General features: G+C 42.0%; 2 protein-coding genes across 2 annotated transcripts in view; one reads left to right on the top strand and one right to left on the bottom strand.

The window, feature by feature from the left end:
- The first annotated feature begins 22,914 nt into the window (after window positions 1-22,914).
- On the top strand, window positions 22,915-57,899 carry MED14 (mediator complex subunit 14). Its single transcript, XM_033051074.2, has 31 exons — window positions 22,915-23,090; window positions 24,394-24,420; window positions 28,341-28,446; window positions 29,044-29,217; window positions 29,631-29,760; window positions 31,425-31,553; window positions 31,917-32,024; window positions 32,902-33,034; window positions 33,529-33,679; window positions 36,251-36,362; window positions 36,941-37,066; window positions 37,849-37,927; window positions 39,514-39,673; window positions 40,061-40,255; window positions 40,800-40,934; window positions 41,356-41,432; window positions 42,934-43,094; window positions 43,352-43,498; window positions 43,587-43,678; window positions 44,886-45,038; window positions 45,222-45,491; window positions 46,697-46,852; window positions 47,384-47,495; window positions 48,127-48,258; window positions 49,286-49,468; window positions 50,131-50,366; window positions 51,975-52,154; window positions 52,345-52,452; window positions 52,890-53,015; window positions 53,631-53,820; window positions 57,299-57,899. Exons 1-31 carry the CDS (start codon window positions 22,915-22,917, stop codon window positions 57,370-57,372), a joined length of 4,338 nt encoding a protein of 1,445 aa, XP_032906965.1. The 3' UTR covers window positions 57,373-57,899.
- A 13,512-nt stretch (window positions 57,900-71,411) lies between these two features.
- ATP6AP2 (ATPase H+ transporting accessory protein 2) overlaps window positions 71,412-71,783 on the bottom strand; it is an 11,685-nt gene continuing 11,313 nt past the window's right edge. The window contains exon 9 of the mRNA XM_033052773.1: window positions 71,412-71,783. This exon is cut by the window's right edge and continues 710 nt beyond it. The gene's annotated coding sequence lies outside the window, so the exon portion shown is untranslated.

The raw sequence follows: 71,783 nt of genomic DNA, 5'->3' as shown, positions 1-71,783 counted from the left end.
TTATTAAAAAATAGACCCAGGCTCATCAACACACACCAATATTAAATTGTTTCAGGGCACATGACCATTCACAATGCGTCCAGTCTACAGAAGTGTCTGAAACACCATCAGTGTTACTTGTACAGGACCAGCAGCTCTCACCCTGCTGTGAATGAGGAGGAAGGAAAGTGAAAGGACACACAATCCCCTCAGCCCCTTGTGCAAAAAGCAGTTGCAGCCCAGCCCCTGGACTGGGTCTGTGGATTTCCCCTGATGAGGCTCCTGCCCATTATGGTTTTCTGCATACTGCAGCAGGAGACTGGCACTGGTCTGTCTCGCTGCTTGGCAAGAAGTGAGAGTGCCTTCATGAGAAAAGCTGCAGCTTCCTAAATAATGCTGCAGCTCCTATTCTGGGCTGCATCCTAAACCTTGCTGGGAGGTGGCTCCAGGGCAGCTGCTGCCCCTGTACCAGGTCCTGGTGCCAGCTGGGTCCTTGGCACTGAGGTCCCAAGGCACCTCCCTGGCCCTGGGACGTGCCATGCCAGGGGAGGAGGTGGCATCATTTTGGGAACCTCCTCCTTACCTCAATCCACAGGTTGTCACAGGGAGTTTAACTAACATTTGCCACTGTGGTTTGACCAACAAACCAAAGTCTCACCTTTAAGGAGGACTGAAAAAGTGATTCAGGGAGTTTGCTCTGCAGTCAGCCCCTTCTGTCCTTTCAAAAAGAGGATTCTGGATTTGAATGGCAAATATTTTACTTACAGTAGGGTTAACCACAATATCTTCTCAACTCCACTTCTTTGCTGTAGGCATCAGATACATGACTTTGCTACTCTTTTCAGGCTCACTCTGTTTTGGTTATTAAATATCACCATGTGTATTTCCAAGTGAATTGTTTCATATATATTTCTGAGAAGAAAATTTGTTTTTATAAGTGCCTAGATGCATATAGCAAATAAAACTGGCAAATTAAAACTAGCATTATCTCATCCAAGTAAAGAGACTACCCTACAAGACAGCTATATTGCAAAACTGCCTTGTAATACTCATTTCATTCTTGTAAACAATGCATCTCTTTAAATGTGGACTGCAAAAATCACACACAATACTTTGGTTCAGGAATCTGCTCGCTGATTTTCTGAATCACTGTTTTTAATATAGGGGATGTGGGCGTCTAAAAAGCCTTCTATATATAAATCTGAAGAGCCATCTCATTCTGTTTCTGCAATTTATTTTACCAGTTTCTCCTGATTCATTTTTTAGTGAATGCTGAGCATTTTAAGAGTAGAGACTGAGCAAAAATGCTCTACATAGACCATTACAGTTTGCAGCTCCATGACTTCCCAAGAGGTTATTATATCTCAAGCAGTGAGGAACAGCTCTCACTGAGTAAGAAATGATTCCATTGTGTAGTATTATTCAAGCAATTAGAAATCATACTGTGTACAAAAATACTGTATCTCTAGGTAGCAATTTTGGGTGTTGTACCATACCTACTTAAGTGTGTAGCTACAGCAAAAGAAGTACTATGTTAACAATACAACCATTTCTAAATCAAAAGACTAACAAATTCATAAAAATAACAATATACTGCAATTTAAATGTTCTGTTTCATTTGCTTTAGACATCAAAATTCCCAGTTCCACAGTCTCCTGAATTTTTTATTTCCCTGCCATTATAAATTCCTTATCTGGACAAGGAGAGTGAACAATATCTTATAGCATGCAGAAGATGTTCACAAGAGGTAACTTCCCTTTCCTTCCACAGCACTCCTGACTCTTAACTGCTCCAAAAGACCCAAAACCTGGTCTTGCATTTTTCTTGGCTAGCACAACATACTGCCATTAGACTAAGCAGAACATTTTAAAGAATTTCTGGAGGCTTGTAGTCAGCCTTTTTCTTTAGAAAATTAGATTGTGTCAGCATATTAACTTGAAGCATCATGGTAAACCCAGCTTTGCAAATTATATAGATGTGAGCTAAGAGGGCCAGAGCTTACCAATTACCCAGCTCTTAGGGTAGATCTCTTTTATAGACAGAAGCAGAAAAAGACTAATTTATTTTTGAAGTCAGCTAGGATACTTTCATTGCTATTGGCTTCATTTGATAAGCTCCCAGGTACATTACAGTGATATTGATGAAAAAAAGTGGCACAACATGCCAGTGAGGTATGGAAGTGCAAAAACATGATTAATACCCACCTAAAATTCACAGTCAGTGCCAGATGTGACCACAGGAGGAAGAGCTCCCATCTTGAGTGATCCTGGCATGTGGCTGCTTAAAGAGGAAATGTTTTGTGTAAAGAGGCAGGGGATCCATGGTGTGTGCTGGTCCAGAGCTTGGAAACCCCCCTCATCTCCTGGCAGACAGCCCACCAAACTCTGAGCCCAGGACCTCCCACCCCATGGCTGTAACTCCCTGCATCCCTGGGAGGCAGGAGGCGTGCTGTGAGTTAAGTCTTGGTGATCCTTCTCCACAGCTGTGACCTTCAGCTGTTGCTGAAGGACTTCCCAGCACTGCCTGAAGTGGCCAGGCACTGTGGAGGGGTTCGGGAGCACCTGTGGCAGGTGGGTCACTGCAGGACTGGAGGATCCAGTGCTGCAGGCACACTCCAGCAGGCACTGCACCAGCTGGCCCAGGGATCCCAAGGTTTTGGGAGTCCATTCAAGTTGTTGGCTGACACTGGGCCTCCTCACTATTAAACCGTCCATAAAAGCCCCAGGATTGGGGGGAAGGAAAGAGTGAGTGTGAGAGAGGCAGGAAAGCACAAACACCTCTGTACGTAATGTCTGCATTTCATAAGAATTTCTGTTACCATGGCAATGAGCACGGTATAAATACCCAGAGAGATCTCCCTTGTGGCAGTGCATTCTGCTGCTCCCATGCTGCAGGGCCAGTCTGTGCACAGACATTTTGATGGGCATCTGCAAATCCTCTCTGGTAAAACTGTCAATGATTTTGTTCAATCTCAAGCCTATAGTTCACTGAACAAAAGTGCTCTTTCCACTTCATTCACCTCAACTTACTTTCTGACTCCTACAAACAAGCAAATAAATTCTTTCAAATCCTAAACATGGAGGATTGCATCCTTATTAATTTGTATTCAGGCTAAATAATCTAAAAGAAGAACTAGCATTTTAGTTGCTTTAGTTATATTTGGAGTCAGACTCAGCACAAACATTTCCCATAACAATTTAGTGTGATGAAAACTGTTAATGCTGTTGAATTTTGAGCTGTAATGGAGTTATAACAGATCCAGGTTAGCCAGTCACATAGAAGCATAGCCTTAAGCTGAGTGCAATAATTAAAAAATAAGTGCCTGTGTTTCATAACACAGAAGCCCTTCAATTGATTTTTGCAGGGTGGGTGCAGTCTTGCATGAGATGCAGACAGAAATAGGTGGATTTTGTTATAAAAACCAAGCATGATCCTATGCACAGAATCTAAACATCTTATTTTAAAAGGTTCACTGCCCCCTAATTAATTTGACAGTTATAGTAATGGCAGTGACCAGATTTGCCAGGACATCTCCTTCCCATTCACCCCCTGATTTTTGAGTGTACAGTTGAAAAGAGGAAAATGAAACAGCAGAAGGATATATGTGCTCCTTTATATTGCATCTATGCAGGAAGACAAACTAATTCAGAGGGGAAAAAAGTATGTCTTCATTTAGAAATGAGGTTTGCTTTTATGCTGAGGAAACTCAGTCAAACTCAAATCCAAGCTAGGGCTAGAGAGCTGGTATTTTCCACATAAATTAGCTGGGTAAATTACATATGGGAATCCCACATAGGTTAACCCAACCTGTTGTGTGGAGAACAAAATAAAAATGTCAAGCTGCGTGATTTTATTTTATGACAGTTAACAGAAGATCAAGCCAAAATGGAAATGAAAGAAATGTACCTTGAAAGAAACCCATAGTAGGATTAATTTCTTCCTGGTAATAAGCATGTAATATGGAAACAAATGGGGCTGGGAGCAGGAGAGTCATGGAACCCCAGGCAACGGGATGAAAGAACCCTTCCTGCTACCAACACTGCGTCACTTCTGACAAGTTGAAATTTTCCAGAGCAGCACTTTTTCTTCCTTTAGGTTCTGAATCATACAGGGAAGAGGCAAATAGAGTCCAAATGTGAGGGAGAAGCAAAAAAGAGTGAATGTCCTCCTTAGTCTGACTGGGGTGGGTTTGTAGTTGAAACCATGAATAGTAATTATTTTTTAATCCCAATTCCTCACCCTCTTAAAATGAGTTTATGTTTCTTCCTCCAGCAAAAGTGTAGTTTCTTCCATCTCCTTGCTTTTTATTTCTAAGCCAAACAATTGAAAATAACAAGGAAGAGCAAGAGAGAGCACCAAAGGAGTTTGGAAAAGAAAAATCTGCGTTGGCAGTGAGAGCTAGTCAAGATGTACATTAATCACATTGTGTAATCGAGACAGTTCTAATCGAATTGTACTGTAAAAGTCCCATGTTAAACTGAATCAGAGCTCATACAACTCTTCACACTAAATAATGTCATGATCCCACAGTACTTTTAAATTGAAAACTCTTCCAAGAAGCGAGAAATTGGTTTGACCTTTCCTTGGACACAGGTGAGGTGATTCATGTAACGACTGGAGGGGGAAGGGGACATTGCATGAGTCACTTCTGTTTGTTATATGACAAGCACCTTCTCCTAACTGTTTACTTCACCAACTTTCATTTCCATCCGCTGCCCTTTGACCATGACAGAACATGTCATCCCCCAGATGTGGCTTACACTTGGTTCTTAGTGCTGAAATAGATTGCAGAGGCTATTCAGTGGACCCAACCAACTCGAACAGAACAGAAAATTCTAGATTGTACTGAAAGAAAACTTCTCAGCCACAGGCATGATTCTGATCTGGGACCCATCATTGTGGCTGAAGCCAAATGGAGATACAAAAAATGCATGAAAAATGAAAAGCTGATCAGGTGGTTCTTTCAGGCATTAAGCACTTCTAATGAAAAATATCCCAAAATAACAAATATCTCCACTTCCAATAAAAACTATCCCACTTGGTTAGACCTGTAGTCTAGCTCAACAGCTCTTTACCCAATAATGGCCAAACCCACATGCCTGGGAGGGTTTAGAAGTAGAGGGCAAGCATTTTCCCTCATTTCTCTGTTTCTAGAAGTCTATAGCTCAAAGACTTGCCTGTTCTAAGATTACTGGGTCAGATTTCCTGTGCCATGAGGATGCTTTTTTTTTTCACAGGGACAAATATTTGCCTGAAAGGACTAGAACGTCCTGTATGCACTTTCCCACGCTGTCCTGAAGATCAGAGACAGTTCTTGCCAAAGGTAAATGCTGCTCTGCAAATCCAAATCTTCAACAAATGCTCCCAAGTGACTGGTGGGGACTTTCTCAAGCCATTTGCCTGATGACAGAGAGAGGGTTAATGGAGAAAAAACCCCAGAACTCAACACTTTAGAAAAATCTTAGGCAAGTACTACAATTTTAAAAGTGTACATTTGGTGAATGATAAATAGAAAATACTAGGAATGGGCTGAAGGGTTATTTATTAACATTTCCCTTCCATGTGAGCAGAATGATAATTGTGTCCTTGTATCAGTTACACACTGAGAGAATTTTTTTGAGATTTTTTTACACTCTTAAATCAGAGCACATGCACCAGGTGAACATGCTATTGAGGCAGGAACACTGTCACTTCCCTAAGAGTGACAGCATCACCACTGTTTATCAGTGACACACTCTGTACAAAGGTACAATCTTCCTTAAAAGCTTTTCCAGTAATTTTGGGAAGCTGCAGGCAGGATATCCTCTGATGTCACATACTCTGATGTACCAACATCAAGAGCATAACCCTCAGGATGTCCCAGATATGGCCCTGTGCTAGCTTGGGAGCTGGACAAAGTTACCATGTGCAGGCTTTGGCACATCTATCAGAAATGGAACAGGAGCTCTGGAGTGTGTTACAGACTATAAACAAGGACAGAGAGATGCAAGTCTCTCTTTTCTCCATTCGATTTCAGGACTGTGGGTGAGTTGGGCATGCCTTGCCATGTTCTTTACAGTGAATAAAGGCATTTTTGCTTCTGCTGTTATCACCAAGAGGTGATATCCATGTGACTGCACTGCATTCAGCTGGCACCTCTGACAGTCTTGCCTGCACTCTGTCCACCAGCACTTGACAGTGGCCTGTAACCTCAGATTAAAGGGATGACTCTGAGTGCCTGTGATGCTGCTGCCCATGGATAGCTGCTCCATGCCCACAGGAAGGTTGTGGTAGCTGAGGAGAGAATTTCTACAGGTAGATAAGCACATTCAGAATAAGAGGGTGTGATGATTTAGGAGGGAAAGCCAGGACATCCAGCAGAGAATCTGCAGCAAACTAGGACTACACCAACGGGGATTAATAAGAAAAGCATTTTGTCTAATGCCAGAGGAGTTTTTAAATTGGACAGAGAGGGGAAAAAATAAAAGAAATATTTTTGCAAGATACTAAAACCACAAAAAAAAAAAAAAAAGCAATGATCCTTTTGCAACTTGATCCATAAAAATATACTCCATAATCCATGGAAATCTGGTGCACTTCTCTGCTTACTGTGGCATTACATCCCTTGATGTTAACTAGAAAGGCAGCAGTGTATGTGTGCTTATGAGTGAGTGTGACAGCACTCAGGAGGATGAGCATTAAGCTTTTTTCTTTTTGACTGCCTTTTAATGAATGAAAAATGAAAAATTCAAAGCTTTGCTGTGTGATACTGATCTCCACATTTGGCATCTGGGATTAATTCTGCAGCCTTGCTGTGTGTGGATGCCCCTCCACATCTCCAACAGAGAGACCAGGAGTGCAGCATCCAGCCCAAGGTGCTGCTGTGTCCCTGCTTCCTGGGGATATTGTCTCATCACAGCCAGGAAGAAAAACAAAACAAAAAATCCAAGCAGGCATCTGCAGAATTGGATTATAGACTTAACATTCAGGATAGGTTACAGCAACACCTGACTACCAAACTATTGCATTTGCTAAATATTTAAGCAGACAATGCAAATAATTGCAGCTAAAACCATTTATTTGCGAGAAAAGAACATGGAGCTACAGGCCAGGATCCTGTTTGGCTTATGTTGGGCATATTAAATGAATCTTAGCTGGTGTTGATAAATCTGTCAATCCACAAGAGGGGGGGGAAAATGCCTTAAAGGAAATAAGCAGAGCAGGAAGAAGGAAATCTGTATTCAGGACAGTGCTCTGGGTACTGGATTGCAGCAGTGATGGAGGGAGTGGAGGTGAAAGGGAGAAGCACATACTATTCCATATGCTGTCCTGATTATCAGGCAAGGTGGCTGAGGCACTGTGAGTTATTTGACTTGGAATAGGTGTGTAAATAGCAAGTAAATGTTATCTCTGATCCTTTTAAGATTTTTAATAGCTTTTTAGATTCAAATGCTGAGAAACATACAAGGAAGCTGGCAATGGTATACCTAGAAAAGAGTGGAGTGCAGCCACCTCTGTAGTTTCCATGGATGCTGTCTTCAACACAGGGACAATTCTTACCCAAAAGAGTGGAGGGCACTGACAGGGTTGTGTGCTAACACCACTTGTTTTGTTCTAGCTGAATAAGGGAGAATTTTAAAAACCATTCAAGGGCAGTTCTGGTTGAGAAGCCAAATGTCTGAGTTAAATCCATGTAGTGCCAGACTTAATATCCCCTGCTGAGAGGCAGGGCTGTGTTTGCATGATTGTACAGGCTTCTGCACTGGAGCTGGACAGGAAAACTTATTTCAGAGTCACTAAGTGCTGTACAAAAGTAAATATTTAGACATCTATGCATACAAATGCACACTTGATAGGCTTATAATAGGTTATGTAGATAGCACCTGCTCTTAAATCAGTGTGAACCTTAAGTAGCTAAATCCTCCTGGAAGTCCCACCAAGCATGGTGTTTTGTCTTCCACTTTCCGTTCTATAGGATCCAGCTGACTGTCACTGAGGCCTTATGTACTTGTGTGGCTCAGCTCCCTCTGAAGATGGAATGGAGGCTTCTGTATCATGTAAATAGCTTTTAATTTCTATTGTTTTCAGCTGCCTGATGTAGAAGATAAGGTGCAGAATCTCTGACAGGGCAGCACTTGTCTTGCTGCCCATATCATCCTGTGGCCACAACTCCCTTCCCCATCCATTGCCTCAAGACTTCACGCTGTGAGGATGGACAGAAGATGTCCAAGGCAAGGAAGGCTCCAGAAAGGTGGTGGCATTTCCAGGGTGACAATGAGTACAGCTCCTGCATCAGTGCTGGCCATGGCTCGCTGTCACAGGCTCTAAACCATCTGGAAGGGCTGGACATGTCCTGCAGAGCCCTGGCACAAAGCAAGCTCATGCAGTTTGCCAGTGATGTTGACCCACCAGGTCCTACAGGGAGCAGTATTATCTGGAGGAATGGAGGGCAATAATAATGTTTGACCTGACAGGGATGTTCACAAATCATTCTGGAGGCTCCCAGATTCACAATAATGAGGTTTCCTTTTAATTTTCTCCTTCTTCTTGAGTTAACTTAGGTAACCTTGGACTTACACATATGCAATAAGCTGTAGATTCAGTCAGTGGACTGGCTGTCAGCCACAGTCAGGTGACATCCTGGCCTACTTTATATGTGAACAGCATCTCACAGCTGAATAAATGGTTGATTATGAGCAATCTCTGTAGAGCAATCTGTGGAACACTGTTCTACCTGAGACTGATAGGCACACTGTTCCCCTTCTTCACCACCTGAGGGATTTGCACTTGACCAGAGTTATAAATGTATTTATGAATTCCAAACTTTGTTATTGTAATTCCCTACTCCTGCATATACAATTGCCAAGTTTAAAGAGAAAATCGATTTAGGACATCACAGCTTCTCAAAAGCACAGCTTGCAACCAACAATACCTCATCCTCTGCATCCTATTCTCAACTCTGCTGCTATCCTGAATACTGAAAAAGAAATTGAAAAATCCTGTTTTCCTTTCCAGTGCTTTTCAGGGGAGTGCATAATGTCCCATAAGGGCTGGCTGCACTGCGTGTCGTTGGGATCTCCTATAACACCTCTAATGGTCAACTATAAAGTTTGTGCCAGAGCAAACTTTTAGAACAGAACAGGAAAAATCCACACTTGATTTTAAGGGAAATTCAAGACAATTTCTTTAGTTCTAATCCAGCAACTTATCATTTGTGAGGGATACCTAGACTCCTGTGATGAGTGCTAAAGAGCCATGTATTTTAAAAAGGTGAGAGGAAACTGTACATATATAAAACCCACAAGTATGGATACACTTCTCCAAACATTCTTTAAGAAGCTGCTCTATCTACCTCATACCATAATACAACCTTATCCTCTGCACATATCACACAAAGGTTTGAACTACCTCAGAAACAAAAAGGGAGAACTGCTGCAAGGTCAGGAGCACTAAGTACTTACTGCAAACACCACTGATAATTAAACCACTTTTTTTTTTAAATTTTTTTTCTTTTTGGTCAGAATTTGTCCATTTAATAATACATATGCCTTTCTGCAATCCAGCTGTATATACCTCAAGAGCAAAGCTGTCAGCATAATGGGGACATTTCATCTCTGGGGTGAGATGTGGCAAATCTCAAAGGAGCAAAATCTTTCCTGAACTGCAGAGTTCACCTCATGTTCCCACACAGGAAAGTCCCAGGGTTCAGTGGTGTAGCAAGGGGCCAATGGCTCAGCAAGTGTCTTCCATGGAAAGTCCTGCATGAGAGGATACAACCAATATAAATTGAAATTACACTTCCAGACTTGCTCTTGCAAAAGGGAAGTTTCTCCTGCCTTGCAATTATCTGAAGGCCAGAAACTCAGTTGCACAGGCCCTTGAGGGTCCATTGATTGTTTTAAAAGGCTCCATGAAAGGTAATTATCCAAAGATTCATTATGGGAAAAAAATCCTTAGGGATCTGAAAACTGAAAAAATAAAGAATAAAAGTCACGGGTTTGGTCTTCTTCATCCTTCCTTGAAGCCTCTGCTGGCAAGGTCTGGAAATACTTTTGATTATCTCCAAAAATGACAGAAGATGAAGGCACTCAGCACCTTGCACAATCAGGTACTTAATGTCCTTACCCTCCCTGGGGCTCTGCTGCTGCCAGCGAATGAACTGATAGCTCCTGCTGCTCCCACCAGCCTGATTCTCTGTGTCATCCACCTACACACTCACACATTCATTCTCTCCCTCATGATTTATTCATTCAATTTATTTATTTATGTAGGTCATTTTCAGTAGTAGTTTTACAAATAACGGCAGAAGCGAGAAAAAGAGCAAGACAGAAACAAAGTTAAGGAGAGAGCTGGTGGCATGCAGGGAATGGCAGGGGGGAACTCTGCTCTGCTGAAAACAAGACACACACTAGAGGACTGTTCCTGACTTTCTCCTCAGGCAGAGCCTGAGCAAATTCCAAGTGACATCAGCTTCACCAGCCTTTGCTCAACTCTGACTTCACACAGCCAAACCTGGTGCTCTTGCCCTGCTCCCTGGGCTTGCATGGTCTTTCTGATTGCACTTGAGGCCTTTTGGAGCTCCCTGAAGGCCACTTCTGCATTTAGAGACAACTGTTTTGGTTTTCCAGGCATTTAGACATTAACTATGTTTTAAAGCTTTGGTCACAGGGGTCTTTGCAGTAAAGAACAGGCCTATTTATACTGCCTAACCTGTGTTTCTAAATTAGATTACTTACCTTTATTTCCTTTTTATCAACCTCTAAAGAAACTCCCTTTTCTGCACTGAACCCACAGGAACTCCAGGGAAATCACCTTCCTAAGGATATAATCAGACATGGTAAGCTGATTTTAAGGCTTTCTGTGACTGAAAGAAGCAGTCTTGTTTCTTTGCCTTTTTTCCTGCCTCCTTCCTCTTCCTTCCCCTAATTCTACCTGTTTCCCACCCATGCTTCCTTAATTTTGACACTTACCTGACCTCTCACTGAACTGAGTCAGCTCATTGAACTGACAGAAAATAAATCCAGAGAAGAAAAAAAAAAGAAGGACAGTTTTCTGATGGGTTAATGAGCTGCATCAGCTCAATGAATATGAAACTCAGCCCAAGGGTGAGTCAGGATCATGTAGGAGGGAGTGTGAAGAGCAAGGAAGATTGACCCTTTTCACAGTAGAAAGTGATCAAAAGAGCCCAGTTTGTCTCCAGTAATGGTGTCCTTAGGTGGGAATATAAAATAGATGCCTGGAAACAGACAGAATTCCTCCTTGATGTTCTGGCTCTGCAGTAATGAATTTATATTTCATTTTCTTTCCCTTCTATGCTCAGCTGGCATATACCACCTCAATTCATGGCCTGAGAGTGTTATAGAGACCCCCTTCAAGCACAGCATCTCTACACTGCTGACAAAATCTGTCTCTCAGATGTTTCACAAATACAAGAAGCACTGAAAACCATTAGTTATCAACTATGACATGCCCTGTTATGGAGTCTAGTGGAGAAGCACATAAGGGGAGCTAAGAGCAGCACAGTTGTCAGACTGTGCAAATCAAACTGTGACAGTGAAATGAGACCTGGGTATTTTTTGATACCTTCAGACCAAGACTTTCTCCACCACAAGCTGTGCCAAGCACAAGGTATGTAACATGTTATGCTCAGCAATGCTGTTAGTCCAATGAAACAGAGTTCTGTGATATATTGGAGGTCAAAGAAAATAATCTCATGTTCATAAATCTGTAAAGCACTGATTACACAAAGGTAAAAAATATACCAAAGCAAAACTTTGTAGTTAATGAGCACAACCAGTTCCATTCTTCCAAAACAGAGACTTCTCCCTACATCCTTCACTTTGGATTAGTAATCCTTACCTAACAGGAGGAGAGGTCCTTTGATCTGTGGACATAAGCACCAAACCAGCAATTACAGAAATTGTTTTTAGAAAAGTAATTTTTGAATGCACATGTGGCATCTCAGCATTCTCCTACCAATGATCTAGAAATTATTTTGTCACTTCTGCTTCTCCATGGTGTAAGAAATCATGTGCTGTGCCCCAGACCTTTCTGCTCAGGCTGTGATGGAAGCAGAATGTGCATCAAAGGGTTACATACCACGTGGAGACCTTCAAGGCCCTCAAAATGTCATCTCTATTCTGATTGCAAAATCTGCGGGATACTTTATTTCAACAATGCTCTCAGCCTCTCTTCATGGGTTAAGGAGAAATATTTTTATTTGCTATCTTCATTATCACTTTTTACATCCAAAATGCATGCAGACAAACCCACTCTGAACTATGGATAATAAAGTGGTGCATGCCTGCCCTGGCAATAGTCTGCAAGTCTTGTTTTGAGGAGTCTTTTTGTAAGAATCAGAGTCCTCCAGAGGTCTAAACAGTATCCTAGCTAGATTTCATCATCAGTCATGATAAGTTATGGATTGCATTTCTCCTGCCTCAATTTAAAATTAGTCTGGCTTCCTACAGTTCCTGCATTTCTCTAACTTTCTCTCTTTTTCCTATGATTAACATGTTTTCTTTCTGAGTTAAAATTTGTGACAGGTTTCTATCCATGGTCTAGGACTAGTGTAAATAGTGACTCTGGTTCTGTAGCAAGTTGGTTTCCTGTTGCAACATCACCCACACTAAGGAAGCCACATCTGTTCAGAGATGGACCCATTTTAAGAACAGTTATTTTTAGGCTGTAGAAGATTATCAGTTGTTAAGACAAATGGCTCAGGTGGGTCCTTTAAAAATTAGGAGAATAGGGAAAGCCTTCTGACATACTGACATACAGGAGGCAGGTGGGAGAAATACCATTTGCAGGTTGCTCTACTTAGGGAAATTTAATTAATTATTATTTCAAAATAGTTTGAAAGTTTTCATGTTTGAAAGTGAAACAGTTCTCTGAGTGGAAGGACTAAACAGACTCATGAGTGAAATTGCTGTGAGCTACAAGACAGGCTTTTCTACTTCAGGGTGGGCAGGAAGGATGACATCTCCCATCTTCAGTGCCCTTTGCCACTTCTGCATGTTCTGAATATTGTGATTTATGGCTCTTATCACAGGAGAGATTAATGCCCTGGCCAGGCTGCTCCCTGCCTGCTGCTGTGTGCTGTGAACACAGATGGACACTCCACTGCCTGTGTGTGTGCACAGGGGCTCCAGTCACATCTGTCCCTTCGGGCACCCAGGCTGGATGCAGCTCAGAACACAGGAAGAGTCTGAGTTCGCCCGTGTAAAACATTCAGAGCTGATAAACACCTGCCCTGTCATTTACTTGTCCTTTCTCATCCCTCTCCAAGATGTGGGGATACAATTTGCCAGCACAGTGAAGCCCTGGACACAATTTCCTCATGCTATGTAATGTTACAAACAAGGAAGTGATACGATACAAACCTGAGCTGGGAACCTCTTCAACAAGGAAAGTTTGGGGTGAAATGAAGGAACAGCTCCAGATAAGAGCTCAGACTCAGCACTCTGTGGGGAAGTCTTCATTGTTTTCCTGTCACATTTTAGACTGATAAATACCTCTTGTGCATAGAGATTTGTTGCTCTTTTCTGACTGGATTAACTGCAATTAAGACAGAACTTCTTTGCATGGAGAAAAGGGTGTGACAAGCTATTCTGGCAGCAGACATTTTGCACTACAGGACTACTCTCTTTTTACCTTTTAGGAACAGATTAGGCTATATTGCAGAAAGACACTGTTTGTACAGCATGAAAGGATCTATCCAGGGAATGATGCAGAATAATCAGCTTTTAAGTACATATTTCACTGATTTTCAGCAGCTTTCCCATGTACACAAACCCTAGAAATGTTAGGTTTTTTATCTACATTCTAGCAAGTCAAAGGAACAGGAATTGGTATGAGTTTTTTATTCCTTGTTTTATTCCAGAAAATGTTCAGTTCTTATCTCTTGATATACTGGTATTTTATGTACTGTACCTCTGACTAGCACTCTTCAAGATGCTAAATAGAAGGAGGATTTTTTGTGTATGTGTTTGTAAGAAAACATATTATACAGTTATGAAAAAAAAACATAAAAAAGACCATTCTATATTTCTCTCTGCTCCAGAGCAGCCTTAACACAAACTACTGATAAGTTTAGTTCATATGCTTGTGCAGGGAACAGGTTTCCAAAGGCCTGTTCCAGAGAGCCCTGATTAGATAATACATAACAGAGAGAAACCACGGGCTAGAGGACTTTGTTTTCATTTGCAGCTCATTAGAGGCAGCCCAGAGCTAACCTAAGCCTCCTGGCTGGGAGATACTGGATCAGGATAAAACCAGGCACAGACAAAATAGCACTGTTTACACTTGATACAGCTGTACCCTGAGTTCTCACACAATCAAAAAAATAATAAGCCACCAAAGGAAGAGGCACTGTCTTCAAAAGCCTCAAAATCCATGCAGGCAAATTGCTGCAGTTCAGTATTTGTGGGGGTTCTTGCACTACAAAGCTGGCCAAGAAAAGCACCCTTAGTTTATGAAGGTGACTTTAACTTCCTACAGTTTCAGATAGGAAATTAGACCAAACTCTTCTGCTGCAGAGGTTGAGACAGGCAAGTGGTGGAGGCAGGTCTTAACCAGTTCCACCTACACTAGTGTTAAAACTCTTTTAAGCCAAATTAAGAAGGCCACCTTAGAGGAGGGGGGAAAGAAGAGTGTTCATGTGTATCTAAACTAATTTATTTAAATCAGTATGTGTTATATGAGCAAGGCTTATTGTCAGAACGCTAATTCTTAAGTAAAATGAGAAAGAGTGGAGTCATCTATTGCAAAGGAGATATAGGCTGAAACTACTGCAGAATTGCATGATGCCTCCTCAAAATACCAGAATGCAAGGATCAGGTACAAGTGAGTTAATAAGGTGTTGTACTTCATTCTGAAGGCTGCTTAAAATTACCTGTGAATGTGCTTTTTCTTGTCCTAAATGCATTGCAGAAAGACAGGAGGTTTGGGGTTTTTTTTCTTCTCTCTCAGTCTTCCTTTGAGCTGTCATACTCTGAGAAGTCTGGGTCTGCAGGCACTAGAGGGTGAGATCACTCTGTTGCTCTTCTTTCCAATCTTGTTCTCAAGCCTGAAGGAATCAGTTCCAGTAAGTGACATTCTGAGGTGAAGCACAGTCATTTCCCTGCACAATTTGTTTTGTTTGCACTATGGTGCCATTGGGCAGCGCTGTGCTTTCTGGTGAAAGCATTTTCACAAAAGGTGCCCACTTTCAGAATCAAATCATTTCCTATAAACCAACCAAACAAAAGATAGAACCCACTGAAAATAAAATAAAATAAAACTGAAAATAAAATGTTGCTAGGATTTACTGAGATTCTACTGTGTCTTCTGCATTCTACAGCTGTGCAGAATGGTAACAATTTTTAGCACTTTTTTTTAACAAATTTTGCACAGTGCTGTAACTAACCACAGGCTATTAATTACTTCTGCAATCAGTGGGGCAGAGAATCTTCTACACTTAACTGTAGGCTGCATGAATTGTGAGCTGCATGCAGTTCTCAGGATGTGGTCTGTGTCCCATAAAAATCTCGAAACGACTCTCAGCCAGGTGCTGCCTGGTTCCAGGGATTTCATGTCCCTCTGGCACAACAGGCTGTATTTAGTTAGATGTAAGGAGTTGGTGCTTCCAGCTGAACTACAATCCTTGAGGAGAGGTGATTCCACCCTCAACCTACAATTTCTGATCTTCCAAAATTGGCACTGGCCAAAAATTGCTGCATGTATGGAAACCCCAATAGAATCTGAGAGCAACCTGCACCTCATGCCCATTAGCAAAATACCTTATAATCTACTAAAGGACCAGAATTCCTGCATTGCCATAGATACCTTTTACAAATTGCCTTTTTACCACACTCTTCAATTTTAAGGAACAGTGAATAATTGCTGAAGTTCACTAAGTCAACCAAGTTTGCAGTCACACAGTTAAACATGTAATCATCTCTTCAGCCTGGAGCCAAACCTGTTCTGGCATTCCCCACTGTCAGAGCTGGCATCATGGAGCTTTGTGACACAGGCAGTGCTTAGATAAGATTCTAACTGCTACAAAAAATACTGCCTTATCCCTTCTGGGAAAAAAAAATATCCCAGTCTAGAAGCTGTGCAAGAGGGAAGTTTCTTGGATGGCATCTTAGCCCAGAAACTTCTTTCACGTCCAAAGTGTGAGTGGAGGATGGCAGCTCAGACACAATTCTGAGTGTACTTACTTCAGAGAGAGAGGGTCAGCACTTAAACCTCATCTGAGACCTAGGAAGAATTTGCAATTAAGCATGTTCTGGTACCCACCTTTGTCTTTAGAGGAGTGTGAGAGTTTGCACTGTCTGAATGTATTAGCCAGCAGCAGTTAAACACAATCGAGCTGTCTACTTCTAAGGTCAGGACAGAATACTTCACAGCTGCAGGCATTCTCCCACTGGGTATGACTAATCACATCTACTTCCCTGATATTCTCTCCATCTCTTTTAGGTGTTTGCACAGATAAATTCTTTTTGCCTGAAAGTGCTTTCATGTTGAAATAAGGGCTCACTTTGTATTTTTTCCAGCACACATGTATTTTTTCAAATTCTGAGTAACACCCAGGGATGGTTAGACAGGGAGAAATCACAGGGTTTGAAAAGTATTGTCAAATTGTTAAAGTCCATGACTGAACAGTGCAATTCATCACTTTACCCCCATGTGCCAGATTACCAGATCAGGGGCTCTTTCTCCTTTGTTAGCTTTTCAAAGATGTGGAGTCCGGAAAAGATGTCACTGTTTTGCTCCCATTTCAGAATTACTTGTGAACAAAGCATTTTTTTACACACAGAAAAAATCGCAGCTTCTATGGTTAAAATAGTAAATTGAGATGTAATTAATTTAATTGCAATAATAATGAAAAAAGCAATCTCTTGAGGATAGCAAGGCCTTTAGCTGGCTTTAGTTCCAGCCTGACAGAGATAAATCAATTTAAAATTTACATTGGATATCAGCATTTTTAGTAAAGAAGCCCCAGAAGAAGCTCAGAGTAATACAGCTATGTTCAGTATTAAAAAGATAATCCATTTTGCCTTATAATAATAAAGGGGACTTTTGTAAATTCAAATAAAATCAAAGATTCTATTTTATGACTCGGATAATGTTGCTTTTCTTAAGTTGCTCACAAGACATAATTAGAACTGGGGTGTACTTTACTACACACCACACAAGAGATTCTCTGTCTCACTAACCAGAGTGACTGACAGAGAACTCTCAATCTGTTACTATAAGTCTCCTACCATTGAAAAAAAATAGTTGATTTAATCCCACAGACAAAGCAGATTAAAAAAGAGACTTAAAATTATAATTTTAAAGCTTATAAATTCGATGCTTTTTCTAATTGGTTCCCTTTGTGACCCTTTTAATAAACAGAAAAAAAGGAGAGCATGTGCAGCAATCAGCTACAAACCCTCTTCCTTTAACACATACACACAATTTTGCAAAGAATGCTTTATTTTAGGTGCAGTAAGCCCTGTACAATTCACAAACCAGTCATTTGTGGCTTGAAGTACAGGACTGTCAACAAATTAATTAATTTTAAAAGTACTTTATAATAGCTAATAAAGATAGAGGACATAAATAATTTGTGATTAAAAGGTCATTGATATTTTTCTATGGACTTTCAGCATAACGTTATAGAAAAAGTCTTACATTCATGCAAGTGTTATAATGGAAAAGTCTAATCTTTTTTCAGAATCAGTATGTGTTTGAGCTAATAGTGACACATGAAATCTCATTAGAATTTAAATACATATCTTAACTTTTATTGAATTGTAAGCTCTGCAAGTTCATAGCACTACAATTACTGATATTATATGTGGGAATTCTCCCACATTGTATTGGATTCTCTCATGTCTTCTGAAAAGAATTAAAGATATCAAACTCTTATTACTCATAATTTATATAAGCATTTGGATATAAGATTGCTAAACGTCACAACACTGTATGAATTAAATTATTAATGAGAAACCTTTGCACTATATTTGTGTGCTATTATTTTTTATCATTAAAAAAAGATACTTAAATGTCAAATCCAGGAGATGCCTGTGTGAATTAAACATTTCTCTGATTTAAAAGCCTGACAGAGAAATGGAATCACCAAGCTCTGAGCCACACAAACACAGGACAGCTCAGAGCCTGTACTGTAGAGCACAATATGGTCTGGGCTCCCTCGCACTGAACATTTGCCCCAGGGTTCCAAGAACAGTAAATGTTTAACTTCCCTGGAAGCAGAAAGTCACCTGCTGTCCTTCCCATTAGTTCTATAACCCTGATAGCTCCACAGTTAATAGCAACAGGTTTTGATGAACCAACAAATCCCTACCTGAAGTCAGGCTTCTGGGCTCCCAGTAAGGTTTTTTACAGTCAGAGGGGTGCAGTGTCCCAGCACAGGACACCCCAGGAGTCACACCATGTGCCTGAGAGCATTGTCCAAACACTTCTTGAGCTCTGTCAGGCTGGTGCTGTGACCACTGTCCTGGGGAGCCTGTTCAGTGCCCAACCACCCTCTGGGGGAAGAACCTTTTCCTGATACCCAACCCAAACCTGCCCTGACACAGCTTCAGGCCATTCCCTCAGTGCTGTCACTGTCACACAGAGCAGAGATCAGTGCCTGCCCCTCCTGTTCCCCTCATGAGGAAGTTGTGACTGCAGTGAGGTCTCCCCTCAGTCTCCTCCAGGCTGAACAGACCATGTGCCCTCAGCTTCCCCTCAAGGCCCTTCTCCATCCTCCTGTCACACACTGCACAGAGCAGGAGCTGGCCAGGCCCATCCAGAGACTGGCTGCAATGCTGGGCCATCACCCCCATCCCCTGTGTCCCTACCACGTCCTCCTGCCAGGCAATCCCCTGCTTCCCCTGTGGCTCTAAGGCCCTGTCCATGCTCCACAAGATGAGGCAGGCAGCGCTGATTATCAAGATGGATGCTTTACTGTGAGGGTGTGAGGCCCTGGCACAGGGTGACCAGACAAGCTGTGGATGCCCCATCCCTGGAAGCATTTAAAACCAGGCTGGAAGGAGTTCTGAACAACCTGCTCTAGAGAAAGGTGTCCGTGCCCATGGTAGGAGATTGGAACAAGTTGATCTTTAAGGTCCTTTCCAACCCAAGCCATTCTATGACTGTGTGTATGGGCCAGCCAACCCTGCACATCAGGGCACTCGGCTGGTGTCTTGGATTACAATACAGAGTGTGATAAAAGGTATCTATTCTATCACCATCTGTTGAGGGTGGGGACAGTGATCCTTATCTCAACGGCAGATATTCTGCTAATGGGCCATCCATTGAAACCAGGCAGGGCATTGTTCTTTATCTTTTCACAACCCATCCTTCCTCCAGCCAGTCATTTTCTGCTCATGGCCATTGAGTCCCACTGTGGGACTGATAAAATTACTGCATCCCATTGAAAGTTGCTCCAGCCAGGGGGAAGGGCCCAACATTTCTTACCAAGATAAAACATAGGTTTTGGGACACTAAGGGAGCCCCTTTCTCCACTGGACTCCAGAGGAAAACCGGATTTCTCCACATCACCACTGGACCTCCAGAAGGAAACTGCACCTTGTACAGGAGCACTGCTCCAACTGAGCCACATCTGTCACTACAAAAGGACTACAGCTACCATTTAATCGAACTGCTATCAACACCCTGCCTGATGGGGTGTCAGGTTGTACTCTGACTTTGTCAGGGTTTGGAATTTGTTTCTTTGTAGTACTGTATTTCTATTTTAATTTCCCTAGCAAAGAACTGTTATTCCTAATTCCCATATCTTTGCCTGAGAGCCCCTTGATTTCAAAATTACAATAATTTGGAGGGAGGGGGTTTACATTCACCATTTCAAAGAGAGGCTCCTGCCTTTCTCAGCAGACACCTGTCCTCCAAACTAGGACAGCTGGACAGGGCCACACTGAGTGTCTATGTCAGGGATTGTCTGTCTGCAGCAAAGCCTGAGGTCAGAGCCAATGCTTGCCTGAGACTTACCAGGCCTGTTCTCTTCCCACTGCTACGAGAAAATTTGTCACCAGGTTTAAATGGCAGAAGTTGAAACCTGCTGAATGAAGAGAATAAACACAAATGAAAATACAGTAGCTTTTGCTACAGTAGGAGCCCTCTCTACCCCAGAAGTCTTGTTACTCTTCCCAAAACCCCACTGGCCCAGCTTTCTCCTTCCTGTAGTTTTGCTTTTGCCACCCCAACAGATTTCTGGAACCTACTTCCAGTTCTTTCAAGCTAAGGTTTTGGGTTTTGGCACAATGCTCTTCCTTCCTAGAAGTACTTGTGTCAAAGAACGGTAGCACTGCCAACCCCAGAAAGGCAACAAGAAGCAGGAAACATACATATTTCTTTTTCATTACTATTATGTAAGCCAGTCAGTTGTTTTTTAACTCCTAATGCTCATCTCCATCAGTTAAAATAACTGATCTTGCCAAATCTCCCAACAGCACAATTGCTGTGGGCGCAAAACCATCAGCCTTGAGCTTCTGAAATTTCTCTGCAGCTACTCCTCCTTTCTTTGAAAACAGTAGCAAGAGCTTCTTTCCTATGCAGTCATGTGAGAGAACTCAGCACAATCTGTGTTACAGCACTGATTCACTTCTCTCCAAGAGGAGTGGAGCAAGGCAGACACGCTGAGGATATCCAGCCCTCAATCAACGCTGAAAAATTCACCTCAGCTTTTCTGAGGAAGAATTCTAACAGAGGCAAAGTTAAACTGCATCAGAATTTGCCACCTGCTTTTTCATCTACAAAGTCTGAGCTTGTGCCACTGAAATCAATGGGAACTTTATTACAGACTAAATAGGAAGGGAAGAGATGGGAAGAAGGGGAAAAAAAAATTTAAATCCTGTATTTCTAAGTCATAGTTCTCATTAAGAGCCTAATCAGATTTCTGTGCATGTAAGTCAGTATTATCTCCATTAGTGCAGCTAGTTGGCCATAAGTACATTGTGTTTATTCATGCATCTAGAGTAAAAAAAAAAAAATTCATACATTTGGGAAAAAATTCTTTTAAATGGGCAGACAAGATCTTAAAACGCATTAAGCCAATAACTTATATCACAATATCATCCAGAGAGTGCTTATCATTCTATCCTTTATAGATTAATTTATATAAATAGAACAAATATTTCTTCCATATGTAATGAAAAAAAGCAAATCTCTCAACTAATCTCAAAAAAAAAAAAGGCAATAGTTGTGTATAAACACATTTTGGTGATTTTAGGAGTAAAAAATTCCCAGCTGACAGTCATCATCCACCTCCAGCTCAAAGGTTCATCATGCTGTGACTGAAGCAGCCCACAAATCTGGCATGGCTCACAGCTGCAGCAATACTGCCCTTCCTACCTGCATGGGCTATTGCTATCGTTATTATTTAACTGATTACACACTTCTCAGGCTGAAAAATGTTTCCTTTAATATTTAACTTTCCTGGAAAGAGATGTGTCAGAGGGGAGGTTTTTTAAAGTCTGCACTTCATACAAAACAAATAGGACTTCTCCTTCTTTTTATTAAACTTTGAGGAGTTTGGGTATTTATTTTATTTATTTCAGGGATTTCTTTGTAATCATAAGGCAAGGATTTATGATTTAACACTTGAATGAATCATGGCACAAAACACCACAGAGTTATAGTTTCCTTATACAGTCTCCTTTTGGTAACCAGTAACAACACATCCATCTTCAGCTGTTTACAGACCTTCCCCCTCCCTCCCTTCAGAGGTGTCAGTTCTGTAGGACAGAAACACGAAAAAGTTCCCAATCTTTGTGTTTATCCCCAAATCCCACTGGATGCTCTGCTGCTCGTGGCTCCCTTTTCTCTCTTTAACAATGACCCCAAAGGACAATGTTCCACTAGCGCTTCTCTCACCAATGTCCTGAATTTCCTGAGTCATTAGGAAGGGACTGGCCAGCCTGGTGTCCAGCAGAGCCCACTGTTCCTTAACAGCCCCACGAGCTGCATCAAAGGCACTTCTGAGGTGCCAAGTTTATCATCTGGTTCTCCTTCCTCCCGGATTTCAGTAACGTGATACGGGGGCAGGGAGGTGATCCTGCCCCTCTGCTCAGCCCTGTGAGGATCACCTGGGTGCTGTGCCCAGTTCTGGGCTCCTCAGCACAGCACAGACATGGAGCTGCTGGGGCACGTCCAGGGGAGGGTGACAAAGGTGATGGAGGGGCTGGAGCATCTCAGGGAGGAAAGGCTGAGGGAGCTGGGGCTGTTCAGCCTCGAGAAGAGAGGGCTGAGAGGGGCCCTCATCCCTGTGTGTCAGTGTCTGCAGGGAGGGCAGAGCATGGGCCAGGCTCTGCTCCTGCTCCCAGCAATGCACAGCAGGAACGGGCAGGAGCTGATGGCCAGGAACTTCCACCTGAACATGAGCAAGAACTTCTTCTCTGTGCAGAGACCAAGCACTGGAACAGATTGTCCAGAGAGGGTGTGGAGCTTCCCTCACTGGAGATATTCCAGAACCGTCTGGACACAATCCTGTGCCATGCGCTGTGGGACGCCCCTGCTCCAGCAGGGAGGTGGGACTACTGTGGTCCCTTCCAGCCTGACCCATCCCGGGATCCAGCGGTCCCGTGGCACAGTGGCAGCGCCATCCCCATGTCTCGTGTGTGCCCTCATGTCCCGTCTGTGTCCCCGTGTCCCGTCTGTGTCCCCGCCCGTGTCCCCGTGTCCCTCTCTCCCGTCTCCGCTCCCGTCTCCATCCCGCTTCCCTCTGCCCCCGCCCCGCCCGCGCTTCCCGGAAAGGTTCCCCGTTCGCTTCCGGTTCCGTGCCCCATCATGGCGGCGGCCCCTGCGCCCGGCGGGCTCTGAGCGCTGCGGAGCCGCCCCGCTCCCGCCGCCCCTTCCCCGCTCCGTCCGCGCGGGGCGAGCCGGGCGCGGTGCCGGCGCCGCCGGGAGCCGTTCCCGGGCTGCCGCGCGGCTCCTGCCCGGGGCCGAGGCGCCGCCGCCGCCGCCATGGCGCCGGTGCAGCTGGAGAGCGCCCAGCTGGTGCCGGCCGGCCCCGCGTCAGCCCCGGCCCCGCCGGCCCCCGGCACCGTGACAGCCGCCGCCAGCCCCGGCTACCGCCTCAGCACCCTCATCGAGTTCCTCCTGCACCGCACCTACGCCGAGCTCACCGTGCTGGCCGACCTGTGAGTGCCGCAGATCTCTCCGTGCCCGGCTGGCGGTGCCGCCTCGCTGCATCCCGGGAGGATGCGGAGGCCTCGCCAGGGATCTGTCCCGGAGCTCATCCGGGGCTGCAGTGGGGGGAGGTGGTCGCGCTTTCCCATTCATAAAATGGTTTGGGTTGGAAGGGACCATAAAGATCACCCAGTTCCAGCTCCCTGCCATGGGCAGGGACACCTTCCCTTCGACCAGGTTGCTCAGAGCACCATCCAACCTGGCCTTAAACACTTCCAGGGATTGGGCATCCACAGCTTCTCTGGGAAACCTGTGCCATTGCCTCACCAGCCGCACAGGGAAGAATTTTTTCCTGCTATCTAAGCTAAACTTACTCTTTTTCCATTTGAACCCATTCCCTGTTGTCCTGCCCTTGCAGATAGCCTTGTCCGTTCTCCCACCTGGGAGATGCCTCTGCAGGCAGGTTGGTCTCTGCATCCCTCTGTGTCCAGGGGCACGGCGAAAGCTGCTGAGTGATCTGCCCTAAACAGAGAAAATGATTGTGAGACCTGAGAGCAGCTGCAGATTGGCTGCTTAAATGCCAAATTACTGCCAAAAACCCCGACTGTAGTACTGGTATTAAAATATATGAAATTGGAATGTCTGAAACAGATATTTTCAGATGCTGCAACTCCTTGACTTACCTCTGTAGTTTTTAAAAGACTATTTGATTATTTCTGGGAAATAAGTTATTTACATTTACTTAATGATCTGTTGTGCTGATGTTGTTGTGTTTGAAGTGGCAAAACAAAGGGATGTTTTTGGGCCAAGAAAAACTTTCCTGAAAGCATTTGGACTCTGAATAAACCTTCTTCCCTCTTACTTTGTTTAACCATAGAGGTTCTTGTGGGGAAGCTGTGTGTTTCAAGAAGTGACATACAGAACAAATGGGAAAAGTTAGGTATAACAATTGTACAGCATCATGTCTGCTAAGGGTGCCAACAGAAGTTTGCCTTACATGAGTTAAAGAATGTTCAGACTCTGGAGAGGACAAGGAATTTTAGAGTTTTAGTTTGCTTTGAAGAAACTTCTGAAATATCAATCAAGAAGTCCTTCCTGTATGTTTATGTAGAGTAAGGGATCTCAGCAACCTTCATCAAACTTTTCTGGTACAGAGTAGTGACAGGTGACCCATGGTACTATTTTTTATATACTTTATAGTTGTGTAGAAGCTCCTGTAACTGAAGGTGGCTAACAAAATTTCTATTTGTCTGGAATGTAATAGAATGGTATATAATAAATCTTTTTTTCCCCCCCCCCTCTTCTTTCATATAGATTACCAAGAAAGACTGATATGGAAAGGTGAGTTATGATAACAGAATCTGTAATGCATATTAAAATATAGAACTTGTTTAGGATGATAATATTAGTAAAATGTTGTTAAAATAAAATCTTTTTCACTAATTTTAGATTTTATGCAAGAAAATAAGCTTTATCTATCTTCCTGTCCCTACATACTGTCAATATTTTTCTCAACATCAGCGACAATATTGGGTTTTGTTGGTATTTGGATTTATAGTTTTTGGGGCTTTTTTATCGCTGTTGCAGTAGGTGAAGGGTGTTTTTCTCTTCATGAATCTTGAAGCAGTGAATTGACAGTAAAGCTGACATGAAAGGGAACTGGAGAATTTAAATAGATTCTAGTTAGTGTGATAAATGTTTTGTTCAGGAGAAACAGTTCAACAATTACAACAAGGTAAAAACCTCTATTCTGCATTTTTCCAAGTTACCTGGTCTTTCTTATCATGGACACTGTTTTCTGCTCCTGTTCCATGTGGTTTTGAAGTGTGAAAATTATTAGAGAGCAAATGTGAGAGACCAGACCAGCACCCTGCCGAAATGAAAAAAATCCATCTACTTTTCTGTTTCTCTTAATAAATGTTATGAAACTTGTAAGAATATTGTTCTCTTCATTTGTGTTGACATATTAATTGATCTCAATTTCTTTAGAGAGATATAACATGTGGAATTAAACCTATTTTCATGACCTGGAATGATTACTTGTACCCCTTTTCCTTCTGCATAGTATTTTATTAAGAGAAACAGTGTGGATTTTGATTTGGTTTAGTTTGGGTTTTTAATAATAACAGTATTTACTGAAGAAATTACTTCCCACTTGTGTCCAGAGTTACCCTGTACTGATGGGCAGGCTGTTCTCATCTAGATATTTAGCATTTCTAGGTAAAGTTGAATTCTACTTTGTGGGGCACATGGCACATGGGTGTGGGGCAACAACTTAAATCCTAATGGATTAGAGAAAAGAAAATAAGACAGCTTTCAGTGTACAAAGAGTGTCCTATGACTGAAATTGTCTTGAAATTAAATGTTCACATCCTTGTTAGCTTTGACTTACAGTCTTCTTGGTGAAATGGATTTCCAGCTCATGGAGGAGCTCATCTTTAGGAATGTGGCTTAATTAATCCATATTTTGTCTAGCTTTGAGACTGTGATGGATTCAGTAGTTGGGCTTCAAGCTCTGTTTCTTGGATGTAGAGCCTTGTGACATTGCACATATACTTTGGTGAAAATGTGATGGTGTTATTCTCTAATAAAGTTCACATAAAATGTAAGTTCTGTACTACAATGCCTATTTAAAAGGTGCTGGGACAAGAAAAAAAGAGAAATTATGCATCATAGTATAATACAGCGCTTTTTTTTCAGGGTCATGTATTAGTTATCAATTGTAAGAATAAATAATCTTACAAGAAAATGGTTGGATTAAAAAAAACATTTGTGGTGAGAAAATTAATAGTGCTGAGTTGTGGGGAAAATCCAGGGGCTTTCTTCTTGGTAATGGAGACTGGATTTTGCACAGTATCATTGTCTTTTTCTGGGAAATTTCAGTCTTTGACCACATCACTGTGTTCCTTTGTTTTCCTCACATCTAACTTGTTTTTCACTGGTTTAGTTTGTAGTGTTTTACCTTGGTCTTCTGCACTTCTGAAAAGTGTCTGGTTACATCTTCCCTACAGTTTCCCTTTAGATACTTGAAGATGTCAGTAGGATCTTGCCACAGCCTTTTCCTCTTAAGTAGGAGCAAATTCGGCTTCCTCAGCCCATCCTTGTATTCCACGTGTTTCCTGCAAGTGTAAATCCATCTTCTGATCTCCCCTTGATCACAGAGCAGTTCATCCTGTAGAAGGAAATTTGTTGATCAGGAGTGGTTTGCCCTTGGCAAATTTCTAATGGTTGTTTCCAGGCTCATTTCATGCCTGGTATTTATCAGGATATAGCTTAGAGAAAGATTTGTTCTATTAATTTTTTTTCTTAACTGGATTTAAGCCATGTGAGCTGTAGGTCCCAAGATCCTCCTTTACCTTCTTGAAGAAGGACGTGGTGTTTGCCTTTTTGCTGTCATCAAGACCTTTGATCACTCTGGGTTTGAAAATGATAGAGAGCAACTTTTTTGTTTCTTGTTTTGTAAAGAAACTCCTGAAGTTTTGTCTTCCTTGAGTATTTATTTTTGTGTTGCCCAGCATGAGGTCATATACCTATAATGAAAAACAATGCAGCAAATTTGAAGGTCTCTATGTTTTCTTAGAGAAGTAGATTTCCAATGCAGTTGTCATTCAGGGACAGTGGTGGTGTTTCTGGAAGCAGGGTTCTGTCAAATCAAAGTAACAAATCTTCTCTAACTTCATTTAAGTGGTATTAATGGAACTGTTACCAGAATACTCTGTCTAGATTGGTCAATCATTTTCATTATTAAATTGTTGTGCTTTTGGGGCCTGTTTTTTTAAATTTATTTTCAATCACAGAACATCAGTTTGAATTTTTTCGTGCTGTCATGCTGCTTTTACCATAGATGCTTGATATAACTACTGGATTTTAGCAAGTTCTGTGGCTTTCTAAAGTCTCACTGTAATCATCTTTGAAATCTCTTAAAGTTTTCCTGAATCGTTCAAAATTCTCAACATCTTGTTTTCATAGTGTGGTTGCTATTAGGGCAGTGTGTACATATAGCAGCTTGCCCACCACTTGAAATCTTAATATCAGGCTCAATGCCATTCCAAAACGTGCTCTAGAATACAGAGAAGTTACTGGCTTAGTGCCCAAGTTGTTGGATGAGGTTCACAGTATGTAATGGAAGAAACAGGACCAGATGGTATTAGCTGTGCTTCTGGCTTTGCATGTTCGTCTGCTACAAGCAGATTATGCTTTACTTGCACAAAAGAGTTAACCTCATTACACCAGCACTCTCAGCAGAATCAGGCTCTTTTTGTGTCATGAGTTTGTGTTTTACAGGTTGGGATTAGATGCAGTTTCTGTTTAGTAGAGACCACTATCTTATGCACTAATTAATGTTCTTTTTGTCCAAATGCTTCTGTTACTTTAGAAAATCATATCAGGAAAACAGCTTAGGCTTGGAGCTTTTTCCAAACTAAGTAGAAAACCATAGTGAAGTTGGTAAATTGAACACATAGAAAGGGAGGAAAACCTCTATAAACTGTTGATGAAGTGATATTTCAGAGAATATGGTATTACAGATCTACACTGTAGATCTTTGTGTCTCATCTGATGCATCTGCAATGTAGATCTCTAATAAAGCATGAAAATCTGCCTGTGCCCCTATTGCATTCTCTTTTACAAAAAATAGCTCTGAAGATATGCAGACATACACTCATTTTGACTATCTTGTACAAAAATGGTGAGGAATAATCTCAATTTCTTTGCAAGGCAGGAATAGAAAGCAAAGTTAAAGGAGGGGGTTTTTGTGGTCTTCCCTACCACCACCCTATTTCCATATTGTAACATATGGTGTAAAGATACTGTAAAAACGATATTTTATTTAGTATCTTATTTATTTATAGTGAATATAAATGCATTGTTACTGTCAGGTCCTGTAATCCTTGGGTATGTTGCCTGCTTTAAACTTAATCTTAAGCTTTGGGGAAATCCTATAAAATGTGTAAAGATAATTTAGTTGAACTCACTATGGAATTGTTTCTCTTACAGTCAGCGATTAATATCTGTGAATATGCTTTTTTGTTTCCCCAGACAGTCATGATTTGTTAGAATCCATGTATGATGTTAGGTATTTGCAACAGAGACTTTTTTCCCCCATGCTCTTAATCATAGAAGCCACATAGTACTGATGCCTGCATTAACACAATTAGAAGTTATCATTACAGCTCTTTTTTTCTTTTAATTGGCGCACAGTTAAATTGCAGCTTTATTACATATCTGAGCACTATCTTAATGTACTTTTTTTTTTCCTCCAGAAAAATAGAGATAGTGCAGTTTGCAAGTCGCACTCGTCAGCTCTTTGTTCGTTTGTTAGCCTTGGTCAAGTGGGCTAATAATGCTGGGAAGGTGGAAAAATGTGCGGTAAGTTAGAGACTGAGTCTGGCAAGAAACAGGCTCTGAGGGATATGGGATATTGCTGCACCCTGACTTCTTTTTACTACAGAATTTTTTTTTTAAATGCTGTTTAGAATTGTATAATCTAGTTTTTATCAGTTTGTGTTCCCAAAAACTCATCAGTGGCATAAAATGAAAGGCTTGTCTGCACATAGTTTCAGTAATGTTTTGAGTTAAGATAACAAGACAGGGAAGATGGTGATCTGAGTGTGTTAGTTCTTATTATCACTTTCATCCTGATCTTGGATAAATAAGAATAAAGTCCAGAATGTTGCAGAAAAACAAGTCCCTACTGATAGCAAACAAGTATGGTTGCATTCCAGTAGCAATCAGCAGATAAAGAGCTGTGAGGCTGTGCAGGTCCCCCACAGCATCAGGAATGGCATGTGGATTTTAAGTGTCCTTGCATGTGAATGTAAGAAGTGGCCAGAATATTCATTCTTTCTTTGTTTTGTAAATGCAGTTACTTGAACTGGAAGTGAAGGATAAACTGAATATAAAGGGCCATTGATTTGTGCATTTTTTGACTTGCCTTTGTTTTTTTTAACTCCTTGTTCTCGGCAGATGATATCAAGTTTCTTAGATCAGCAAGCCATCCTGTTTGTGGACACTGCTGATCGTCTGGCATCGCTGGCTCGAGATGCTTTGGTTCATGCTCGGCTGCCCAGCTTTGCCATCCCGTATGCAATTGATGTTCTGACAACTGGATCCTACCCTCGGCTGCCCACCTGCATTAGGGTAAATACCCCTGGGGGGTGTGGGAATCCCCTGTATGGCATCAAATGCATGGTAATCAAACTAATTGTCTGTGTGCAGATGGAATTGTAGCTCAATACAGGCCTAGTGCCAAGTCTCTGCAGTGTCAATTTCTCATGCAGAACACTTCCTGAACAAGTTACGCTTTCCCAGCAAAGATTTCCCTCCATTTATTTAGTTCTGCCAAATTTAGTGATTTTTGTTCAGTGGTCAGTCTTGGGTGAAATGTAATCAGCTAGAAAGCAAATCTGAGTGTAAGATATAAAACTTCTCTGGGCAATGACCTGTAGCATTTATATTTTCAGACTTCTGGTCTGGTTGGTTTTCACAATTGCTGCTATCAATCTGTTATACCTGTTTGAGATAAACAGACTTGCTCGTGTTTATTGTAACAGGATAAAATTATCCCTCCTGACCCAATAACAAAGAGTGAGAAGCAAACCACACTTCATCAGCTAAACCAGATCCTTCGCCATCGACTCGTGACTACGGATCTCCCTCCACAGCTGGCAAATCTTACAGTTGGTAAGAGTTGGAACTGCTTTTTAAAAGTGATATAAAACTGTTGTTTGAATGCTAAAGCAAAGCTAAATGATAGCTTAATAGAGACTATTAAGAATGCTTCATCTATTACAACTGGGATCCTGTCTCTGACATCAAAATATGTGGGTTTTTTTCCCTGTTTGAAAAATGAGAGCACTGATAAAATTGCTGAAATGGTATTTATTTTTAAGAAGAAATCCCGTGCAGGTAATGTCATGAAGTTTTAGACATTGTCTTGGTCTTTCAGAAAATGTTTTGTGAAACAGTCTTTGGGCTACTTAATTTAGTTTTAAAATCAGTTATACTGTTAGGTCTTTCTGCAGAAACTCTTTGAACTTGAGTTTAAACAAGTCACTCAGTGTTGCTTTTTTAAGCTGTTTTGATATTCATTTTTAGGCACAGAATTTGTTGATATTTATGCATGCCTGTTGTTCAGTGGCTCACCACAGTACCAGATCTCTTAAACTGCTTTGAGAGCTCTGTTTTTATTTAGCCCAAGCAGTGGTAAACACTAAGACAACCTCTAATACAGGAAGGATGGCTATAAACTGGACTGGGTTATTGCAGATTCACAGAGAATAGGGGGGAATGGACCTAGTCCATACTTTTAACCAAGACAAGGTTAGCCATTTGTAAATCATTCCCCACAGACCTAGATCAAAGATGTTTCTGAAGAATCTTAGTGCTAGTTTTCTCTATTCCCTGTTTGGGTACTTGCAGTATCAGCATTAGAGATATTTTTCTCTAATGGAAGTACATATGAATGATATATGGATAATATGGATGATATTTCAGAGTTCTTGAGAGTTTTCAACTAGCTAAACATTTCAATGACTTTTGTTTTCTGGTTTGGAGTGTGGTTTGTTTTAAAAGCATGTCTGGGCTTCCAGAGTTAAATTTTTGCAGGAATATTTCTTAATGTCTTTACTTGTGAAGGTATATAACAGTTTGTTAAATGATTGAGAAGGTTGACCTGCATGTCAGAGTAAGGACTTGTACTTACTTGTTTGCTCTGCCTCTCATTCTTTTTATGACCTTGCTTGCATAGTTTAAAAGTCCTTGCTCCCAATCTGTGAAACAGATAGCAGTGTTCACAGGTGTGAGGACATACATGTCAATTAGATAAATAATGTGCATAAGCTTTGCTTGTTGTGTATATATAAATTCTGCAGGAGATTATCTTCCTCACATGAAAGTGGATTTATAATATTCTAATATTGAATAAATGCTTTGCACTGAGATATGTTTTCAGGGCTGGATTTCAGCCTGGGATGAGATCCATGTTCTGAATGTCATTTGAATATTGCTGAAAGCATTCATTGTTGATAGTAGCAAAGAATAGGAATATTTCAGCCAGATGTTTTGTTTGTCAGGCTGGTATTCAGCTCAGTGTAACAGAAACACAAGTGTTAACAAGTTATCAGATTTAACAAGTTAACTTCAGGACAGTTTGTACATCTTTCTATGCTGCTTATTGACATTGAGTCTGTTGCAGACTGTAAAATGTTCACAGTTGCATGGAAACATAAGCAACTGAGCAGAAATGATAGGGAAGTAATTCATTATCAGTGCCAGGAGCTACCACACTGTTATTTTTTAGGCATCTTAGGAGACTGAGTGAAATAAAACATTCCTTTCTTCCTTAGCCAATGGCCGTGTGAAGTTCCGAGTTGAGGGTGAGTTTGAGGCCACCTTGACAGTGATGGGTGATGACCCTGACATCCCCTGGCGCCTTCTCAAGCTGGAAATTTTGGTTGAAGACAAGGAAACTGGTGGTAAAGAAAAAAATCAATTTTACGCTTTGTTTTTAACATGGTATTCATCTCTGACACTGTATAAGTCTTGTTTGTGCTGGGTTTTCTGTGTATCACCACTTAAGAGAGTGAAGTTATATGTACTTGTTATGTTTTGACCTTGCTTTATAGGCTTTTAATGCCTTATCAAAGCTATACAGTGACAGTGTAATAAAATGAGTGACATTTCCAGAGTAAACCAAGAACATTGTTTTGTTATAAAACCCTTGTATGGAAGTTGCTTGGTACAGGTATCCTTTATATTTTTAATTTTTCAATTGACTGAATTATTTTAAATACCTACTTTCCTGATGGCTAATGTGATTTATTTTTCATTTGCTAAAGATGGTCGAGCCTTGGTTCACAGCATGCAGATCAACTTCATCCATCAGCTGGTCCAGTCCCGGCTGTTTGCTGATGAAAAACCCCTTCAGGACATGTACAACTGCTTGCGTATCCTTCTGAAAGGGGCTTCTGAATTAGGTGTTTATTGTAGCCTTGCTTTTAGCAGCTGGAAGTCAGGAAAGACAGTTTCCATGCTAAGCTTGGGGGAGATGTCTGGACATGAAGTTATGGTGGCCTTGAAGTAAAATGATGGCCTTGGAAGCAGTAATTCTGCGGTGTCTGCGTTTCAAATTTAATTCTACACACTAAATTAGCAAAGGTGAAGGTGAAGTATTCAAGACAACAGGTTGTGTGGTAAGTCCATGCAGCAGCAGCAGCTAATTTTGGAGATTAAATACAGAGCTGACTTGGAAGTTATGGGAGCTGGCAGTTCTTGCTATCAAGAACTGCAGTAAAGTGCAGTTGATGAGGGGGTTTTAACTCTATTGTATCTGTGTGAATAATGAGAGGAGATCATCAGGACATCACAGGATGTGCAGTGATCTTCCACTTGGCAGAGGGCAGATTGTTTGACAATGTTAAATGGATTTCAGTGAGGCTCTTTCTGCAAAAAGAGTCATGTTTTTCTTAGGGTGACCATGGGAGATGGGGTTAGTGGTAACTATAGGGTGAGTAAAATTCCTTTGTTAGTAATCATCTTTTCAGTACAAGATGATGACAACCAGAAATTTGTAAAACAGGGCTATGACTCTCTTGTCTAACAACTTGTCCTAGTTTAGAGTTTAGAAAACCACAAAAAAAAACCCTTTGAGAAATATTTGGTGCCGTTTATATATCTTTATCTCTGGATTAGTACATTAGTTTGTTTTCAGACAGAATCTTGTGTGACTTAGATGACAAAAGGATTGATGTAGTATACAGAAACAGGTTTATGTAGTGTACAGACTTCCTGGACATCTTATATTTTCTTAGCTCCATGCCTTAGACTCCTTCTGCCTGGCTCTTCAGCTGGAAGTCTTGCATTCACAAACACTAATGCTGATCCGAGAGCGCTGGGGTGACCTTGTGCAAGTGGAGCGGTACCATGCAGGGAAATGTCTCTCACTCTCTGTTTGGAAGTAAGTTCATTTCAAAAGGACTGTTAACAAACAATAAATGAAAAAGCAGGAGGGATTATATTTACCAAGGTTGAGCTATAACTTTCAGCTGTACTTTCTTTTTGATGTGAGACTTCTGATTCTTGTAATTAAGTACCTACATGTGTTGAGTGATTTGCAAAGTAAGGGTTGCACATTCATGTACAAATATCTAAAAATTGATTAGATCTCTGTCAGAGTTCTACTGTATTTATTGCTTGACTTGCACTAGATAAAATTTTAAAAAGCAATCCAAATACACTTCTGATTGTGTTAAATTTGCAGTCATCTAAAATTCTTCATGTAGTTACAGTTTACAGTTCTGCTTTAAAATGTCATCTAAAACATATGCCTTTTTCAGGTCAGCTGACACAATGTTGTTTCTAGCCAGAACACACAGAATTAAGGTTTAGCTACTGAAAAACATATTTTCTGTTCTTCCAGTTGCATGGTTTAATTATTCAATTCATTTTAAGTCAACAGGTACTTGGCAGGAAAACAGGGACTGCATCTGTCCATAAGGTCACTATAAAAATTGATGAAACTGATGTCTCAAAACCCTTACAAATATCTCATGAACCTCCACTGCCAGCCTGTGATTCCAAACTGATGGAAAGAGCTATGAAGGTAAAGCTTTGCTTTGCTGGAGGCATCTAGTTTTGTGAATTGAAAACTCAAGTGCTTTACACTGTCAGTTTGTTCCACTTTGATTCTATTTAAAGAACTGTTTCTAAGATTTCTAGTAAGTGGTTACTGTAGGTTGTGTAGTGTTTATGTGAGGACCTCAAATTGTTGTTGCAAATTATTGGCCTTGACTTAATCTTAAAAATTGCACCTACTTCACAGTGCATTATACCACTTGTGAGATGGAATGCTGACTGGGGGGAAACAACAGCAACATGCCAGTTACTATTAGTGTTTGGCTTGAAACACTTTATAGAGAGACAGTTCTTCCCTTTCCTGTCTTGGAGCTCCTCTGAAAATCAGCTTCCCCTTGTCACTGGATTTGGCAGTGCTATCCAGTTTAGAAAATCTTATATTATGATTTGGGATCTTCGGATATAATTCTCAAATCATAATAATATAATACAATAATAATATATTATTTCCATGTATTATGGAAATCTTGTGCTGAAAAGCCCATGTGGTTTGTTTGTTACTAGTGTTAGGTGAAGTTTAGTTTTACATTATCACTAACCAGGTTTTGTCATGTGGTCCATTTGAATATTCCAATTCCTGTATTTTAAATGTGGGATTGTTGCAGTGATCCAAAATCAGTAACTGCAGCCAGCTACCTACTTGGATCGTGATTCACTGGGGATAATTCTAGATCCTGCTAAAAGATATTTAAGTAAAAACTGCATTCCGGATATTGTAATAAATCCTCTGTAAGTCCCTCAGCAAATGTGGCTGTGATATATCAGGATTTCTTTGGATATTTGGGTTTAGGGGAGTTAGTAAACTGGAGTGCATGGTGTAGTCTTCACACTTTCAGTACAGTTTTTCTGCAGGGAAAAGCTCCTCAGCTTAGATCTTTTGCCTGTCTCACAGAATTTTCTACTGATGGTAGCCTCCACCTCCTGTACATACTTTGTATTTCAACCTCTTGGCCAGCATGTTACCAGTGCTGACAGACAAGTCTGTGTGGTGAATGTCTAGAACTCCCAAGGTTTCAGCTACAGGGGGATGTGGGAAACCTAGTGAAGCATGGTAGCCTTCTACTCCTAGAGTAGGAATTGTACTGTTAGTATAGTAAATATATACTGTATTTACTTCTTTAATAGCCTAAATTAGCATGTTTAAGCTACTGAATATAGAGTGGGTTTAGTGAAGATGCTGTGTTTATGTGTAAATCCAAGGAAATACTCTTTATCTGCAGCATCTGCTGAAGATCTTCTGGAGCTGACACGGTCTAACATTACTGAACCAAGTCTGCAGCTCATAGATTGATATGAGGCCACTGTAAATTTGAGATGCATCCAAGTTAATGCTGCCCCCCTTTATAAGGACTTGCTCTGAACTTAAAAAAGTTATCAGCTGTGGCAAATACAGTGCTGTTGTAGTGTTTGAATAATGATCTCAGCTGTAATGACGTAGATGGCACACTGGGTTTCTGTTTGTTTAAGATACTGTATAAAACAGTGGCACAAACAAACATGTTTGTCTGAGCAAGTTGTTCTGCATTAACCTACTGAAAATTGGATGGAGCTATAGAACATGTAGTCACTTCTTAGTGAGGAGGATTTAACCCATTGCAACTGCTGAGGTGAAATAATGTAGTGGATGGATAAAGACTTAATTTTTAAGGGCTTGTCTTGGAAGGCTTGTCTTTAGGGGAAGGTCATTCTGGTATGCAAAAACTTGCACTGAATATATTATAATTCTGTAGTGTATGAACCTCTTCTGCATTTATCTCTTATGCTAGAATAAAATTTGTGTTTAATTCAGCTTGAACAGTTTTCAAAGTAGTGTGAGGTTACCTAGAAAAAAGGTTTTGTGGTAATCTGGAGCTTTGCTTATGCAAAATATGTAAACAACGTGACTGGGATGTGAATGAATGTGGATGCAAATGCTTTAATTTAGGTTGTACAAGTGAGTTACAGTGAATATAATTGGTGGCATGAGCTTCAGCACTGGCAGTGCAACAGAATGTAGATGCAAGCCCCTAGATGTTTCTGGGTTCAGTAGGGTTGGCCATATTCAGTGTCCGTCACTGCATTTTTACCCTGTTAGCAGGACTTAAACTTGTTGGATTTCATGTTACAGCTGCATGTGTGATTTGTGTAGAGGCAGCCATATCCTAATGAAGTGTTACTTCCATTTGTTTTGTGTTTGGGGTCGTTTTTCTTTAGCTTAAGCTGGTAACCAGGGGCTGAGAAAAAGAATCTAAGCTGAAAATGGACCAACCTTGATCCAGAACAGGAGTGGCAACAGCATAATTTTTGAAGTGTCTTTTACATCTTCTAATCTTGGCTCAAAACTCCTCCCACTGCCTGCTGCACAGACAGAATCTCATGGTAGCTTGTTGTATTTTATAGTGCTCCAGATACTCAAGTTAATAGTCAATGTGGCTCACCACAGTTCTAAGCAAATTATTTCTGAAGTGATTGTTTCATTAAGTACCTTTGTTCCAGTGTGCTAATGCAGAAAGACTACGCATCAAATATGAGCTTACTCAAGTATTTTTCTTTTTTACAGATTGACCACCTATCAATAGAAAAACTCCTAATAGACAGTGTCCATGCAAGATCTCATCAGAAACTCCAGGAGCTGAAAGCTATTCTTAAGACCCACAATGTTAATGACAATTGTATGTGTTTTCTGGTGAAGTTTTTCTAGTCCATTTGTGTCTAGGGATGATTTCCTTTTCTCTTGATGTTTCTTGTTTTCATTAATTTAAATTTTAAAAAATTAAGGGAAACTTGTTCAAATTAACAAAACTTAGCTTTGAATTAATCTGCATTGATAACTGTAAAATACCCATACATTTAAATGCAGTGTAATAAGTGAAGCTGGTAGAACATTGTAGTCTGGCTTGAAGGGTTAAAATTAGCTGTAAAACTTATTTGTGTTCAGAATTGAAAGCAAATCTTTCACTGTTTTGAACTAGTTTTGGATGAGACTTTACTTAAGCTGCTATTGAAAGTTTTGGTATTTAGATTGGTAATTGTGAAGCAGTGAGTCAAAAGATAATTGAGGATTAATCATCTTCAAATTTGGTCTGCCTTTTCTCATTGGTTTGTCACTGTTTTCACAGGGAAATTCTAATATTCAGATTCCTCTCTGTCAACACTATAAATAAACATACAGGTTTTTTGATTATAATTGGCTAAGTTTTAATACAAGCTTGAATTTTGAGTGAAATTATTAACGCCATCTTTTGTTTAGCCTTCATTGAGACGGCTCTCCCAACTCTTGTAATTCCAATTTTGGAACCATGTGGTCGATCAGAGTGCCTGCATGTATTTGTTGATCTCCACTCTGGAATGTTCCAGCTGATGCTGTATGGTGTTGGTAAGTAGGCACAAAACTAGGAGTTATTTCATATCTTGCAAGAATCCTGCGCTACGAGGTAATTTTGTGGGAACAATTCTGTCAGATCTGCAAAGTTCTGTGAGCAAATGAACTCCACACTTGGTTCATCATCTAGGTATTGGAGTTGGAGGAATAGAAAAGAGGATCTTAGTGTTTAAGTGTCACAGTTCAGTTAAGATTATTTTAAGAGGACAAAAGAATAATTGTTGTTGGGGGTCAATGCAATGCATGTTCTTCGTGACTCATGATTCCTGGCTTGTGCTGTGTCATTTCACATGGACCTGAGTGAGAATTGTATTATGTGACCTTATGCATTTTGAGTTAAGAAAAGTTTGAGTTTTCTTAAGAAAAGGAAGGAATTTCTTTTCATTTATTTGGTTTATAAGATCGTGCTGTAGTCTCACAAGCGTTATGAATCATCTGTTGGTACAAGGGACAACAAATAAGAGTTGCACCAGAAGTTTCATCTCAATATGAGAAAGCAATTCTTTACAGAGAAATCAAACAATCCTTAGAACAGCCCCCTGAGAGTTTTGGTGGAGTCTGCATCACTGGGAGACGTTCAAGATGCAGTTAGATAATTTCATCTGTGTTCCCTTTACCACAGAAGGTTGGACCAGGTGATCTTTCAGGGTTCCCTTCGAAGCCCAAACCTGGGCTGTGATATGATTATGAGATTAGTTAGATGAGACACTTCCAACGAAAATTTGAAGTCTAGTTTGAAGGTGCTGAGACCATTCATCCACCTGATGCTCTTGCAGATCAACTGACACTCGATGACATAGAGAAATCTGTTAATGATGATATGAAGCGAATCATTCCTTGGCTTCAGCAGCTCAAGTAAGTGACTTGAACAATTCACTTAGTTTGCATGGAATGAATCACCACATCTCTGTTCTGGATGAGGACACTTGCATGGCTTTGTGTTTTACCACCATAGGGATTATACTTTCAAGGTTGTAAGCAACCTTGAGTATTTACCATCTCCTCTAAGCAGTGCAGGAAAGTCTGGTTTTATTTGGAATTGATTCCATGGTCCTGCTTTAATGTTCCCCCTTAACGTGTAGCTTCCTGCATTGCTATAGGCACACTTTGCATGGCATTTTTTCACTTTTAGGTAGCAGACCACTTGCTTCCTGAGAATCTCTTTTTCTGTTCATGTTCACCCTCTGTGTCCTTTATTCCACTCTGTTTCTGCAGCTGAACTCTGCTTGTTTCTCAACACGAATGATCTCACTTCTCACAATACAGAGGAAAAACCAGGAAGTGGCCTAGGATGATTTAAATAATACCTGTTTATCTTCTAGCACTTCAGCCCTTGCTGGTTTAAGCCTCTAATCTTCTTTCCATAAAGCCCTGAGATTTAAGCACAAGATACATTTGGCTCCCATAAGAGGTTGTAGCAAATAATACAAACACAGTTTGCATCTGCATGAGAACTGAGTTCCACCTGCTCCATCGTTTTGGAAATTCCCAGTGCTCTGAGTTAATTGCAGGGTGAAATCTCTATTTGAGGAATTCTGCTTCTAAAAGAAGCTTGATGATGCATGAAGCACTGGCACCCTGGAGAAACTAATCAACCTCCCTTTGTTATAAATAATGTACTTGAGATAATGGCTTGGGTAGTGCTGCAGTTTCTGAGGAAGCTCAGCAGTCCACAGAATGTCTTTTAGGACAACTGTATCTGACATGTATCTGTGAGAATAAATGTGGTGTGTTGTGATGGAGAGGTGCTGAGCACCCACACTTTCCACTGCTGTTGTCAGTGGAAATTTGACTGAATATCCAAGCCATGCATTTCAGAGCCACTTTCAAGTCTAGCTAGTCTCCCTGGCCTTGCCACTGTAGCCAAAATCCATTGGAGAAGGACAAAGTTTCATTCCAAACATGAGAATAAATTTGGTGTCTTGCATGTAGCTCTCCATCCCCAGACTTACTCAGGTGAATGAGATTGTTCATAACATAACTCAGAGTGATATCCAGCTTCAGTGACTTTTTTTTTTTAACTATATTGCTTAGCAGCATATGGGAGCAAAGGTATTCCTTTCAATACCAAAATGTAATTGAAGATTCCAGATTGTCAAATAACAGCAATCTGCATGGTTTTTAAAATGTTTTCCTTTTATGTTTTATATTGTAATTTTATATTGTAGTATATAAAAGTGTATTCAGCAAATAATTTCAGGGCTTTTTTTCTTGAACTAACAACTGTCTGTTAAGCTGAAGACAAGATGTAAAGATAGTAATAAGAGGATATAAAGTAATGAAATTTTCTGTGTGATTTTTCTTTATTTAAGCTGTGCTGCAGTGATAGATGTTGGCTTAGAATATGACAGACTCTTAATTTGACATTATTGCTCTACACAGCTGTGTATTAGAATCATGAAACCTGTCTCAGGGTACTAATACCTTTATTTCCATGCAAGGTTCTGGCTTGGACAGCAGCGCTGCAAACAGTCTATAAAACATCTGCCTACAGTGAGCAGTGAAACTCTTCAACTAGCTAATTATGCCAGCCATCCAGTGGGAAACCTATCCAAACACAAACTGTTCATCAAACTCACTCGCCTTCCCCAGTACTACATTGTAAGTAACTGAAAAATGCTTCTGTCTTTTGCTCCCCATCCTGGATATCCCAAGCAGTTTGTTGTACTGTTAACTCTTAACATTAGCAACCAAGTGATTGATGTAATGCTTGATTCTCTTCTCTCCCTCCCTTCTCCTGTGGGTTTGCTAAGTACTCAGGCTCATACAGAAGAAGGCACACACAGATTTATTATTCAGCAATGTTCCCCATTTTCTGTGTTTCCTGAAAGGTTTGGTCTTTCTTTGCTTTTTGGATACCTTTCCTAGGTGCAGTATTAATACATTGAAGAAAGCCTAATGTCTGTTCTTTGTAAAGGAAAGGATAGGAACTGAATTAGGCTTACTCCTAGCCTGAGAATCTTCTCAATTTGTTTTGTTCAAATATAGGTTGTAGAAATGTTTGATGTTCCTGGCAACCCCACAGAACTAGAGTACAAGTACCATTTCCTGTCTGTGAGCTATGCTGAAGGAGATGACAGCCCTGCCACTGCACTTTTACTACAGCAGTTCAAACCAAACATTGAAGAGTTGGTACTGGACACAAAAAGTGGCAAACAAATGAAAAGTGGTGTCAAGCGCAAGGTACGTGTTCCAACAGCCATTGGGGTGGTTACAGTGCATGAAAGCTCAACACAGGTTCTGAGCATCAATTCCAGCTTTAATAGCTGTGTTTCCAGTGTCTGTATGGCTGACATCTTACTTGTAGTGGTTCTCTGGACTGCTTCCCTAGGGAGATGCTGGGAAACTGTTTTGGAACAGCTGTCCTTCAATTCATGCCAGGTTTCTCCGCTGCTCTCCGAGCCAAGGCAGAGCTCTGTGCAGAGGGGTGTGTATGTGTGTTAGTATCTGTGTGATACACTTTGGGCTGTGTGTAGATTTTGAAGGCCTTGCAGGGGCTGATAAGAGTTACTTCTTGGATCCAGGCTGACATGGCTTAGTGATCTACAAGTACTGTTCTAAAAACAAGCTTGAACTGAGTTGCTTCAGCCCTGAAGTGGGTCCTCTCAGGAGTTTGTACTCAGGGTGTGATTCATTTAACACTTAGATGAATTAAGTTATTCTCTGACATACCTTCCAAGTGTTTACTCCAAATATGCAAGTACATTTGTCTTTATTTTAATTCTAGTTGTCTGGAGATCCATGTTCCATAGAACCCAAGAAACCAAAACGGTCGGGAGAAATGTGTGCCTTCAATAAAGTGCTAGCTCATATTGTAGCCATGTGTGATACAAATATGCCATTTATAGGGCTTCGGATAGAGGTGGGTATTAAAAAAATATTTTGTTTCATTCTTACCCTCCCCTGCTTCTGATTCTGGCCTCTAGATGTGACTATTTGGCAAATTTGTGGTCATGTGCTCACTCTGGAGTTCCCCTGCCAGCTCAGCCTGCCTGACTCAGTCTTCTGCACTGTGTTGCTCAAGTCTTGTTAGAGCTGCTTCTCTTAGTACAAAGCACTGCAAAGGGCTTGAAAAGTTGAGGGAAAAGGGAAAATGAGGTTGAAAGATGCACTTGTGGGAAGGGTTGGGAGACAACTTTATAGCAGATTTGCACAGACTGTTTTTTGGCTTTCCAGTGCTTGAGGATGTGAAACATCTGTCACCCTCAGGGGGAAATAGAAAAGATCCCTGAAAATGTTACAAGTTTTTTGCTTGGAATAACATTTTTCTTGTTCACTCCTAGTTATCCAATATGGACATTCCTCACCAGGGAGTACAAGTAGAAGGAGATGGCTTCAGCCATGCAATACGTTTGTTAAAGTAAGAGGATGTTCTCTGTGTTTCATTTTATTACTGTACCTACACTTGAGAGAAAAAAAGGGCTTGTTTGGAGAGTAGCAATAAGAATATCAGGACAGGGGCAGGATTTTTGTTTTGGGGTTGTTTTTCTTTCTTTTTTTTTTTTTGGTGGGGTGTTAATAGTGTGTATCTTGCACTTGCATGTGAAGCAGTGCAAGAGAAATAGCTAACTAAATTTTTTTTCCCTCATTAGCCTAAACCAAGGGACTCTGAAAACACTTTTACAATCCTTAAATGCAGGCAGTGCTAAGGAAGATGTGGTGATGATTCATGAATATGCAATTTTAGATCAGATCAGAGGCCTACATACTCCATATGTTATTTTACAATTATGTGAAACTCTAGAGGAAAATGCCAGAAATCCCAGAAAAGACAATTACATGGTAAAGAGGTTGTAGAGGAAATATCTGAGAATTATACAGACTTTTAAAATAGGTTATTTAAGCTCAATTGCAGGACTTTGCATTTGTTTTTATGGAACTTCATAAGGTTCCTGTTAACTCGTTCCTCCAGCCATCTGTGATCTCTCTGAAGGGCAGCCCTGACCTCCAGCATGTTAAGTGCTCCCTTCAGTTTGTCATCCTCTGCAAATTTGCTATTCTTCTGTATAGTACAGGCTATTGAAATAGTTATATTGAAATTGTTTCTAGGAAGACAATAGTATCTGCCTCTGTGTTAGCCCTGAGGAATGCCAGCCACAACCAGCCACTAACTGGACCTGCAACAAATAAAGTTTAAAGCAAAAATACACGAACTCCACAGACACCTCCTAGAGTAAAACCTTTGTAACTCCTTTTCTGCTGCAGAAATGTACAATTTCTTAAAGGCACCAGTCTCTTAATGAATCAGGCCTTACTTTTTTAACTTTGCATATGAGCAGAGAACTTGTGAGCTGAAGTTAAGGGTGGAATATGGAATTTCTGGCTAGATCTTCAAGGAATTTGAAAAAGAGTTTGGCATGTTTTTTACTTAAGCTTTATTTAGTCTGTCCCCTGAGCTCAATTCACACATTGGGATACGAATAAATTAGTGAGTACTAAGGGAACTGCCAGGTTGTTCATTGCATGTAGAGCAAGCTTGTTCTAGAAGGCAAATGAATTCAGATTGCCACAGAACGTACTTACTTTCATCCTTTTTGGCTTATTTCTCTGTATAAGACCTTTATATTGGTGAGCTCTTAGTTCACCAGGAGATAAGGACAATTCAGCAGATCCTTTAGCAGCCTGTAATTTGCAGAATCCATACAAAAATTGGTCTTAGCTCAGAGTGCTTTTGTGACACACTTATTACAGCCCTGAAGAGGAACAAGTTATCTCACTGTGCAGTCCAACTGCCTCTGGTGTTGATTTATTCATTCTTTCATGTCCAGACTTGGGAGTCCTTCAGGAAATATTAGAAGGTAGTGTTGTTACTTGTGGAACTGTACTGTGTCTGATGGAGATTTTGTTTTTGTCATGTGTAGAATTCCTCCCTGTAAAGGTGTAAACGAGGAAACGCAGAAGGCTCTGGACCGGTCTCTTCTTGATTGCACTTTCCGACTACAAGGTAGAAATAATCGCACGTGGGTGGCCGAGCTGGTGTTTGCAAACTGCCCGCTGAACAGCACTTCATCCAGGGAGCAAGGCAAGTTTCATTGAGGAATACTGCTAAATTTTGTTTCTTTGTAGTTTACATTGTCTGTTTCAGTAGTTTTAGTGTCTTGGTGTAACTTAGAGCTGTCTGCTCCTGTGTACCTAATCAAAATTCTGACCGCTGATTTGGTGCATTTTTGTTACTTCATTGTGCTTCCTGGTCACTTTGCCACAGTTCACTCACAGTCTGTAAACCACAGCTCAGGAACCACTGGGTTGATGAGTATTTCCCATCTCCTCACACTGCAGGACCAACCCGTCACGTTTACCTGACGTATGAAAACCAGTTGTCTGAACCAGTTGGAGGTCGCAAGGTGGTCGAGATGTTCCTTAATGACTGGAACAGCATTGCTCGGCTGTACGAGTGTGTCCTGGAGTTTGCACGGTCCTTACCAGGTACAGAAATCTCCTTTTTGACAAAATGGTGAGCTTACAGGTGACTCTGATTTTCTCACTCTAACTCTTTTCCCTCCTCTCTTCACAGACATCCCCAACCACTTAAACATGTTTTCAGAAGTTCGGATCTACAACTACCGAAAACTAATCCTTTGTTATGGAACTACCAAGGGGAGCTCAGTGAGTAACTCCTAGATAGACTTCACATGAATGATTGAAAACAGAATGAGTAGGCTTAGACTTGTCAGAATTTCTGCACAGTTTTTCTTTGTAGTGGAATTAATATAGATGAATGTAGAAAAGACTGAGGGTGCTGCATTGCTGATTTGTTGGGTTGCTAGAGGTTCAGGATTTTTGAGAATTTCTGTTAGATGCATTATATTGTGAGAAGGACAGTTGTTTGCTTCTGAATGATGAAAGCTGGTGTGGGTTAGGGTTAGGGTTTTGTGAAAAACCTTGTGTAAGTGTTGTATAACCCTGTGTAAGTACTTACTGCTGTACTTGGATATATGGATGGATATGTGTAAGCTGACTGCCTAATTCTGCATTAAAAGAGAAGACTCTAACAAAGTTTTAAATGTAGTGTTGTACTTTCAATGAGGTGTTCATTGATTATTTTGTAGCAGTGCTGTTCTCTTGTTCAGAGCTCTAGCTTCCTCTGTAGATTTGAATTTACAACTTATTAATTACTTAAATAATTGTGTGCTTGCTCACACCTTGCATTAAGTGCAAGGTAGAGGAGGAAGTAGGTGCATGTTTATTTCAGATTAAGAATATAGTTTTGTTGATACACTTGAAATTTGCTTCCTGGGACTTTTTTGTGTTTATTTTCTAAGCTGGATTTTTAAGAGTATTTTTATGTGCATTTTATTGGGAAGTGTGTGTAAATATCTATATATGTATACATATATATATTATATATATCTGTAAGTAGCCAGAGCAGCAGTATGGACTTTGCATTTAACTTCTTTACATATTATCCAGTACTCATTTTTGTGTAATCTAACTTCAGAAAACCAGTCCACCTCCAACAACTCACTAATCAGTTTTCCACACCATGAATCTTTTGAATTTAATTTTCTCTCTCTCACCTTTGGCAGAAAAATTTTTTTTTGCTTTTTGATTGAGTTGCTGATAAAAGTGTCCAGTTCTGTGATTGCCAACAAGCCAGGCAGCTAAATGGCTATTAAAGCTGAGAGTGCTTTTTTTTTCCTCACAACCTCAGCAGCTTTTGAGGAAGGTGAATTAGGAATCTGTTGAAGTTTGATGAAAAATGGGATAAAAATTAAATCTGACCAACTTTCTTGTTATAATCTCTTACTATAATCTCGTTGTTGCAACCTACTTGTTCCAGCTTCCAAGACATTTTATGTTTGTGACATTGCAGATCAGCATTCAGTGGAACTCCATCCTCCAGAAGTTCCACATTTCGCTGGGAACAGTTGGCCCAAACTCAGGTTGCAGTAACTGTCACAACACAATTCTGCACCAGCTCCAGGAGATGTTTAATAAAACGCCAAACGTGATGCAGTTGTTACAGGTAGTGTTCTAAAAAACTTCTCCCAAGAAAATTGCAAGACTCTAGGGAGATGAATTTTGATTAAATTGTTTCCTTCAAGGGTATTGTGGTTGTTTATGGATCTCATTGCCAGAAGCATCTAATTTTCCTTGCTATGCCCTTTTGGATAAGCTCCCTGACCTCTCAATCTGCGCTCTCTCCCAGGTTTTGTTTGACACTCAGGCTCCATTAAACGCCATCAACAAACTCCCGACCGTGCCCATGCTGGGACTGACCCAACGCACCAACACTGCCTACCAGTGCTTCTCCATCCTGCCCCAGTCCCCCACACACATCAGGCTGGCCTTCAGGAACATGTACTGCATCGACATCTACTGCCGCAGCCGCGGCGTGGTGGCCATTCGCGACGGCGCCTACAGCCTCTTCGACAACAGCAAAATCGTGGAGGGCTTTTACCCCGCGCCTGGCCTGAAGGTGAGCACTCTGGCTGTGTCTTCTGGCAGGTTGTAAATAAATGAGCTTCTAACTTGGAAGTGTGAGTCTGAGGTGAAGAGCTTGGTGAAAGTTTTCTTCGTGGAGAGCTGTGGTCTTTCTGAAATTCTGAGTGTAGAAGGAAGTAGATCTGTTGATTAGTTTGAATTAAAACATTTCCTTTAAAAAATAACATCAAGTACTAGGCACTTTTTTTTTCTTATCTCTGTATTCAGGCATCCTTTTGTTGAAACTTGCTGAAACTTTGTGTCTAGGCTAGATGTGTGCTCCAGGATTAGCAGCAAGTGCTCCTCACAAACTGTTGTGTGGCAGTACAGTGCCCATAAGTTGCAGGTGGGACAATACTCCATGTCAGATAATTCTGGACAGACACTTCTCTTTTAAAACAGTTCCCGTCAGTGTGTTGCAAGAGCCTGTGGCTTTGCTTCTAGATGCAGTGCTGGTTCACTCTTCCTGAAAGATGAATCTCTGCACACTGACAGAATACCTGAGGGCAGTTTGTACCAGTGCTAGTTATACTGAAATACTTGAAAATGGCATCCTTTTAAAAACAGGTTAATTTGCTAGATTTTTTTTTTTCTGACAGTTGCAACTGAATATTGATTCTCTGGCGTTGCATTTAACTGATCCTGAACATCTACCTCTTTAACAAATGCCAAATGAAAGGCTAATGGAAAGAAGAATGAGATTGTAGGTACCAGTGTAAAGTGGTAGAAGAGAATGGAAATGGGAAAGTAGAAGAGGAATTAATTCAAGAAAGTTGGCAGGCTCCTCTGGGTACAAGAGAATGCTGTGGAGGAGGTGACACAGATGTTCTTAACCAAACAGGGCAATTGTAGGTGTGATTCAGCAGCCCTGTAGGTTCTGGATACTGATGAGTTGTTCTGGAACAAGAATTTCCAGGTGTAGACTTTTCCTTATCTTTTAAGGAGAGAAGAAAAATGTTGGATTTTCAATTTACTGGAGATATTTCTTGTTATAGAGCCAGGTGTTTCTGTGTATTAATTGATATATTTTGCAGACTAATTATACTGTAATTAATGAATGCCCACTAGTATTTCATTCCAGAGACTTGCCTGTCTCCTATGTGCTTAACTAATAAAGTTTTAAAGCTTAGCAAATACTGCGTTCATTTGTATAGTAAAATTGAAATGGGCAAGTTGCTAACAAAACTGCTTTTTCCACAGACATTCCTGAACATGTTTGTTGACAGCAATCAGGATGCACGGAGACGATCTGTAAATGAAGATGATAACCCACCTTCTCCTATCGGAGGGGACATGATGGATTCTTTGATATCACAGCTCCAACCCCAGCAGCCACCACAGCAACCACAACAACAGGTACCCTTCAGGCAAAATAAATGTTTGTCTTCCACAACAGTAGATTTCTAAGAACTTCATGTTCTAAAGGGATTAGCAGTAACAAAATGGAAAGGGAGACTATAAACCCGCTCTGCTGCAGAATTCCTCTTCAGGCAAAACGTATTAATTTATTTTGCCATTTCTCATTCCAGTGTAAACATCTCATAGCATATGAACAGCAGCTTTGGAAGGTCACATGAGACTTGCTGCCTAGAAGCAAAGGACTGAGGGAGGGAAAACAGCTGTTTAAGATAAAAGATGAGAGGGAGAGTCAGGAGGCTTTGCTGTTACAGGGTGGCAGATAAAAGGAGAGAGGTACAGAGGTATTATGTCTTCATAAGAAACTGAAAAAAAACAGTGAGCGCTGAACAGGATAGTATAGAAAATCAAACAACTGTGTGGATGAACTTGTAAGACCAAAGCCTGATTAGTATTCTTCTGCACATACTTAACTTTTGTTTTGGTACAAAATGATCAAAAGTTTTCATTGTCCTGTGTTGACAATTTCAGCCATTTGCAAAACAAGCAGGAGCCTCTGGAGCTTATCCTCTCACCTCACCTCCCACCTCCTACCACAACACAGTGACACCCTCCCCGTCCATGATGCACACACAGTCACCAGGTAGGATGGCTGGGAGGCTGGGAACTGATTCTGTACTAGCAAAATAGGTCTTTGTGCATGCATGTTTTTTCTGTTATTTAAGCTGTGTTTAGCCACAGATTAGCCAAGAGAATGCACCTTACACTGTGGGGAAAAACGTGGGGTGCTGCTATGCATGTTTTGGGAAGTACATTTTGAAGCTAAGAAAATCCATTAAGTAGAACTGTCATCTTTAGCTGTGTAAATATTTGGGACTGTTCCATTATTACAGTTTATAACTTCCTAAGACAAAAACCTGTTAATTTTCAATATCTGCTTCTTCAGAAAAGCTTTTCATTACCAAAGCTCTGCTTTCTGCTCCCAGCTGTTGTAGAACAACAGCTGAAAATACTTAAATCTGGGAAAGGGCTGGGCAGGGGGGAAATGCCATTCTTCAAGCCAGATATCATGGGAAGTTTCCTTTGTGTGGGAAATCAATCTGAAAAATGTAGCAGTCATGCATGTACAAAATAAAGCTATTGAGTGCAAAAACAAATTCTCTTGAATCTTGTTTGCTGTTTCCCTAAAAAGTAGGGAGCAGTTGACAGAAAAAATTAGAACAGAAAGATGGGAAATGTGTATGTCAAGTGATCTGATTGATGTCTTTGATCAGGAAATTTGCATGCTGCAAGCTCACCTAGTGGGGCTTTAAGAGCACCATCACCAGCATCCTTTGGTCCAACTCCTTCACCTTCCTCTCTTGGAATCACAATGGGACAAACAGCTAACTTTGCCAGCCCACATGGTGAGTTCTTTACTGGCAGGTGTTTATGTAGTGGCAAGGAGGGCAGATTTGCTTCTTGAAATTATGTCTTCCAGAGCAGACCTAAATTAATTGAGAAAAAATCTTGGTTTGTAATTTCTCAAGTAGATGTTTTCATATATGTGAGTGTGAACTCCTAACAGTAGTCAAAAGTAACTGCATGGCATGTTGAGGTGTTCCTAACATGTTAAAAATTGACTCTTAGTCACTCTTTTCTGCTTACTAATGTGGGGAAATTCAGTGTGGTCTTGTAGCAGAGCAGTGGCTGCAGCTTTTAATGAGCATTTTCTTTTGTTAGATTAGTTAGTGGATTTTCACAGGTTAGAGATGTGAATACTTGCAGTTTCAAAATGTTGTCAAAGTCTGGCTGGTTTGACATATCTATATGTGAGCAACATGCCTTTTAGTTGTTTTCTTTATTAATTTGATTGTTTTTTCTGGAAAGCTGCCAAAACAATCCTTTGTGTAATCACAGTGCATTGGAAACTGTTCTATAGATCACGACAAATGAACAGTTCAGATGGTAATTTTCATGCATCAGTTTGATTGTTGAGATGAACACAGTGAGAGAGGGATGTACCACAGAGTAGGTTTAAGGTTCTGTAATCAATCTGCATAGCAGAGATACTTTTGCAACAATAATTGCAAGATACTGAATAAATAAGGAACTGTCTGGCTGAGGCTTCTATTTGCTAAGGAGCTATAGAAGTCCAAGTGTGTAAGCAAGAGCTCCTTTTGGTTTAGAACCTATTACTTGTTGAACATGATGATTTTCCTTAACATCCACTTCTACTTTTTTAAAAATACAACCTGGAAACCCTTGAAATCTGTATCTTCATTTTTATTCCCTGCCCCTACTCATGTGTTTTATTTGGCTGTAAAAATTAGTCTGAAAGCTTGCAGGTACTTTCATGTTTTACAGATTTTGGTAAGCCTCTTTTAGATTTCTCTATTAGAAAGCCTTTTTTTACTTTTTAAAGAAGTAATAATGGTCTTGTAACATCTGTAGGTACTATAGACCCAAGCTCACCATACACCATGATGTCACCCAGTCAGCGTGCAGGGAATTGGCCGGGATCTCCCCAGGTCTCTGGTCCATCACCAGCAGCACGGATGCCTGGAATGTCACCAGCCAACCCTTCCCTTCATTCACCTGTCCCTGATGCCTCTCACTCCCCACGAGCTGGAACAAGTAGGCTTCTTTATCAGTGTTGTAACTGTGAAACACTCATGTTTGATATTTCTAGTTGTGTTCCTTTTGGTAGTTGTCGTGTCAGTCTAACAGTCCTTACTGTCCTTGTGCAGTAAAATGTCTAAGGAAATTAAGTCTTTATTCTGTCCTTGTTCAAATCTTCAATAACAAATTGGAAAAGTGAGCTAAAGTATACAGTTTAAATGTCAGCAGGATTGATGATAGCTCTTCTTGCAGTGCAGAAATCAGTCTGAAACTATGGAACTCCGTGACTAAGAAAAAGTCTTCAGAGTGAAAACAATGTTAGGCACATTTGCCAACCCAAATACTAACTTTTCACATCATAGATTTGTAATGCTACTCTTGCACGACTGATTTAGCCATCTTTACGTCCCATTGAGTTTGTTGTGCAAACCTGCTGTCTGCTGGCATGCTGCAGAAAGAGGAAAAGGGAGGAGGATTTTAATGTTACTGAGACTGCATGGGTTCTGGATCAAAACTAATTCCTTGTCTGTCTGATGCCTATAGGCAGGAAAATTCTTAAATAAGAAGGATTGAGCTTTGGCCCAGAGGATTTTTTGATGAATAGTGAAATGAAGTGAACACATATCTTATGTTTCAGCTTAAATCCTCCCTCACTGCAAGTCCTTGTGTCCCCACAGGTTCCCAAGTCATGCCCACAAGCATGCCTCCACCTCGGAAACTACCTCAGCGCTCTTGGGCTGCATCCATTCCTACAATCCTCACCCACAGTGCCTTGAATATTCTGCTCTTGCCCTCTCCTACCCCTGGGCTTGTGCCAGGACTAGCTGGCAGCTATCTGTGCTCCCCTCTTGAGCGATTCCTCGGCTCAGTGATTATGAGGAGGCATCTTCAGAGGATCATACAGCAGGAAACGGTACGGTTTCAGTTCAGAGGGACCTGTGGGTATGTGGCTACTCTGCGTCTTTCAAATCAGGCTCAAACTGAGATGCTTCAGATAAAATAACTGTTTACTGTTAGACTTGTGCTGTACTTCTGATTTTTGCCATCTAAAGTGTCAAAATTTAGAGAAATCATTTAGTTCCACTTCTTTTCCACACAAATTAGATGTGGAAAAGCTGTTTGGTCAGGTGAAATTTGGTAGCTGTTCAGATAGCAAGTCTGTGATCAGACTTTGAGATGCTGTGAGTTCTTTGGGTTTAGCATGTCCATTGGGAGTTTACTAGAACAGCCACAGGATTACTGTGGATGTCAGTCCTTGGCAGGATTGCCAGAGAACTGAGTTATTAGTTAATGTTAACTATTCCATTGGGAATGTCACTTCAGGGTTTGGGACAGACAAATGTGTCTCTTCACTTCTGTGGCATGGATTCAGTGACAGAGAAAGAAGCCAAGTCTGGCATAAGCTTACAGTAAATTCACGAATACAAGCCGCACTGATTATAAGCCGCATCTCTGGGTCTTGGCAAATATTTTGGTTTTTGTCCATAGATAAGCCGCACACGAATATAAGCCGCTTTGTCGTTCGCAGCGAGGACCCGCGTGCAATTAGTAACAGAACCGCGGGAGGGCGGGGTTTACTGGCTGAGCTAAGGCTGTGCAGGCTCGGCCCACTAGGGGCCGCTGACGGGGCCAGGTGGCCCAGCACGGTGCTGCAGCTCGGGGCCGGCTGCCGCTGCCACTGGGCTCGGTCACCCCGGGTCGGCACTGCCCTGCGGTGGCAGGCAGGGACGGAGCTTCCCCTGCTCCTACGGCAGCGGCGGCGGGCGGGGACGGAGCTTTCCCGCGCCCGTGGCGCCGGCGGCGGGCAGGGACGGAGTTTCCCCGCTCCTGCCGCGGCGGCGGCGGGCGGGGACAAAGCACCCCGTCGGCTCCCCGAGCCACGGCAATGGCAGCGCGGGGCTCCCGTCGGCTCCCCGGGCCACAGCAATGGTGGCGCGGGCTTCCCCCCCCCTCCCCGGGCCGCGGTAGGGGCGGCCCGGGTCCCCCCCCCCCTCCCCGGGCCGCGGTAGGGGCGGCCCGGGTCCCCCCTCTCCTCCCCGGGCCGCGGCAATGGCGGCGCCGGGCCCCCCCCGTCTCTCCCCTGGGCTGTGGCAGAGGAGGAAAGAGAGCTCTCCCGCCTCTCTCCCCACCCCCCGTGCTGCCTGCAGGGAGTCAGGCTCCACCCGCGGTGCAACAAAGTAGCGATTTGTAACAATCGCAAAATGCCGACTTTGCAGCTGCTTGGCTCAGCACTCTGGCAGGCACTTCTGAGGTTGTATTAGCCGCTCCTGATTATTAGCCGCATTTCCGGTTTAGGAGCAAAATCTTAGTCAAATTGGTGCGGCTTGTATTCGTGAAATTACTGTAATTCTCAAGGCAGTTTTACCTGTATTAAAATACCATGTGTTTCTTTCTGGAAAGAGAGGTTGATTGCTACACTTTGGTAAGGGAGTGAGAGAGAGAGAATGTGTGTGTGTATGTGTGTGTGTGAGAGAACCATTCAATGAATGACTAATTGACTGTGAATCTCCTTTTTATGCAGCTACAGTTAATAAACTCCAATGAACCAGGTGTAATTATGTTTAAGACGGAGGCACTGAAATGCAGGGTTGCTCTCAATCCCAAAACCAACCAGACCTTGCAGCTGAAAGTAACACCTGAAAATACAGGACAGTGGAAATCAGAGGAGTTACAGGTTTTGGAGAAGTTCTTTGAAACAAGGGTATGTACTGAAATCAAGAATGTTGTTTTTGTCCATTGCTTTTAGTCTCTGACATTGAGTGGTCCTGCTGACTTTCACTGGCATGTGTAAGAGCTGCAGAATATAAAATTGACAGCTGTGCATGCTGGTTGCATATCAAATGATATATTTATTATCTAAATAGGCACTACTGAATAGTGTCTTTCTTTAGGTTGCAGGACCACCTTTTAAAGCAAACACCCTGATAGCCTTCACAAAGTTACTAGGGGCTCCCACGCACATCCTCAGGGACTGCGTACACATCATGAAACTGGAGCTGGTAAGTCAACTGTTCTGTTTATTTAGTTCAGCCAACTTTGGTTATTATATTTTTGAAAAAAAGCTGTTGTATCTTTATCTACAAACACACTAATTACTCTAAATTTATACATAAGTTATTTAATGTTATTGGAGTTTTCATTTTACTACTTGCTTTCTTGGAAACACTCAAAATTTCTCACTTAAGCTGATAATTTTAAGGAACTGCAGACATCTTATTGCACAACAGGCACATGCATAGGCTGACCTGAATCTTTCTGATTGTGTTACTGTGCTCAGTTCTTTCAGAGTTACTCTGATTTGTCTAAACTGGGCAACATCTGCAGGTTTAGCTAAAGAGGCACATTCTGCTTTGTGGTACTTCCCTATTTCATAGCTGTGTATGTCACTGACATGAGACCTTTGCTGACCTTTCTCTGTGCTGCTCTCTCTGAACAGTTCCCTGACCAGGCAAGTCAGCTGAAATGGAACGTGCAGTTTTGTTTAACAATCCCTCCCAGCGCTCCACCAATTGCACCTCCAGGAACACCTGCTGTTGTGCTGAAATCCAAAATGTTGTTTTTCGTAAGTAGAGCTAGCTGGTTTAAAATTCTAACCCTGCATGTCTCTGAGATCATCACGAGTTCACAGCAAAGCATAAGCCCATATCTGACAGCTGTAATAGCTAAAAGTGTTGTGCTTTTTGGAATCCTGGATTTGCTTAGATCTCTTTTGTAATGAGTTCGGTTCGTATTCCTACTCTCCTTCCTACTAAAGCACAGCAACGCCTCGTGTTTTGTGCTCTTGGAGAGATGTTGACAATATATAAAGTTCAGCTCCCTCTGGGCTGCATCTTCAAGTGCTCAACTTGTGGGTGTTCAGTTCTTCTTTGAGGCACTAACCACCTAGATTGGGTGACAAGCACATTAGTGGTGCTGGGAGAGGAAAGCAGGGATAGATGTTCAGAACAAATCTACATTTAGTGTTGTGCCCGAGGCAGTACTCACTGTGGGGTGCTTTTGAGAAGACAATAGTCTCCACCTGAGTGATGATTTCTCTGTTACAGAATTGATGTCTGAAAACAGGGGGGTTGAAGTACATGCTGTGTCTGTAGGCCTGGAGTGTTTTAACTATGTCAGAAGTTGCACTGAAGTACGTGGTCAATCAATTTAACATGCTTTTTGGGTTGTTTCCCTACAGCTTCAGCTAACACAGAAAACAACAGTCCCACAAGAAGCTGTTAGTATTATTGTCCCAATTATTTATGATATGGCTTCGGGTACAACACAACAGGCTGACATTCCCAGGCAGCAGAACTCTTCTGTTGCTGCTCCAATGATGGTTAGCAATATTCTAAAGAGGTTTGCTGAACTGAATTCACCACGACCAGGTACTGTACATGTCCAGTAGATATATTCTCTTCACACAAACATCTGTGACAAATCTCCAGTGTAAAACTAAACCCCTCTTAAGTCTGAATTTTTCTTGATTTCTATCTTACTTCCTTAGTGATTACAAACTTCTGATGTGACAGGCAATACATAATTTAATAGGAAGTACTGGCAACACAGCAGAAGGTTGCACTGATGATTCAGGCTGGGTTTTGCTGTTCTCCCCAAGTGATAGAATGCACCCACCTCTTGTTGGCCCAACTTTTGCTGCTCAGTAAGAGTCTCACTTCTTGATAAATGGGCCTAGAAGGAGTCACAAGAAATATGCCATGGCCAAGTTTCAGTTTTTACGGTTAATTATGAATTTGCTCAGCTTAACAGTAGAATATAAAGGGATGTTAAAATAGTTATCAGAACTTGTCCACGTGCTGTGAATGATTTAAAAGTAATTGCAGTGGTTGTATACTCCTTTGTCAGTGTCCACTAGCAGAGGTGCACACAGTTCTGTCCACCAGGCGTGCTGTGCAGTGTTTGAGCTAGGTTGTTCTGAGTGTTCATTGGCCTGTAGGTAGTGCACTGTGAGCAGCGTTGTGCTTTGCTTTCCCTCTTGTTTGTCATGCCTTTTTTTTTTTTTTAGTATCTAAAACATGGAAGAATAGTAGCAGTTTCTTTGGGCAGCATGTTGTCTGTAAGCAGTGGTTTGGGGTCCTAATTACACAGATGGCTCATAAGAACAATAACTTTCAGTTCTGATGAAGAACAAAATTTTTCCAATAACCCAGAATAGGTTGAAGTTGTGAATCCAGAGATTGACTCTTACTTCTCCTTTGTATAATTAATCATCTCGTTGTTATGCAGTAATTTTAACTATGCTTGATGGATTATTTCAATTGGTAGAACATGAGCAATGTTTACCTTAAATGGGTGTGGATATACATACATTTCTGAAACTTGTGATGGGATTTAAATTAATATGCACTTTCTGTTTAACATGTAGTAATAGTGTAGGTAAATAGGAGAGAAAATAGCCTTGAGGGCATGTGGAGTTCCCTGTAGGAGTTCTGTATGTGGAAAAGAGCTGTTGTTTGTATAGCACTTTTATTTCAAAATACATTATCTAAACTTCAGGTGTTGCTTTTGGAAGGTGCTTCCCCACAGAGTTCCCATGGTGTGGGGAAGGGTAGGTTCTTGCTTTGCTGTTTGTTATTGCCCTGAGTTGTGTTTTAAAGTAAACCCTCCACAAAATACCACAGGCAGAGCAAGTAACTGTCAAAGCTGTTCTGGAGGTGTGAGATGAGATGAGTTCTAATGGTCACTAGATAGATCAGAATGGACAATTTTTGTTTGTCGTGCAAGTTTTGAAGCAGTTTTGGAATTCAGTACAGGGAGTTTAATATGGACAGCGGGGAAAAAAAGCATAGGAAAAGCATTGGAGCCACATGCAGAACCTTGTCCAGGCAAAGGAGACTGTAGCTGGCTGAGCTACAGAGGAAATTTCTAGTAGTCCTTCCTCTGACTCCCCAAAGGAAGACTGTATGATTTTATTTATTTCCACCATCACACAGCAAAAGTAGGATCTTCCCTAAGGACACTTGAAATGCAATTTCCTCTGTTCTTATTGTCAAAACATACATTATTATATCTGATCAAAGAGAACAAGAATACATTCTTTTCTTCACCACTGAAAGATGATAGGAGAGCCAACAGATGAAAGTAGATAGCTGGGAGACTTCTCTTAAAACAGCAGTACATGGGAGATCCCAGATGTGTGTCCTTTCTCGTCTGCTGCTCCTTTCCCTTCTGCTGCTCCTGTGCTGTACCCACGATTTTCCTGACTTTCCTGCCTGTTAGCTCTCTGCTGCACTAACTGCAATCTGCTTGGTTAAGGGATTTTTTTACTGTTTGTCAGGAAGGACCAGGGCCTCCCCTCATGCACAGATGATGTTACTGGCACTGTCGTTGTAACCTGGAATCAGTGTTGCCTTGTTCTGGCTGTATCTTTCTTACCTTTCTCTCTTTGTGAGGAAGTATTTTGTATTCAGCTTAATTTTCCTCTTAATAAAATGGTAGTGCCTGAAAAGTAAGTTCTTTTGAAAGAGTTTTCTTTTCAGATCTGTGGGCAAACACATTCTGCTGTGTTTAACAGTAAAATGTTGACTCATTGTGAGTACACATTGTCTGAGACCACTGTACCTGTGCCTCCATGGGAGAAAATACTTTACTTTGGGGAACTACTTGTATGAACTGAGAGGAAATCAATGCCCTGGAGTAATAAATTTAAACTGTAAGTTCAAAACCTACAGTATGTAGTAGATACCAATCTGGTGAGGAAATTAAAGTCCCTATGGATGCTGGAGGTGACCCTTAGAGAGGAGCTCAAGGGACTCGTGATGATTCTTAAAGCACTTCACGACTAAACACTTCTCAGTGTCTGATTTTCAGTGATGCCATGGATGGTATTTAGCCCAGATTTGTAGCTTTGATATGATAATGACTTGCCCAAAATAATCTTGGGAATCCCTAGTCTGGCAGTTAAGATTAATGCATCCCAACAGACTCTACTCTTATCTCTCTGCTCACACTGTTGCTCCTTCAGCAGCAAAATTCAGTGTCTTCTAATTGATATTTCTTAAAATATGCAGGAAAAATTCAGCCCACAGTGACCAGGGTACAACAGTGGCTATTAATTGTATTCTCTTAGCAGGAAACAGTAAATGAAAATCACAGCTGCCTGTTAACTTCATCTTTTGTTGTTATTATTTAACCCTTTCTCTTCTGCTGATTTTAACTTCTTTAAGCTATTCAGAACGTGTGTGTTTTTGTCTACAAGTGATGATATTTAAAACTTCGAGGTAGCTGTGGCTGGTTTTTCCTCTCAGTATTGAATCTCAGCTGTTGGAAACAGAAGTCCACCTGCTCTGTATTTTATTTTGCAGTTTAAATGTCAAGGTTGAAAGAAACAGATTCCTGACTGTTTCCCAGTCTTGGAATTAGAAATGTTTCCAAGACTAAACTTAGGACAGAAAACATCTTCCAGCTGTTTCTGACCTGAGTCTTTCAAAATGTTTAGTTTCTGCTCATGATAAATAGAAATAAAACTTGAAAAGTTGGGTTATTTTCTTTGTAAGACATGCTCTTAATAACATACAGAAAAAATTGGAGCACAGTCCATGTGCAATCAATCCCAGCATAGATTCAATCTGACATTCAAAAGCAATTAGAAGTTAAGAGCTACTTGCAATTGCATCACCAACAAGAGCAGTCCTGCTGGGAGAGCTGGAGCTACTTCAGCTGTAACTCCCATAAATCCCGAGGTCCCTGGAGGTCACTGGGTTTGGGAGTCACCCTGGGCTCTGCCCTGGGGGCTCAGTGAGGAAGGGCTGTGGGGTGTGGGGCTAACTGTCTCTTTTCCCTGCTCCAGAGTGAGGAAGGGCTGTCCGGGACGCGGTGCTAACCTGTCTCTTTTCCCTGTTCCAGGTGAATGCACAATATTTGCAGCCGTTCGTGATTTGATGGTTAATCTTACGCTGCCCCCTGGGGGGCGTCCCTAGACACTTTTAAAAGAAGGCTGAAAGTGAGACAAAACAACAAAAAAAAAATTTAAAAAATAAAAATAAAGCCTTCGGTTAAAAGAGGACGTTTTAATTTTACCTTTTTTTCTAAGAGCTAACTATAAACTGGCAAACTTTCAGGGATGCACTTTCATCACATGAGTATCACCACGACTTTTGTATAGTGCTGTTGTATAGTGTGTTTTAATGGGAGACACTTCAGACTAGGTAATAGATTGAAGTATCAGCTTGCTGGTAATAGATTTAATATTCTGTTTTATACTATAAAGATTATGAAAATGCCAAACTTGTTTGTTTTTCTGTTTTTTCTTATGTTTTGGTGTAATAGTCTTTTTTTAAGGCAGGTCTGTCATTTTTGAATACTGTAAAACTGTGACAAACTTTATATTGAAGCTGTATTTTAATATGACTGCTTTGAATCCTTAAACAATTTATTTGGGCTTGTTGTAAACATGTCCCCAAAAAGCAATATTTAATAAACTGGATTAAAAAAATCTTAAACTGGATGTTGTATCATCTTAAACTTTATTCTTCTTCCCTGTAGCCACTGGTCAGGTCTCTTACACTCACACTTCCCGCACTATCTATATATGTGATCTTTGTTATTGACATACACATACGTGTGCTGCTAACTTAAAAACCCAAACAAATCTTTCTTTATTTATCCTCTGGCTTCAGTTTGTTCCAAATCAGAGTAGAACAGAGTTTGTTCATTTTCCTGGTTGTAAAAATAACCAGTAACTACCTAAAATGGTGCTTCATTTCTTATACCAGGAACTACATCTTTTCTGTCCCAAAAGCAAAGTTTACTGGAAGAAAGAACCTTTTGTCATCTGTCATGAAGTCTGTAATGACACTCTTGTTTTAATGTAGAGGTAGGTAAGGTAGAAGCTGGACCTGCATACCACAGAATTTGAGAGGCTGATCCAGAAAAGAAACCACCTCACATTTCCTGAATTGGATTACTCCTTTAACCATTTGTCCTCCTGGATTAGTATTCTCAAGTTTTTATGAAGTTGGTTTCCTGACTTCCTACAACAGTGACTTTCAGCTGTGCTGCCTCCCTGTCTTTGCAGAGCTCTAGCAGCTCTCTGCTCAGCTGAAGGATGCTTTAAACTAATTTTAATTATCTTTTTGTGAATTTATTCCAACCTGCCTTGCTGTCTGCAAGGCTTCCCATTGCCCCTACGGCTGTCACAGTGCTTTTTTCTCTCAGCTTCCTGCCACTTGAAATCACCTTTTGGTTGGTGCCCACCTCAGATTTCAGCCTGGGATCTGTGGTTTGAGAGTGGGTTCTGTGTCACTGCTGCTCTCACCCGTGTGTATCTCACAGATGGTTACACAGGTTCTGCTTCTGAAAAATAAAACCCATGCCCTGGAGCGAAAACCTGCAGTTTTTAAATGCTGCTGCTCAGTTGGAAAGGGCCCATATTTCTGCCTTTTTACAGCTAAACTGATGTTTTAAAATTGAGAGGTGGTGCAGGAATGTCTGGAAAAGACTGGCTGTTGTGCTGGTCAGTGGTCTGGTTTTGAGGTGGGAGCATTCCCATGCCTAAAATCATCTTCTGACACATGGCCAGTACCTGCTGCCCATTGTGGGAAGGGGCGGGGAATGTCGAGTGTGGTGGAGGCAGAGCTTCAGCATTTGGAAATAAAAGGAGGGGAGAGGCCTCCCCACAGGGCAGAGGAAACAAAACATAACAATTGACAGAGGCTTATAGACTGAGACTTCAAATCCCAGATGATGGGAAGGTTGAATTTTGTTTTATGTTATGCACAGCGCTCATAACATACACCACATTTTAAGCATTTCTCCTAAATAATTAAATGCTTAAGGAAAACACTACCAGTAAAAGGAAGCATTTCCCACTCACCCAGAGATACTTGTTCCTTTCAAAGCAATGATGGTGTATTTATAACTGCAGTTTTAAGTTTTGTTTTGCATGTGTATTTACAACTTCAGTTTTAAGTTTCATTTTCCATGTGTTCAGTCCCTTTTTCTGGCAGCCAGATGATGTGACCACCTGCTGCATTGGGACTATTTGTAGATTTTTTCCTTATGGTGGATTTCTTTGTCCATTTATTTCACTGAAAGGGCTGTAGTGACTCCACTCCACATCCCTCAGTACTTCTAGAGGTTTCTAAGTTTCTGACAAACCCACCAGTGGGACAAGGATGAGGGCATTGAATTATAGAGAGGAAAAATAGTTCTGAGCTGATCCACAGCTCTGGCTTAGAAATGTTAGCCAGTGTCAGATGGAAACACATTTTAGGTGTCCAAAAAGCCATCCCCAATGGCAGCCATAGATTTTGTGCCTTTCCAGATAACAAATACTGATCCTGTTAAAGGTTTCCTCAAGATAGAGAATAGGGAAGAGGCTTTTTTGAGCCCTCCAAGTACTCAGACAAGGACCAGAATCAAGGTGAGGTTCTGATGGGTTTTGGTTTGAAACTAAGTTTTCTTTGTTATCTTTCCATGTTTGAGTGTTCCGCAGGTTGCCTTTGAGTCTGCAGATTTTTTTTCACTGAGTTTACAAAGGCTGCAGGGAAACAAGCTCTGATGATAAACTGCTGAGACAAAACAAAGCTCCATAAAACCAGAAGCTGTTTTTCTTTACGAGCTGCAGTTTGTCTTTAGGCATGTGCTCAGTTTCATCTGTCACTTGAAAGTTACTCTGGTTCGCAGGCATTTTAAAGCAAAATCTTCTGCATGAAGAATAGACTACTAGGAGAATATTGGGGTCATTTTAATCAGATCTATGATTAGTCTGTCAAAGGTGTCACTTCAGAAGTTGTGCTACACTGGCCATTTCAGCTCAAGCAGTTATAGTTGTTCCCCTGGCCCAAATTTTCCATCTAGCACAGAATTTCAGAGGTTTTTAAGGTAAGAATGTATTTCAATAAATTAACGTGTAATTGAAATGTATTAACCATATGTAGCATCGAGGTTGTAATTACCGAGCTGTGACTCTGTGTAACCCCATAATGGCGATGTAATTGAGACTTTCCCATTTAGATTAAATCATGCTGGCTTCAAATATGCGACGCTTTTCCGGAGGTGCTCCAGCAGCCGCCGGGGGTTTGCTGCTCAGCGGGTGGATCATTATTTTGGGGAATGTTTTTAAGGCTGAACTTTGGCTCCGGGAGCATCGCACGCCCGGGAAGCAGGTGCTGAGCTGCCCGCGTACTCCCAGCTCCTCACGTCCCTCCAGAGCAGTCATTAATTAATTAATTAATTAATTCTTTGGGAAATGACCCCGCTGGAGGGTCTGGCAGGAAGCGTGAGGCCGCTGCTCCAGGAGATAAGGGATGCTGAGCGGGGAAGGGCTGGGTGGAGGCTGTGCAGAGCAGCACGGATGCGGGAAACTCCGGCAGCTTCAATCCCTGCACGGGAAAAGGAGCTCGGAGGGGCCGGGACAGAGCCCCTGGAGCAGGGCTGGGACAGAGCCCCTGGAGCAGGGCTGGGACAGAACCCCTGGAGCAGGGCCGGGACAGAGTCCCTGGAGCAGGGCTGTTCCCTCGCTCTTGGCTGGAGAGCTCCTGTTCACAGAAAACCTGTCCGTGCTGTGAGGGATGGGGCTCTGTTCATCGCGTTCAGCTTTGTTAAGGTTTTACTCCTCCTGTAAGGCCACACCTCCACTGCCTTTGGAGTATCACTGGTGCTCCATCAGAGCACCGGGAATTCCACCTGCACCTGTACTCTTGGAGAGCAGCTGCTGAAGGGGAATGTCAGAAATTACAACAAAGGGGGTGTGAATGCTCCAGGGTGGGAAGGGTTCGCTGATATGCCTGCCCTGTGTTAGGGCAGGCAGCTCCCCGGGCTCAGGTGAGAAGGGTCCCTCCCCTCCTCTGCCACCCCTGGGGATGTGCCTCCCTCATGGCGGCCTCACCCCTCTCAGGGTCACTGCAGATAATCAAAAACAGACCACGAGTCCTCCCCACCCTCGGGAAACCTGCCCGTGGCCATGAAGCACTCAGATCTCCACACTGGTGTGTGTAGGAGCCTCATCCCACACCTGGGGCCCCCAGGCCAGGAGCAGCCCCCAGCAGCCTGCCCGGGCCCTGCTGGTGCTGCCGGCCCTGCAGCACAACGCTCCTTTCCACATCTTTATTCTTGAGGCTTTCTCCATGAGAGTTCGCTGTTGAAAGCAGCTGGCAAGCTGGCAAAGCAGTCTTAAAAGAGACAGAGAAATGCACTCCTGTCCTTTGGAGCTGATTTTGCAGCAGAAGGAGAGAGGGGGTGGCTGAGGGGCTGCAGGCCAGACTGGGCCCCACTGTGCTTTCAGCTTTTTGTGGATCCCAAAAAGCAGGGACAGAGCCAGCCTGGCACAGGGCTGGGAGCTGTGGTGGTGCCTCTGGTGCTGCTCTGCACATGAGCTCCCACCTTGCTGCTGAAGGGGACAGGACAGGACTATTTCAGTTGGAGAAGATCTACAAGGATCTTTTAGTCCAACTGCCTGGCCAGTTCAGGGCTGACCAAAACTGAAATCATGTTGTAGAGGGCATAATCCAATTGTCTCTTAAACACTGGCAGGCTTGGGGCATCGACCACCTCTTCACTGTTCCAGTGTTTGACCATCCCCTCAGTAAAGAAATGCTTCCTGGTATCCAGTCCAAATGTCTCCTGGCAGTGCAGGTCTGAACCATTCCCACACATCCTGTCCCTGGATCCCAGGGAGAAGAGCTCAACACCTCCATTTCCCCTCCTCAGGAAGCTGCACCTCCCTCTCAGTCTCCTCTTCTCCAAAGGAGCCATGCCCAGAGTCCTCAACCACTGCTCACAGGACATTCCTTCCAGCCTTTCCACCAGCTTTGTTGCCCTCCTCTGGACACATTAAAGGATTTCAACATCCTTGTTAAGCAGACGGCCCAGCACAGAGTACAGGGGGATAATCCCTGCTGGCACCTCCCTGTGCCCGGGATGGGCTCTGCACTCCAGGCTGCTGGAGCATCCCTGGCTCCCCTTTGATCCCTGTCTGCCAGGCTGCCTCCAGCCGCTCCTCCCCTCTTGTGCTCACAAAGCCTCTGCTTGTGGAGTGCTGAGATGATGTGCTGTCACAGTTTCCACACTTAGCTGGAAAACCACATTGTTCACCGTGCATGTGCCCCCACAGAAGCTACTCCGCAGCCTGACACTGGGATTATCACACACTGGTGCTGTGCAATAAGAACCAACATCTTGACTTGCTGATCTGTGTAAACATCAGCTACAGGACAGATACATCTTGTTTATTTACATCTGTGCTCTGTCCTCCCATCTAAAGGAGGACAAGGACAAGGCAAAGAAAAGAGGTGTTTATGCCATCAATGATCTTGAAGAAAAAAAGGGAAAACAGATGTATGCTTTAACCACTTGGACAGACTGTAAAGCTGACTGATACCTAGGGATTTAGCTGTGTGAAAACAGCTATTTTGATAACAGTACTGTGTGAGAACTGAAACTTAACTCCAAATACTACTGAGACATCCTCCCCCCACACTGAAGCAGCTGGTTGAGTCTAGCTCAGTCCTGCTTGGCTGTCACCTCAGTGCCCAGAGGAGAGCTGCCAGCTCCAGGCTGAGACCTAACCCGTGTTTGAACCCAGCTCTACCCTTTCCACCTGCTCTGCACTCAGAGGTCAAGTTTTCCAGTTCAGCTCTCGGTTAAGGTGTCAGGACACCACAGCAGCAGCTGCTGAGTGGCTCTCCAGCAGCACCATCCTGGCAGCTGCTGCTGTGGAGAAACACCCTTTGTGTTCTCCACCATCACAGAGCAGCCAGGCAGGACTCAGCTGGGAACCCAAGCACACCTTGGCTGTTGCCAGGTGACCCTTGGCATCCACAGTGGTCCCACTGTTGAGTTTTCTGCTTGGTAGGAGTCTCCAAAGGGTGGTCTCTGTTTTCCACTGCTAAAGTGGGACAGGTAGGGGACTCAGGCTTGCTGTGCAGAAGCTGCAGGACAGCAAGGTCCTGGCTTCATGTGGGACTGCTCCAGAGAGATCTCTGCAAGCTGACTTGGCTCAGGGTGGGTGTGGAAGCATTTGGGTGTGGGTCAGTCAGGGATGCTTGTCCCAAGGACCCACACTGGGTCCTGTCCCTCTCACTTTGCAGTGTAGGCACAGCCCCTCCCTTTCACAAAGCTCCACAATGAATGTCCAAGTGTAATGTGCACATTCAGGGTAGCTCTGGATTCTTGGAAACATTAAATTCCTTATGATTTCTGTGGGCTGGAATTTACCTTGGAAGCTACTGTTGAGCTGGATAGTGCCTTTCCTTTCATGGTATCCCACAGACAGGGACCAGGGCAATCTTTATAAATAAATTAATTCCTTTCTATGCTCTAGGTGCCCAGATCCATCCATATTGGTCATAGTCAACTTGAATTCATTTTAGATTTGAAAACACACTTGGTAGCTGTGGAATCAGGTTTGTAAGTTGCTTTTCTTGACATACTTTTGCATTTGTTTTTCTGCTTTGTTTTGTTGCAGATGGGTGCCTTAAAAAAGCCCAGAGTTTGCCTACACACCTCCTGCCTCTTGCTCGCTGCACAGCTTGGCACAGCATGGAACCATCCATGTGCAATTCTTACCCAAGAGTCAGCTGCTCAAACAGGGAAAGATTTCTGAAGATTTTCAGGGATAATGTTGAAGGAATCAACCTTTTATTCAAACACACTGTTGTTTGCATCATGCAAATAGCACATCCTGGGCATCCTGGAAGAGGATTATTCCAGGTTGTTTCACTTATTTCAGACCACACTGGCATTCATGGTGAGGCAGTGACTGCAGACAGTTTGCTGAGCCCGAGGTGACCCATCAGCTGTGTGGGTTTTGTGCAGATTTACTTGACTTGAGGGCAGATTTTTTGGGCCACTTTGGTAGAGCACAGCACCTCTCCTCCATCCTTATAACTTTTAGGACTGCAGACATCAGCACAAAGTCACAGAGGTGACCCTGACCAGAGTATTTCCCAAGAGTCCTCTTTCCTTTCACAACACCCAGCACTGCACAGGGTGTTTGTGGGCAGCAGTGCCAGAGCTGAGCTCAGCACAGTCATGGCCCTGCAGGGGCACTGCTGCAGCTCTTCCATTCTCCCTGGGGGTCTGGAGACCTCAATGAACTGCTGTGCTCCTCAGAAATGAGAGTTTCTTCTTCCTCATGGCCAAAGGGGTTTGGGAAGGAGATTGAGATTCACTGTGTGCAGTGCAGCAGGTGCCACTGCTCGTACAGCTGTAAAAAGAAAAATAAAACAAAGGGTTCTAGGAAATGTAGGACTGGCAGTACCCTCCTGTGTCTCCAAACCCAGATCTATTACAGGCAAATGTGCTTTAAAATGCTGTTTACAAACTTGGCAGGCTCTGTCTTAATTATGGGCTTCTGCCTAAATTCCCAAGTCCTCCCCGCAGGGAGGGAGGCTTGTGGAGATCCTCACTGCTCTGGGCTTTGAGGTGCACTACAGAGATTAAGTCAGCCAGAGAAGGCTGTGAGCATGAGGTGATATTTGTGAGAATCCAAGAAAAAAAAAAGCCCTTTTCCCATCTTGTTTAAGTCCCTTTGGGAAGAGCTAAGACCAGAGTCAGGCAGCTGCTCTTAAGCTGTGATTTTGGAAGCATCTTGCTTCTTTCTTTGGCACAAAGGACAACAACACAATCCACAGAACCCCAGCTCTTCCAAAGACTGATCTGGAAGTTAAGGAGGAGTGGAGGGAGCAGAAGGAGGAGAGCAGCAGGGACTGGCCCAGATGTGCCCAGTGTCCTGCAGAGGGCTGGAGAGAGGGACAGCCCCTGGCTGCTTCTTCCCTCCTTCCCCGTGGCCTCTCTTCCAGCCCTGCTGCTGGGACATCCTCCCTGCAACTGAGAGGGAGCCTGAATATCCTCCCTGCATCATTGTTTATCTTCAGTGCTTTCCATACCTTCATTTCTAAGGAAAGAGATCAAAGTCTTACTCTGATTCTCTTTGCTTTTCCAAATTTTCCTCCCCGTCTGAATTGCACAGGCATTCAAATAAATAAATAAATAAATAAAAGTAACTTCCTCCATCGCATCCCAAATCTTTGCCAGGGTGTCCAATGTTGTCAAGGCAGGCTCAGCCTAGTTCAAGGAGTGGCAGAGGGCAGCTCAAAGCTGATGAGATGAAGATCACCTGAGCTGTGCAGGAACTGGCCAGCCCTGGAGAATTCATTCATGTGTGTTCCTGAGTGAGGGATGTCCTGAGGAGTAATGTCCTATGTAGGAATACTTAATTCCATCAGAACAGTCTTGTCCATTTGTGCTGCTCTAATGCTTGCAAGAGATGCCGATTATAAAGGACTTTCTGAAGGATTGGAGTGCAGAGGCTACAATGCTGGGAAAAACAGAAACATAACTAAAACCAAATTTTAACAGAGACCAGAGAGGAAGAGCTTGAGGAGAATAAAAATGCAGCTAAGATTGCCAATGTGTTTATTTCCCAGCTAAGATTAAGCTGCATGTAACAGGAAAATTTGTAAAGGAATTTAAAGGCTTCTGCTTTTTAGATTTTTTTTTTTCCACTCTGCCAAGTAGTTAATTCATTCTTCAGTAACCAATTATTCCTACACAGTGCTGGAAATGATGGCAAGTAGGACTTGTTTCACCTCTTCCAACAATCTGAATATTTCAGTAGCTGTGGAATTTTTGAAGAATCTGCTCTGTGACATGAAAGTGGCTGAACACAGGGTGGGAGGAAGAAATTAAGGTGATTCCTGCGCTGATTAATTCATGGGGGCCTCCGGGTTAACAGAAAAAAAATCAAACAGAGAAACAAAACCAAAACAAAACCAAAACCAAAACCCAAAACCAAATAAACAAACACAAATAAAAAGGGGGGGAAAGGGAGCAGAGGAGGAAGTAAACTGCAGACTGGTTGTTTGTGCTGTTGCAGTCTGGACAGCCTGTCCCAGACAGGAAGCTGGTCTCATGACAAGATCATGATTCCAGTTGTGACATGTCAGAGGCTTCCCAGAGTGATGTTCCTGGGATGGAGTGGTTGGTCTGGCAGTGATCCCCTCACCAGGAGCACAGGACACTCCAGCTCTGCCCTGGGATGGCCAGGGAGGCTGTCTTGGAGTGAGTTCTGCCCTGAAATCACTTTCTAAAATGTCAGGCTTTTCACTGCTGTTTGGGTCCTGGGCAGTGTGAGGGGTCAGCCCCTCTGACTCCCTTCAGTGCTGGCTCTTCCATTCCCTTCGATAAAACATGGTAGTTAAGGGACAAAGGTGAACTTAAAGTGGCCCTTGTGCTGCAGGTTGGTACTGAGGCTGTTACACTCCAACTGTACTGTTTGTGTCCTGCTTATTTTCCTAAGTCACTTGTGCTTATTTATGATGGATTATTTTGTTTTTCTCCAGAAGTAACACACATCAAAGACAGCTTCTGGTCAGCATCACCTGGGGGATGATAGTGGTATAGGCACAGTTTTCCTACAGATGTTTTTCCTGGACATCTTTCTTTGGGTGTATTCCTATTCATCTTCTGAGTTTATAAATTCTCATTTTTACAAAAATATTGAGCATACCTTTTTTTGCTGTTGTTGTTCAAATCTCCTTTAAAATATGGAAAGCGTAAAAATATTTTCACTTTTTATTAAAAGTACTGTTTTTAATGGGGGGAGGAAGCTTCTCCAAGGTTTCATTTATAAATACCAATGTAACACCGTGTGTGTGCACAAACATGTAGGAAGGAGATCAAAACCATTTCATATATAGAGAAAGCTTATCTTAGTTTGTGCTTTTTCCAGTTAAGCCTCCTCACCCCATCTGCTTCTGCACATGACTGACAGCTGATTGCACTTCCTATTTCTAGCCTGTTTTCCTGTCAGGTTATCCAGAGCTTCTCCATTTGGGTGCCACCAGGCTTCCCTGGGGAACAGAACCCCATTCAGCCATGGGGCAGAGCCTCCCTGCTCCCAGGGAATCCATCACAGCCCAGGACACAGCTCCCTGGAGATTTCCAGAGGGGAGAACTGCACATTCACCGGGGGGGCAGAGGAGTCAGAGGTGCTCTGGATTTGGCAGCTCTGCTACAGGCAGCACTGGCAGCAGAATGTGCCTGCCCCTTGGCTCTGCAGACTGCATAAATGTTGGGATGAGCCCATTTAAAATAATTGGTACAGCTGTTTGTATGTATTTTCTTCTCCCTTTTTTTTCATATAGCAGAGACTAAAAGTGACAGAAATAGTTGAGAGCTTTTTTTTTCTTCCCAAGCTGATGCTGTACCACAGTCAAGATTTTGATTGATCACCTGCTGTAGGGTGTGGTTGGATCTCCATTTCGCTCTTCAATGTTCTAAATGCTCTGCCTGATCACTTAGGAATTGCAGCAGACATTTTTTTTGTATCAGTTGCTTGGGTACTTGGACCATGCCACTAAAAAGAAGTGTTTAAAATACAAAGGTTGCTCAGGTGGGTAGATTTGGCAGCGCTGAAGTCATTCAAGTCTGTGACTACAGTGCTGGCCATCTAAAATACTAACCAGCAAAAATACTGTGAGTTTATTTATCTTAGCCACTGCTTCTATGTCCCTGGCCTAATGAAAAGCATATGCTCACTAGATTAAGGACATGCAAATTTGTCATCACAAATTTATGCACTGGAGCAAAATTAAGTGGAATTTGACTGCTTTTGGAATTTTGTGCAACCATCAATTTTGCTTCCCTTATGAAACATTTTAAACATTTTATGATGTGTATTCATTCCAAGAACTGAGCTATGTATTTTTGTTGATGTTGGGTGACATCAACAACAATACTAAATTGGACTGCCTGAGTCCTTCAGTGTGAATCCATCCTTCAGCCATAGAGGGATTTCTTTAAGCTCTGAATGCACACTATCAAGGCAAGTCCCTATTTAGGGATGGGATTTATATTTTAGGTGCTGTCCTCAACCACTGCAGAGTACAGATGCAGTACATGCCTTTTTGACCTATTCTAGATAATAATTCCTGAGAGTTGTTACAGGGATCCAGGAGAATCTCTACACTTCCAGAGCACTGAAGTCCCACACATTCCTGGTTTTAGACAGCCCCATCTCCTGCCTGCCACACACAGACACCATCTGTAGCAGCTGCTTTTCCAGCAGTTCAGGTAGGAGAGAGCACAGGAGCAGACTATTTGGATGTTTGGATTTGTGCCATCCCTCAGTTTCTGCTGTTTATTTGAGAGGAATGTGGCCACCTGGGCTTTCTGTCCCCTGTCCCTCATCCTGGGCGGGCAGGACACATTGCACAAGTTTGGGCAGAAACCCCAGGGTGGTGATTGCACATCATGAGCTGTAGGAGCCCTTTAGAGTTCAGTTCCTCCACAGCAAAGCTCTGCACGACTGGCATGACAGGACAGGAAATAAACTTCTGTGTTCCCCATTTTTTTCAAGTTTCTTTTGTTCTGACAGGTTTTAAATCTGGTAGTTCCACTTCCATCTTCCTTGATCTGGCTCCTTTTCTGTCCTGCAATACTCATGTGGAAATGTTCTCCCTGCTTCTACAAAGATGAAAAGTCCTAAGAACATGGTTAAGGGCCTGCAGAGGGGAAAAAAAATGCAAGAGAGTCCCAAACTCTCACTTGAGAAAAAAAAAATTTTTTTTTTTAGAGAACATTTGTGAGGTTTAGCTCAAAGCACCCATTTCACCATAGCCAAAAATTGTGTCAGTATAAGATTCAGAATGTCATTGTTTTGGAGGGTTCTTGTTTTGTTTTGAGAGATGCTTATCTCCTTACCTAGACTCTGGCAGTGTGCTTCTTAGATCCAAGAAGGGTGACCTATAAATCTCAGCAATCACTTGCCAGGTTGCTCAACATTTGCATTTCAATGTGATTTCTTCATTTCCACTTCCTTTTTTTAGACATAAGATTTACATATTTCAGATCTGCTTTAGACTTCCCTTGCCTGTGTGTTGCTACAGCTGCAAGAACTCTGAAAGTTGCCATTCCTGCCACAGAGAAGTTGAAGCAGGCACAAAGGGTGATTGTACCTCCCTCTGCCAGGTTTTGACTTTGGGGCCTTATCTAGAAAAAGCAGCACACTGACTCTTCAAAGAATCCTTTATTTTATGGCTTATTTTCTCTTTCTAACCTAAGTATCAAAATCAGCACTCAGTCTTCAATTCAGATTCAGGATTCTCTCCTTCAGAGATTCCAGCACTTCTTGAGAACAGCTTAGGCCCACCCCAAGCCAAATAGTGGACAACATACGACCAAGTTCTGAAGACGACCCAATCAAATACAACTCACCCTTTGTGCCAGAGGCCAAGCTTCCCAAAGAAAACCTCCCTTTGGTGATCAGATCACTACTCCTGCAGCAGTTACATCCTAAACCCCACTGACAGCACTCTGTGGAGCCTGTCCCAGCCTGGTGAAAGCTGCTTGCTGCCAAATATTGCAAAACAACCCTCCTGCCCTTCTTGCTTTGGGCACACAGGATCCCAGTACCAGCTGTTATTTTCCTTGCATCCCCTTCCTGCCTTCTCCTTGTTGTGTTCCTTCACAAATCACCTGACAGTTTCACTGCTTTCCTCATAACTCTGTGCACAAAACCTATGATTTCTGCCATATCATATAAATCTTTTTATGATTTATATTCTTGGGATAATTTAAGTTTTAAAGAGAACAATCAAGAGCAGGTCTGGTAGTGTTGATGGCACTTCCATTCTAATTAACTTAATTCTAAGTATGAAAAGGCTATTCCTGGCTCAGTGATCAGAATTGTAATTGCTTGTTTGATTAGCAGTTATGGACCAATACTGGTGTATAATAAAGTGTGTCTGGCTTTCCTAAACTAAACTAAACACAGGGGATCCAGATCTAGAGTGGTTCAAAATGCAGCCTGGGCTGCACAAAACATTTGGTATTTAAGACACAGCACACACAACAGCGCTCAAAAGCACCTTTAGTACCAGCTGGAGGCCTACAGCCATAAGAAGGAACAAATGTGCTACTAACAGAAGTGGGAATTGCAATTTGCCCTTCAAAGTAGTCTAAGACCAGCTTTTAAAAGTAAAATTAGAGCCTCCACCAGCAGCTGGGAGAGAGCTGCCAGGCAGAGACCATCTCAATGGCAGGTCCTGCATTTAAACAAATTCTACACTGCCAACTTCACACTGACTAAAATACAACTGTTAAATACTTACCATTAATTACACAGTCCCTTTAAATAACCAGCTCCTGTAAAACTCTGTACCAGTATCTGAAGTGGATCAAACCTCTGAATCCACTGTTAGAAATGATAGAATTGTTAGTTAGATACTGCACTGGGAATATTTAGATACTGTATTAGCAATAAATCCAAACATAATCATTGACATAATCACGGTGTCCTACTTCTCATACCTGGCTGAGAGCCTTCCCTTGACTACTCTGTCATGGTGTTACAGAATGTTCAATAATTACACTCCTGTCAGAGAAACTGCCAGTGCAACTCTTCCTTTCCAGCTACTGGCATCAATCATCCAGATTAACTTTAAATGCCATTAAAAGCAATTTCAAGTGATTGTAACATATACTGAACTGGATTTCTTGGACTCAGGTAAACCTGCAATTTGCTCATTTCAACCTAAATCACTGTCCAGGATCTCCAAGACATGAACAACTTCAATAGCCCCAGTTCAGACATTCCCAATAAATGAGACTAATTCAGTGAGAACATCTTTTCTGGAAGTAGAACAATTACCTCCTAACAGCAGGGAAAGTTTAGCACATTAGAGGGCAAGATAGTAAAAAAAAGTAGTTTCCACTCATGCTGCTGTAAGTCTGGAACATCTCCTTTTATCACAAGAGCAAATGAGTTTCTAAGAAGGAAGTAGCTCTAAAAAAGACCCTAGTCAGAGATCAACCACTTGTTTTAACTACACTCACTATCTGGTTTAGGAGAAGCTACACAAGATAATCTTTCTTTTGAAGGACAGTTAAAACTAAACTGCTGCAGGTTTAGGGCCACTGTTACACATCAGATGCTGCCATACCTGTCCCAGTCAGCTGAACAAATCCTAAACAGAAGCAGCCACATCTACAAAGCCACAAGGAATAAATGCACTCCAGAACAACTATTCTTTGTTTTATTGAATGGTTGAAGCAGAACTATAATCCAGGTATACTTAAATCTTAAGTGTTGGTCCACTCTTACCATCAAAAAGAACTGATTTTTTTTTTTAATAACATCAACACAAATGGAAGGGACATGAAGCATCTCAACAGGAACTTTTCAACTGTACATGACGTTAGACCGCGACCAGACTGGTGCTACTTCAGGATTTACTTCAGACTGCACTGTACAGATCAGCCACACCATGTTATTCACCTCCCAACCACTGAAGTTCTGGGGTGATCCTTCTGTGTACAGCTCACCTCTGAGCCATCAACATGAGATCAAAATGCCATTTGTGCTACTAGAGTCCTAGGCTGATAG

The sequence above is a fragment of the Catharus ustulatus genome, chromosome 2, assembly GCF_009819885.2.
Source record: "Catharus ustulatus isolate bCatUst1 chromosome 2, bCatUst1.pri.v2, whole genome shotgun sequence".
Lineage (NCBI taxonomy): Eukaryota > Metazoa > Chordata > Aves > Passeriformes > Turdidae > Catharus > Catharus ustulatus.
This window is presented reverse-complemented; position numbering and strand designations above follow the sequence as displayed.

Bases quoted from the DNA above. Each gene is read 5' to 3' on its own strand.
- MED14 (XM_033051074.2), top strand. From the start codon at position 22,915: ATGGCGCCGGTGCAGCTGGAGAGCGCCCAGCTGGTGCCGGCCGGCCCC. The intron at 40,935-41,355 runs GTGGGTATTAAA...GTTCACTCCTAG, and splicing joins TTATAGGGCTTCGGATAGAG to TTATCCAATATGGACATTCC. The intron at 45,039-45,221 runs GTAGTGTTCTAA...GCTCTCTCCCAG, and splicing joins ACGTGATGCAGTTGTTACAG to GTTTTGTTTGACACTCAGGC.